The following is a 60,948-nucleotide window of genomic DNA, read 5'->3' as shown; positions in this document are numbered from 1 at the left end:
CAGATATTAGAATTTAAACAGACTGACAGGGCGTGTTAAGCATATTTTGTTTATGTTAACTAGAAAACAAGAGCACAACAGTCATCACTATTTTAACTACCACTTTGAATTAAACATTTCAGTTTTCTATGTTGGCCATTTGGGGCTCTCATTGAAAGAGAATTCTGCTAGGGAAATGTTGACTTCTTTCCTCATTTAGAAATAGCTCCCTGATGTTTTAATTTTAAAGGCAAAGTCTTGAATTATTCTCATGAGTTAGGTGAACATTCTGCTCTCCTTTTGTCAACACCAAATTGCCAGTATCTCCAAGTCACGTCATGCTGAAAGCTGCGTGTGTGGGTGTTCTCTACCCAGTGTTGGAGACTGCACTTGTTCTGTGATTTGATAATGTGATTGTGAAAGCAATGGGGAAAAGAAGAGAAGCAACGGCAAGGCCAGAATTATACTTGAAAAAGTGTCAAGAGCTGTGGAAGTGCAAGAGGAGGAGGTGTGAATCCTCCATAGGAAATCCCGGAGCTCCGGGGCATTGGTCTTCCGCTATCTGATTGATTTCTACCAGAGTTTCTTTACCTCTAAAATAATGTGGGCTTCCACAGGATTATGTAACACTCATGCTTAGGGATTTTATTTTTAAAATATGTCCTTCAGAGTAGACCTAGTCCTATAAAAGAAAGTTACAATGTGTCCAGTCCATAGAGCACATCCAAGAAAATCTCATAATCTTGGTACTCTGAAGAATTGCTATTAAAGCTGAGTCTCAAAGAAGTCTTCTTGGATAATAGTTGCCACTTTTCGATATGGTTCAGAACAAGCATCTTGCTGTGGCTCTAGTTTATCAATCTTTGCAAGCTAAGTGGTTGACTATTACTCTGTCAGCAGAAGTTCAGTGCACTTCAGCCATTGATCAGTCGGTCCCCAAGGGTCACGTTTGTTTCATTCGCTCGTACAGGGAAGAGCCTGCCTTGCGATAGTGTTGGTGATCAGGAGTCTGGGACAGTTCTTCTTTGACTGAAAGGAAGAATATCAGTTAATACTTTGCAAACAGCTGAGAGTCATAGTGGTTATTGTCCAGCATTTCTACACTAGTGGCCCTAGCAGGTTACAGAAGTCTCGGTCTTCTGAGCAAGTCCTAATGCAGAACTCTCCTTATTCCTCAACCATTTCCAAAAAAATGTAAATGTTTATTTCTAAAGAATGGTCCTGGGTAGAGTGGACAAATTACCATTGTAGTAAAAATTATTACATGCTAAGTATATTTTATATGTAGTAGATTTGTGTGGATTAAACTTAGTAAGATTCTCATATTCAATAAGCATTTATTAAGCAGGCCTCTAGGCCACAGCTGAGGGTATAGAAATGAGTAAGAAAGGTTTTCTGTCCCTGGTCTTCCCCTGAGGGACAGAAATGTGTTTGACCATTTGTAGTCTTTAGGCATGTCAAATTATTATTCTTCCTTTACCTTTTGGCATCTTACTAAAAACTGAAAGTTCCTAATTTTTACTACCTACACATTACTTAACTTTTTAAAATGTAACCAGTTAAAGCTACTCTCACTAAAACATCAAAAGGTTATCAATGATATTCTAATGATTCTAAATCTAGTGGCGCTTTCCAGTCCCCAGTGTTTTTTTTTCCTCTGCAGCATTTGACAAGAGCCTCCCCCATGCTCCAATCATTTTCCTCCCTTTGCCTTTTATTATGTCCATCTTTCTGTGTTCTCTGTTCTGTAGTTTGAACTGTTACCTCTCAGCAATAGCTGATTTGATCTTTAGCTCTGAGATGTCTCTTGAGATCCCAACAAGTATTCCTTGAGATCTTCTGGTATATCAAAACAAACTAAAGAATCCTCATAAGTGAACCTGCTTTTTTACTCTTGAAATTTTTATTTTCAGAATTATAACTAATCAAATTATTCAAGCCAGAGACCAAAAGCTTGTAGTCTTATGGAAGATAATACATGTTTGTATCACTTCCCAAGTAGGCTGGGAAGTGAACCAGCAGAGTCGGTTGTCTGGTGAAGGCCCGCTCCCTGGTTCATAGATGGCCATCTTCTCACTGTGTCCTCACACAGTGGACGAAACAGGGGAGCTCTCGGGGGCCTCTTTTATTTTTTATAAGGGCACTGATCCCATTTAGAGCCCTGGCTGGCTTGGCTCAGTGGATTGAGCATCGGCCTGCGAGCTAAGTGTCGCTGGTTCGATCTTCCAGTCAGGGCACATCAGAGAAGGAAAACTCTGACTCCAAAAAACCTCCGCTGCCTTGCAGCATACCTCTTCAGGGGAAAGGCTAAGGGAGTAAACCCCGACAGAAAATCCGGAGCCGGAGTCCCTAAGGCGGTTTGACGTTGTAGTCAACACCGGCAACTCCTGCGGCGCACCTGAAACCAAGCTGTATTGACTCCGTCTTTCCCTTGGACCCTTCAGCTGCGAAGAGAGGGGGGGTCTGCTGCATGGGCAACAGCAGACCCTCCATATCACCCTGCCCAGGCTCTGTAGCTTCAGCTTCACTGGAGAGGACACTCCAGCGTCATCACAAGATGTCGATTCAACACGGGAGGAGACAGATACCGTGTCACTCCCGAGTCGGACTGCACAGCCATTCTCGGCGGTGCAGATAGACTCTTAAGAAGCTACACCATCGTCTCTCGAGACGGAAGGCTGACGACGACGACGACGACGACGACATGTTTGTAGAATTGAACCTGAAAATGTTCCTTTTGGCTCCCATGTCAAATCTAAGCAAGTTTTCCCTGCCATGCACTTATCATGCCAGGTGCCCAGGACACGGATTCTTCGAGGCCTTCACTGTTTGTCATCTTGTCCAGAGAGGGTACACATGCATTGATGGTGACAGGCTCTAGGCTACATGAGCCTCAAGGTTTAATAGCTAATACGTGTTGAGTGGTTATTATGTGCCAGACACTGTGAAGCCCCTCGCATACCTTACTTAATTCTTGTGGTGACATTTTTTTTGTAGTCACCATTGTTATACTTACTTTACAGATGAGCAAACTGAGGTAGAGAGAAATTAAGGTGAAGCAGTTTGCTTAAAATCTCAGAAACTGATGGATCGAGGATTCTATCCTGACAGTCTGACTCCACAGCCCACACTCAACCATTCAGTTACACTGTCTTTACATAGAGTATTGCTAATTCAAAGGTATAGCCCATAGCTTAGATTATATAAGCTCATTGGAACACGAGTAATTTCTTTCCTTTTACTTTGAATTACCAAAGGCTAAACTGCATGACCCGTGCTTTGAATGAACTAGGATAGGAATTGTAGAGCTGAAAATGGTTGACCTGAATAATGAGACCAAAAGAAGAGAACTCTTAAGAGTAGAGAACAAAATGGAGAGACCAAGAGGTAACTCATCAATTGACCATGGGTTACCTATCCAGTAAATAGTTTGTGCTAAGCACAGTGCAGAAGGCAAGAGAGAAATTTATTTCAGTGGGTCTACAAGGGCAACGTGGAGAGAGATTAGACAGGAGAGAGTAGGTAGGTAACTTTGGCAATCCCTGTTTGTTATGGTGGACAGTTCTGCAAGTAACCAAATTTTTCCTTTTGGGTCACCAGTGAAGAAATGTGATTTTTTTTGACTCAGGGCTTTGTCTTTATCCTGAGGAATCACTGTCATCAGTAATTATAATTACTCTTGTTATAGAAAGAGATTGATCAATCCTCTTAAAGCTTTTGTAAAATTCTTATTTCAAATTCTCCTAGTTGCCCTTTTATGAACGTATTATTTATTTATTTTCTATCACCATTTATCCCTCCATACCCTTTTCCACCTCTGTCCCTTGCCTGCCCCCCACAGTTGCCACACTGTTGCCAGTGTCTGTAAGTTCTTTTCCCAACCCCATCCCCCTAGTTGCCTTTCATATTGGTAGTTAGTTTATTTGTCTGGGCCAAAGGATTCTTTCATTCAACAGATATCTATTGAACACCTACTCCATTTCAATACTCCAAGGGTAGTGCATTGGCTGAGAGGGCCAGCTCTGGAGCCAGCTAGCCAGGGTTCAAATCCTGACTCTACCATTGTCTAGGTGAGTGACTTTGGGACATTTGCTTAATTATTGCAAAATAACTTTAGTAACACTTATTATTATAATGACACAAGCCCTTCTCGGAATTTATAAGGCAGCAGGGGTAATAATGACTGATAATTGTTCAGAGCAGGCACTGTGAAGAACCTCATATATGTCACCTCACATAATCCCCACAGCAACCCTATAATTACATCCTGCTATTTCTGTTCTACAGATGAACAAGTTTTAAGAGGTTGAGTGGACACTTTGATTTCATAGGCTGCGCTGTTAACAATTTGCTAATCCTTAAATTATTCTGATTTTTCCCAATACTTCTATGATTGCTGACTACTAAATCTATATATGAAGTTCAGTGAAAGATATCTAGCCACACTGCATTTTCAATACTTAAGTTGTCTGTTTTAGAATGTTAGTTGCAGAAGGCCAGAACCTGATCACTTACTTGACCTTATTTCGGACCTAATGCCATACAAAAACTTTAAGGCATTCAATATAGCACTTTTAAAAACAATATTTTTGGCAATGTTGGTTATTTTTTAGAGCAATTTTGAGAGCAGAATGATGGTATTTTGGGGACAAAGAGTGGCACTAAAAGTAGAAATTTAAGAATCTCGGGATTTGGGGCAATAAGACAATCAAAACTTGTACCCTGCAAGGGGTGAAGTCCCCACGGCAGGGTTGAAGAGGGTTTGGCAATGGAAAGTTCAAGGTTCAGACCTCTACCTCAAGAGCTACTCCTCAAGGCGATTGACAGATTGAATAGTACAGGATGTTAGAGAATTTTCTTCCTTTGTGAGAAAATTGATGTTTTCTACATACCAATTAAATTTACGTGCACCATTACCTCCAGAGGCTGGCAGTGTAGGGATTAATGTTGAATAATTACAATACCTCCGTATGCTTTCCGTCATATCTTAAAATGCCTCTCCTGTCTGATGGACTAGTGCGTGTAAGCCAGGCAAACTGATTTTCTATCTCAGAATACAGGACTCTGGGGTTCTCTGAACACACCAGTTAATCTGTCAATGTCCCTTTCTTTACAGGAACAAAATAGGAATGATTACACTTGCCATAATCCTGGTTGGAAGATTAATGACATGACATTAGACCATCTGTTTACAGTTTTTAAGTGGGAGCTGCTAAATAGAGATAGAAATTGGTGATATTTTGTTTGGGGCCAAGTGATCTCATTTGTCCTCCAACCGGAGAGAAGGTATTACTAGGTATTACTACTTACCCTTAGGAAAGTGGCTACAGAACTATATTTTTAAAAGCTGTAAGTTCTTAGAGTTTTTATCTTAAGAGGAAAGGAGAAATTGGAATTAAAAAGACTAGATCTACATAAACGTGAAAATATGCTTAGTCCAAGGTTATTTGCTAATGCTGGAAAACTTGTAATCAGGAATTGCTCCCCAAAAAAGAATGCACAGATCCCATTTGGGATGGGAGGGCACGTGGAATATAACCAATGGATGGTTTGAATAGTAAATTCTTGAGACAGTAAGAGAGTACAGCCTGCCTGTCAACTGCCACCCTGGTTGGGTCAGTAAGGGAGAGCCCCCAGGACTCCAATTTCTTCACCCCACCGCGCTTGGGACCTGGTCTCCACTGGATGAAAACAGACAGCAGCAAAGACTGTGTTGGTCCAGAGTAAGCTGGGCAGTCCTCTCTCAGCATCCTCCAGATGGTTCATGGGCAGGCCACTAGTGACAGAGTGCTAGGAGTCATTAGTATTCTTCCAGCAATAAGTTTCTGATGAGACCCCCAGGACATGAAGCGGCTGGTGCACAGGGTTTTTTTTAGCTCCTTTCACGTCTGCACTGACTCCCCTGGTACTAGTTACCTGTAGCGCAGAGGACCGGACACACTCCAGTGAGAGCCATTGGAGAAGAACCACAGGACCCGGAGGCTCATTCCATTGCTGGGGGAGCCCCTTAGCTGTGTAGAGGGTCCTACCTCCGCTCTAGCACGGAGACAAGACTTCAGGAGAAAGGGCAGGTCATTTTTACAGCCCTTTGACCAGACACGTAACGAGGCCAGAGCCAGAAGCACGCAGATTTGCCACATCTCTCCTCCAGCTTCCAATGATTTTGCCAGATGCCTTTGGTGGTTTCCAAGAACTGAGTGTATTTTCTTTCAGTCCTGCAACCCCCCCCCCCCCCCAGGAGAAATCTGTTCCACTGTCTAGGACAATCCCTGGTCTATGGTACAAGAGATGCTTAAATATTTGTTGAATGAATGAATGAATGAATGAGAAGTCTTCCTATTCAGAAGTATAATGTAAATTTGGAGCAAGCCTCTGAGTTGGTGAAAGGACTCCACCCAGAGAGCATTGGCCTTCATCTCATGAGGGTGACCTTGCGGTCCCTTGGGCTATATGCTATATTGCAAAGAGTGGGGGCTTTGAGAGGGATGGGACAGACTCAGGGTTCAGTAAGTCTGAAAGTCGAGAAAAGCTCGGTCACCTGTGAGAATTTAGAATGAAGAGCAAAGGAAATGGGAAGAGAACAGATCTTTGGGGCCCTCCGCTTCCTTCACGCATCTGCTTCAGAAGCAGCTCCAGTTGTACTGAGCTACAAACTAAAAGGGATTATTTTTTGTCTAAGACCTGACTTCTAGAGTACTTAGACGGCAAGGACGTGTTGAAGGCACAGGGGTGTAACATGCAGTGATCACAGTGACATACAAACGGAGCACCCCCTCTGGGCGCGGCCTGGGAGAAGCACCCTGCCTGCCTTTTCGCCGGCATCAGCCTTCTGGGATGCTGGGCTGCATGCACTCTCAAGGGCAAGTTTTCCAGGGCATTCTGAAGGAATGTGATTGGTATGCTTATACCCCAGAATTACCTACATGATTAAAATCCTGGAGACCTGTTTAACGTTTACATATTATCGATGTTTTCCCCTGAATGTTCGCAGGGATAAAGTTGTAAACCCAAGATTCATCCTTTTTTGCAGAGTTTGTGCCAAATACCAGCTGTCCCGCTGAATGATCTGATCTATAGTAACTCATAAGGGGAGGCCAGTAAGAGATTGCAACTCAAGAGGTTATCTCAGCCTGTTGTTTGCCTCATTTAATGCTTGGTACATTTTTGAGATACTAAAATTTTATCTCACTGGAGAGGCAGCCAGAGATGACACTTGGAAGTGATAGGAGCTACCCAAGTCCCTGACTGTGATATCTGCATCCTATTACTGCTCCATGGGGTGCTCAATATCAGTGGGAGCCCAGCATGCTTGGGACTGACAGTGACCATTGCAACAGCTTTCAAAGACCTTGGAAATGGAAATGTTTGCGGTGGCTAGGCATTTAGCCTGCCTGGAAGACTCTGAAGGGGCCCTGTAATTAGGAGCTTGGGGATTTTTAATTTTCCCTTTTCAGAGGCTCTTTTCCAGGGCTCAGTGGTAATGAATGGCTGGGTGACAGAACATCCAGCAGACTGGTGTTGGGGCAGTGGAGGATAAACTGACTTAATAAAGAAGAGGATTTATCACATGAATGCTGTGGAGCAAGGCGGTCTACAGCTGGGTCACTCAATAAGAGCTGTTCATAAAAATGCGACACACAGAAATGAAGGGCTTGGGGATATTTGAGTACATGGTGATCGAAAACTTATGATTCCTTAATGTACTCTCTGTCCTCTAGGATTTTGTATGTTCTACATCTCATAAAAATGAATATCCCCAATTGTACTTCTATTTGATTTTAGCACATTCAAGATTCTGAACATCTGTTTATATAATAATATCCATGAAGGCATTGCTTAGACTTGCTAAATGTTTGTGGGAGAGAAAGGGTTTTTAAGTTTGTTTTGTTTAGTCGTCGTTGTCGGCAGCCGTCCGTCTCGAGAGACGATGGTGTAGCTTCTTAAGAGTCTATCTGCACCGCCGAGAATGGCTGTGCAGTCCGACTCGGGAGTGACACGGTATCTGTCTCCTCCCGTGTTGAATCGACATCTTGCGATGACACTGGAGTGTCCTCTCCAGTGAAGCTGAAGCTACAGAGCCTGGGCAGGGTGATATGGAGAGTCTGCTGTTGCCCATGCAGCAAACCCCCCCTCTCTTCGCAGTTGAAGGGTCCAAGGGAAAGACGGAGTCAATACAGCTTGGCTTCAGGTGCGCCGCAGGAGTTGCCGGTGTTGACTACAACGTCAAACCGCCTTAGGGACTCCGGCTCCGGATTTTCTGTCGGGGTTTACTCCCTTAGCCTTTCCCCTGAAGAGGTATGCCGCAAGGCAGCGGAGGTTTTTTGGAGTCAGAGTTTTCCTTCTCTGATGTGCCCTGACTGGAAGATCGAACCAGCGACACTTAGCTCGCAGGCCGATGCTCAATCCACTGAGCCAAACCAGCCAGGGTGTTTTGTTTAGTACTTTAATATAATACAATCTAACTTGAGAAATATTACTGTTTTTTCTGGATCTTGATAACTGTTAATATCTATGATATTAATCTTATCATTTGTTGGGTACGCTTAACACAGTCTCTCTAGTTACAGTCCAGTTTTATTAGTTTTAATCACAGCAAAATCAACAGTCTCAATTTAGGACCCAACTGCCCACATCTAAATCACTTTAAGCTTCCTGAGGTTTTCTTTTTGTTTTTTTGTTTTGTTTTTTTTTTCTCTCACCTTAACTCTACAGCCTCATGGAAAGTTTACACCAGGCCATTGAATATCTATTAGGACTTAACATTTCGCCAAGCGCCCCAGTGTTTGGCACGTTTCCTTAAAAGAAGTTCAGTGGATGAGAAAAATGTGTGTGCGCACACACTCACAGGCACACGCACATACGTCTGACAGAGAGAAAGCAGAGCATGAAAAATGTTTTAATATTTCTGAATCTGTTGCCCTGAGAGACAGACAAGCCATCACACATTAAAACTGCTGATTTAGTCTGACTGCAAGAGGCTGCCATAAAGGAGGTCCCCAAAGCAGACCTATAGAGCCTGGCACATGACCTGCACTCCTGAAAGGATCAAACTTTGCCACATTCACCAATGACAATATCTTGAGAGAGCTTTTCTTTTTTTTTTTTTTTATGTATTTTATTGATTATATTATTACAATAGTTCCAATTTTCTCCCCTTTACTCCCCTCCACCCAGTATCTCCCTCCCCCAGCAATCCCCACCCCAAGTCTGTACCCATGGTTCATAAAAAATAACTATCCTTCCCTCTCAGATATTAAGACCCTTTGTAATCTAGTAGAGGACAATGGGCGAAGGTCTCAAGCTCCTCTAGCTGCTTCAAGAGCTTTTCTTAAGAAGAACCCACAAATCAAAAAGATGTGTTGCTCCAGGTCTCCCAGAAAACATTGCCCTTGCATTGGCTTACTGCAAAAGTGTGCCATGGGAAAGGACTTCTAACCCCTGCCTGTGTGGCTTCACACTTACCCTCCATCAGTTTGATCCTCAAGTAGGCAATGAGAAGGAGCAGCAGCAAAGTCACAGGCAGGAAGAGCCCGGAGAACAGGAACCAGCCCGGCAGCTCGCTCAGGAATGCCGACAGCACAGGGCTCATTGCCAATCACACAGCCCTCCTGGGCCGGTGGGGTGGCTCCGGGGCTGAGGGTTGCTCAGTCTGCACTTCTTTTCTTCTGGGAATCTGGCCTTTGCTCAGCTCAGCTCAGTGGAACTTGTTGTGGACTTTGTTCTATTTAAACAGCCCCATGGGTTCTGAGAGGATTGCCGGCAGGTTACTCTGTAACTCAGCTGCAGTGTGGAGGCATTCAAAGGTGATTCTCCCACATCATTCTGGAGAGGAGTGTTTATCTGGCAGGGTCGGAAATGACACCAGGAGGCCTTGATTTCTTTGTATTCAGTTTATCTGGAGTGAAAAGTACCAGACTTCAAGCAAACCTCATAGTTATATCTATAAAAATGTATGTGTGTGTGTGTGTGTCTTCTATTTATATATTCCCTGATATAGGAAGACTTTTCCTGCATTTTCTAAATTTCAGAGTTAAAATGACTTAGTAGCCATGCTAAGGTATCTACGAACCTTTGTCTAGAAAAAGTGAATTTTCCTTCATACTTAGTTGACACAACTGATCTCAAGGAAGGAGGAACAATATTTTTTCCATATGTAAAAGCTCTTAGTATGTCTTGCTCTGAATGCTTTTCTGAGAGGTGCACACATGTAGTCATTTCTTCAACAGACACAGGATTCTGCTGGAACCCAACCTCTTGACTAGATGCTGGCTGTGCAAAGGTGAGGAAGTCATGGTCGCGTCCCCCGAGGGTGGAGACAGGCACAGAGAATGACCGCAACTGACAATGATGGGATGGCCCCCTCCTCCTCCTCCTCCTCCTCCCTTTGACGCTCAAGGGTTTGCTTCCTGCATTGGAGCTTGTGTTCTCAGCTGCCTTCTGCTCACACAATCCTGTGGCCCACTGTTCATAGCAGGAGGTGGGCCTGACCGATAGTGGTGTGGGCTGTGTGGCCACTACAAAGTTTCTGGGACAAGAAAAGGTACTACACTATGTTGACTTGTTGACTAAGTTGTGCTGCCATTGACTGCTTTAGCAAACATTTTTCAGATACTAATCTATTAAGCTAAAACCAACTGAAAGAATCACTTTCACATTGAAAGGATTTCTTGGAAAAATTGTAAAATTTGTGGGAGGGGGGAATTGGCAGTCACCTTCTAGGGTTCATGGCTCTTCTTCGTTCTAACCCTGTCTCCTACCCCCAGCCCCACAACCATCCCCCACTTGGCCACTGCTTTGGTGAGTGGCTGACAGTCTATCATGAACTTGCTGCTGTCAGTGCTCCTGAGTTCTTTTACAGGGATTTTGTGGCCATGCAGGGTCTTAGTCCCAGCTGTGAAGTGGGTTCCCTAATTTATAAAATAATAGAGATGAGGAGGGTCTTGAAAATGCTTGGCTGGCATTTCTGAGCAGTGACTAGTAAACAGCTCCTCTCAGGAGAGAGACATCTTGTCTTGAGAAAGGCATTTAGAGTACCTGAGATCAGGCATCTGTACTTTCTTCGCTTCTCTTCTCCCACTCCACAGACCCTTAGCAGTGCTGCTGTTAGTCCTCGTGTGTGCTCTCCAAAGAGAGGGCTCTCTGGCGCTCTTGCAGCTTGAACAGGATGCTAATTTGTAAAGTGTCAATCTACAGAAAACGTCCATGAACCAGTGATATTACCAGGGAGATGTTAGGCAGACTGTTTGTCATGTTCTTTGTTTCATTGCATTCAGCAAGCCTTTATCAAATGCCTAGACGAAGGTAAATGAGAGGATCCAGCAAATATGTACATGACAGTCATGTAAGCTCCCAGAATGACATATCAGTGAATGCCACGGGAGCACTGAAAAGAGACTGATTACTTCCAGTTAGGGAATTGGGCTGAGGTCGTTAAAAATAGGATTTGAACTGAGCCTGGGCATGGGGAGCTGAGGAGTGCCCTCCTTAAACCAACATGTGACAGTAGGGCCAGGCAGTTAATGGAGGACAGGAGGGAAGAACTGAGAGTGACTAAATGATATGGGGTTCAGGCCAGAGATGGAAAATTGGAGAAACATCAAAGTGTGCAGACTTTTGAATGCTCTATGAATCCTCTACTAAGAACTGCGTTATTTGGACAAGGAGGACCAATCAATGGTCTTCGACCATGGAAGTGCATGATCTGACCTGGTTCAGGAAGCACTTAATTAGCACTTGAGAAAATGGACTGAAGAGAATAGGTTGTCTCAACATGGCATCATGATACAGAGTCTGAGATGGGGGATGGCAGAGGGAAGGGAAAGAAGGGGACAGGCAGTCTGCAGAGATGACATGAAAGGTCCTTGGTGAATAATTATACAGAGATAAATAGATGTCACCAATGACACTAGTATTAAAGGTTTTCTTAATTTTTGGAAAATGCTACATCACTGGGCACTTGTGAAAGATTAAATATCAGGATTTATTAAAACATCCTCCAGAGCTTAAGAACTTTTACCTAAAAAAGCTCTTGTCCCGGTCCAAGCTGGGTGCTTGGATGTTTGAACACTGGTAATATATTTGTTTTACTGAATTTCAGAGTTGGGTTCCTTAGAGAATGTGTAATTTGCTACCATAATGAAAGCACATTTTTTGCCTGGTTCTCTACCATGTGTGGGAATAATCATTAATATCATTGGAAAATATATGTATGTGAAAATAGAAAAATATTATATTGGGGATTAAACTCCCCTGTTGATTTCCTTAATATTATTGCTCTCATTGTTGATTTTTATAACAATTTAGGGCACAAGTGATTGCAGATGTTAATATCTGAAAGTAAAATTCCTAAGATATTACTCTTACACCACTTATTGTATATTCTTAGTGACAGCTGGGCAAAAGCCTCCATTAGATAGCTGTGACCTGTTGAAGGTTTTGATAATACCAAACCCACCAGGCCTCTGGTTTGGATTCTGCATTCAACTGATTGAGCCATAAAGAATGACTCATTCCAATGACATGACTCAGAACAGTGAAAGTCCTGAAGTTCATCAGTGGAAAAGTGCCAAAGTGCCATTGACTGGTATCTGTAATACCAAATTACGTGCAGCTACAAAGCCAGTATAGAAAATTAAAGGCAAACAAAACTGACACATTTCAAATAAAGTGCTTTGACTTAACTGGCTGTTGGTGTATTGCTGAAATGAAGCATCTCTCACAATGTAAGTATAGTACCGACTTATACTAGTGTGAGCCTTGTGAGTAGGAAAGCCCTTATTCTTCTGCCTCTTGTTAACTATCCCTCTGAGCCTGGCTCACTAGTGCATGTCAATTAAAGTGGTATCATTTGGCACCAGTACTACAGTCGGCACAGAAATGGGGTCTCTGAAATCATGTGGCAAGTGGGTTTTAAGGTGCTCATTCAATAAAAAGTATGATCACAGAAATGACAAAAAATTTAAATTCTTTGTAAACTTTGACAAAAGGTTCATCGGCTTTCAGTTTTTCATATCTGTAGGTAAGAAACATTTATTGAGGGCTTAATATGTGCCCTGGATGCGCTGATCATATATGGGCTATGGACATATCCATGGATAAGACCAAGTCCCTGTTTTTATGGAACTTACATACCAGTGGCATAGACAGATAATATGCAATAGTAGGAACACTTTCTGAATGCATGTATTGTTCCAGGTAGTATTAAGCACTTCACAAGTCCTATTTCATTCCAGCCTTATGTCAATGCCTTTGAAGTAAGTACCATTTCTATCACCATTTGTAAGGAAAAGTTCATGGAGCTTCCATAACTCATCAAGGATCACACTATAGCAGAGCCAGGATGCGAACACAGAGCCTGAACACTTATTCACTATGCTAGATTCCTCTGCCTCTCAACCATCTAGAGATATATGTGTATAATGTGAAGTAGCGACAACTGCAGGAAAAACGAAGAGAGTAATAGGAAACACTATTTTTAGGTGTGGGGTCAGGGAAGGTATATTGGCCTGTTAGGGCTGCCGTAACAAAATACCACGGAGTGGGGGACTTACACAACAGAAATACATGTCCTCACAGTTCTGGAGGCTAGAAGTCCAAGATGAAGGTGCTGGAAGTGTCGGTGTCTGTTGAGATGCCTCCCCTCGGCTTATACACAGCGTCCCCTTGCTGTGTCCTCACATGGCCTCTTCTTTGTGCACAGACACTCCTGGCGTCTCTTCCTCTTCTTTTGAGAATACCGATTGTATTGGATTGGAGTGCCACCCTTATGACCTCGGTTAGCCTTAATTACCTTTTTAAAGGCCCCATCTCAGATATAGTCACACTAAGGGTTAGAGACTCAACATAAGAATCCTACAAAGGGGTCAGGGGCACAATTTAGTCCATTGTTACATGTGATTTTTCTGAGCAGAGGCTTCAATGAAGTGAAAAAAAGAATTGTGTGCTTATTTAGAGGAACAGAGTTCTAGGCAGAGGGAACAGAAAGTACTAAATTCCTGAAATGGGAATTTTTTTGGGGGGGGGCACAATAGAAGACATATAAGGAGAGCTATTGTAGCTAAAGTGTATTGAGAAATGGGAACCGTGATATGAAAATACACTTTGAGACACGTTGATCTAGGAGCTTGACAACCCTGGCAACAGGCCAAAAAAATGTGCCCACAGCGTGGTTTGTGATCCTCTGATTCCACTACGTTTTATTAAATATTGCTTGGGAATGGCTAGATAAATGTAGAGAATACTGGAGTAAGTAGTATAAAAGAAATTTGATAGTGTGGTTGTATAATATAATATAGTATAATAGCAATTTAAAAATGCATTTAATTCCTCTTGGAATGTCTTAATTTCAAATTAGTTTTGTGTTTTCAAAATGATCGATTATACAAAAATTCAAAGATGATGAGAAGGAAATTTCCCAGCGGAGGCCAAAATGAAAAACAAGGATTGACAGAAGCTCCGGAATGTAAGAGAATTAGTTTGTTAGCTTTTAAATTTGATAATTATTTCCTCAGTCTATCCAAATATTCACTTCTATACAGAATTTTGAGTTTGCAATTCTGTATTCTTTTCTCTGAAATAGGGCCTCCCCTTCACACCCAAATGTAGGAGTTTCAGACCTACAGAACCTGGATCTGTTGCTGAGTAAGAATAGAAATTTTAAGGAAGAATAAAGCCTGAGAGGAGTCCCAGAGACACTTGCACACCATTTTGTGGTTTTTAAATTCTCCAATTTCTGCTTCTTGCCATAAATTTGGGAGGAGACTGACCCCTTTCTTATGGGTCTCGCCAGCTGTTTGGGGGCCGTGGGAGGCATTTCTAGTTTAGTGAGTACTCACTCCAGAAGGGCATCCACCAGATGGCCATATCCAGTATTAAAGGTGGGGGAGGCGATGAAAGTGATGCCACAGACTATGCAGTATGTCACTAAGTAGGAATTAAACTTCAACCAGATATCAATTGACTTCATTTTTTTAAAGGTGGGATTCAACCTTTTTATTGCAATCTAGTATTATTCCTAAATACATATCATGGAGGAGATAATTCAATGTAATACCATTATACAGACTTATAGCTGACCTTGGAAATAAATATCGGAATTCTCTTTTAAAATACCACAATTTTATTTCCATTTCCCTTCAGAAGAAAAAATCCTTATGATTTTTACAATATCCAAACAGTAAATCCATCATGTTCATTTAAGCTTGGGTGTCAGCAAATAACTGATAATTTGACTATTGCTTTGCACGCCCCCTGCATTCTGTCCATGAGCGGTCCTTTAGAGATTCATTGCTACAATATAGGTTGTTCTTTCATTAGCAGAGTCAGTATAATGTGCAAGTCTGTATTAATCACTTGAGGTAACCTCTTTACTAGGACATTTCTAGAACTTTTTGCCAAAGTAGTAACAGGAAAATAACAGCTGTTTGTATAAAGAAACGAGGAAATCATTTGCACGGCTGCTGGAGACAACAGGGAGATAAATGCATGTTGTCAGTTCTACAGGTTTAATTTGACTTGCGCTAAAATAGCATCAATGCACATCGCCCCTTGCCATTCATTCCTCCTGAATGTTGATTAATTGACTCTCATTTCACCCCGAATGCTGCCAGGCAGTAATGAACTGTAGCCATCTGGCAGTCTTATTTTATCTTCCCCACTGCCCCAACAAAGAAGCAAAGACTGGGACATTCTTTTCATGGGCATCCATCCAGCTGCTAGGAGTTCCCCACCCTCCTCTTGGGGAACAGGGCAGATATCCTTCCAGAGAGTGGGTTCCTGAACGGGCTCACAATTTTCGTGTTGGAGCTAGTGAGCAAAAAGCGCCCTAATTTCAAAATTGGGACGGATGTACAACAGAGCCTGTATGTCAGCTTTAACTAACTATGTAAAGAAGAATTTAAAGTACAGCTACTGCTATAAAGTAGTGTTTTTATAGATACATAATAATACAAAGTACACAGAGATAAGACTCTTTCGAGACATGTAAAGCAATTATATTGTCTTAGTAATTGCTTCCAAGTATAATGTTTTTCTTTTCATCATATTCTCAGAATAATCAGGTATATTACCTCATTATGGGTAAAGAATAATAAATAAGACTGACATAAAATTTTATTTTAAGGATACTATCAGCACCTCCCCTCCCAAGTGTCCTTATTCCCCTTCTCAATCTTTCCCACACGCAACACCAGGCAAACTCTGATATTCTTTCTGTCAAAATAGATTAAATTGATGTTTTCTAGAGTTTCATAGAAATGGAATCTTACCATATGTATGCTTTTGTGTCTGCCTTTTTTCTTAGCATAATTCATCCATACTGTTGCATTTTTCAGTAATTAATTCCTCTTTATTGGTGAGTACTATCCACTCTGAATCAGTATAGATATGCCATAATTTATCTAGTCACTTGTTGATAGACATTCGATTTCTAGTTTTTATCTATTACCAGTAGATTTGTGTACAAGTCTTTGTACATATATTTTCATTTCTCTTTAATAAATATTTAGGTATAGAATTGTTGATGCTTCATGGTAAATGTATATTTAACTTTTAAGAAACTATCAAACAACCTTCCAAAGTGATTATGTACTATTTGACAATCTCACCAGAAATGTATGAAGAATGTTCCAGTCGTATTATCATCTTTTAGAAATTTTGTCAATGCTAGGGGGTATGTAGTGGTATTTTATTGTGTATTTATTTGGATTTCCCTGTATTTTAAAACATAGGCTTTATTATTACTTAGGTATGGCAGGGTTAACAGGTCAGGAGATGACTGCCGTAAGGGCTAGCAAGAACCCAAAATGTTAAAACATCAAAAATATAGAATAAAGAGGCATAATTAATGCATATGATGACTAATGATGTTGAGCACTTTTTCAATGGCCATTCATGTACCTGCTTTTGTAAAGTGTTTAAATTTTTTACCTACTTTTTAACTGTGTTGTTGTCTTATAGCGTTCTGGGTCCTTTGTCAGATATTTGTATTGCAAATATTTTCCTCCCATTCTATGGTGTATCTTTAAATTTTCTAAATAATATCTTTCAAGGAGCTTACATTTTAAATTTTAATAAAATTCTACTTATTTTTTTCTTTCAGTGTTCATGCTTTTTGTGTTCATTGAAGAAATCTTTGCCCCCTTCAAGATCATGAAGATTTGTTCTTTTTTCTAGAAGTATAATGATTTTATTTTATTTTTTAAAGTATATCTTATTATGTTGTTACAGTAGTCCCAATTTCTTTTCCCTTTGTGCCCGTCTTCCCAGTACCCTCCTTCCCTCCAGCAATCCTACACCCCTAAGTTCATGTCCATGGGTCGTGCATATAAGTTCTTTGGCTTCACCCCTTCCTATATTATTCTTAACTTCCCCCTGTCTATTTTGTACCTACCAATTATGCTTCATAGTCCCTGCACCATTTCCCCATTTCTCCACCTTCCCCCTCCCAGCTGATAACCCTCCAAATGATCCCCACACCTATAATTCTGTTCCTGTTCTAGTTGTTTGCTTAGTTTGTTTTTGGTTTTAGTTTTTAGATTCAGTTGTTGATAATTGTGAGTTTGTTGTCATTTTAGTGTTCATTGTGTTGGTCTTCTTTTTCTTAAATAAGTCTCTTTAATATTTCATATAAAAATGGCTTGGTGATGATGAACTCCTTTAGCTTTACCTTGTCTGGGAAGCACTTTATCTGCCCTTCCATTCTAAATGATAGCTTTGCTGGAGAGAGTAATCTTGGTTGTAGGTCCTTGATTTTCATCACTTTGAATACTTCTTGCCAGTTCCTTCTTGCCTGCAGGTTCTTTTGAGAAATTAGCTGATAGTCTTATAGGCACCCCTTTGTATGTAACTCTCTGCTTTTCTCTTGCTGCTTTTAAGATTCTCTCTTTATCTTTAACCATTGGCATTTTAATTATGATGTGTCTTGGTGTGGCCTCTTTGGGTCTAGCTTGCTTGGGACTCTCTGTGCTTCCTGGACTTTATGTCTATTTCCTTCGCCAAAGTTGGGAAGTTTTCCTTCATTATTTTTTCACATAGCTTTTGATTTCTTGCTCTTCCTCTTCTCCTTCTGGCACCCCAATGATTCAAATGTTAGCATGTTTAAAGTTGTCCCAGAGGTTCCTAAACCTCTCCTCATTTTTTTTTCAATTCTTCTTTCCTCATTTTGTACTGGCTGACTGTTTTTTTTCTTCCTCATATTCCAAATCACTGATCTGAACCCTGGTTTCCTTCTCTTCACTGTTAGTTTTGTGTGGATTTTTCTTCGTTTCACTTAGCATAGCCTTCACTTCTTCCCTTATGTGTTTGCCATACTTAAGCATATCTGTCAAGTCTGTGAGCATGTTTATCACCAGTGTTTTGAACTCTGCATCTGTTAGGTTGTCTTTCTCCTCGTCTGTTAGGTTGGCTGTCTCCTCATCACTTAATTCTCCCACTGGAATCTTGATCTGTTCCTTCTTTTGGACCATACTTCTCTGTCTCCTCATCTTGACAGCCTCCTGTGTTTGTTTGCCTCTGTGTCTTAGGTAGAGGTGTCACACCTGTTATGTTGTAAGGGGCGGAGCCTCAGGTATTCATCAGTACAGGGCGACCAGTTTCACCATGTTGTGGTGCTGTGTGTGGGGGAGCGGAACAATGCCACTTGCCCAGCACTCGCCCCTTTTCCAGGCACTTCTCCCACTTCCGTATGGGCCTGGCACCTCTCTAGATGTTGCCCAGGCCATCGTTCCCAGAGTGAATGTGTCTGCAGACGTTCTAGGACTGTGAGGGTTCTTTAAACAGGCAGACTCCGCTGAGAGACTGGCAGTTTCTGACTCCACCCCAACTCCCACTGGTTTGCACAGTTAGGAGCAATGAGGCTTTATTTTCCCTGGTGCTGGAACCGTGAGTTGTGCAGTCCAGTCTCATGCTGGAAGTGCTCCCCGGGTGTCCCTTTCGACTTTTTAAAATGTTTGACTGTGCTTTCTGCTGGCCTGCCACTGCCACTGCTGCTGCCACTGCTGCTGCCACTGCACCACCTCCTCTCTGCCCCGGCTCCGCCCCTTCTACCTGTCTGGATGAGTATTCCTTCTTTATATCTTTGTTTGTTGGACTTCCATGCATCTTGATTTTCTGGAACTTCTGGTTGTTTCTAATTTTGAGGTAGTTGTGTTCCTTCTTAATTGTGGAGGTAGATGCAGCATGTTTGTCTAGGCCTCCATCTTGGCCAGAAGTTTAGAAGTTTAATAATTTTAAATATTGCATTTAGGTCTGTGACCCATTTTGAGATAAATTTGTTTTGCCTGAGGTAAGGGTCAAGGTTCATTCCTTCCACCTTCAAACATTTGTTGAAAAGTTTCCTTTCCCTGATGAATTAAATTGGCATTTTAATTTTTATTGAAAATCAATTGACAATGTATCTGTGGAACTATTTCTGAATTCTCTATTATGTTCAATTGATCTGTAGTTTTGTCCTCCTGCCAATACCACATTTTCTTGATTACTGTAGTTTTATAGTAAGTCTTGAAATCAGGAAGTGTAAATTATCCAACTTTGGATTGTTTGGCTCTACACAGTCCCTTTCTTTTCCAAATAATTTAAAAATCAGATTTAGTTTTAAAACATCCTGCTGGGATTGTGATTTGGACCGTGTTGAATCTACAGATCAAATTAAAGATGATAAATATCTTAATAATATTGAGTAAATATGGTCAACATTTCCATTTATTTAGGCATTTGTAATGTCCTCTCAGTAATCTTTTTAGAAATAAAATTAGTTTTTGTGTATTGACCCTGTATCTTTAGACCTTTCTAAACTTGCTTATAAGTTATAAGAAAAAAATTTTAAAAATAAATTTCTTAGGGTTTTAATAGGTAATATGCACATAAATAGAGTTTTACTTTTTTTTTTTTTCCCAATCTTCATGCTGGTTATTTCTTTTTCTTGCCTTATTGCACTGGCTAAGATCTCCAGTACAATGCTGACTAACTCATAAGAGTGGGCAATTCTTCTTTTCTTAGAAGTTATTCTGCCTGGTTTCTTGGGGTTTCAATCTTGCATACTGAGATTTGAATTTGGCAAAAAACTCGAGGGGATCCCTATGCAGAGTTTTGGAACTGTTTCCCTACTTTGCTTCTTTATCTTGGGGACTCTGCCCTGCCAATTCTAGCTGCCTGGTCCTCCCAATCTCCAGTCTCTAAATCCTAAACTCAGCATGATTCTCAGGCTCTGTTTGGGTTCCCCTTCTCTGTCTTGCAGTCTGGAGATTGTCTGGCAGAAGTCCTGGGTAATGGTAGGACTTGCTTTAATTTCTACTGTACTCTTAAGGATCACAGTCCTCTACTGTCCAGTGTCTGAAAATGATTTTTTTTTTTTAAGTTTTATCGAGTTTTCTAGTTGTTTACAGAGGGGAGGTAATTCTGGACCCTGTTACTCTTTCATGGCTAGAAATAAATATTTACTATTTAATATTTAATTATGTACCCATTTATTATTGTTATTATTATTAGCATTTGAAATTTCCCATATGACTCAGTCAGTTTTGTTCTAATAAGAGTTTTGACCAGTGGTTCTCAACCTATCTCAACATTAGGCTTATTTGAGAGTGCCTAAAACATACCCATGCTCAGGATGCTTTCCAAGGGATTCTATTTAAATAGAATAGTCATGGCAATGTAACATACAGCATAGGGAATATAGTCAGTAATATTCTAATAACTACATGTAGTGTCAGGTCAATATGAGGTTTATTGGGATGATCACTGAGTAAATTATGCTTAATCACTGGGGTGTACACCTAAAACCAATATAATATTGTATGTCAACTGTAACTGAAAGATAAAAATGATTAAAATAAAAAAATTAAAAAATGGCATCTTTTTAAAAGCTCTCAGGTGATTATAATGTGTTGCAGAGGCTAAGAATTACCAGTTTGCTTTCAAAACTCTACAGAACTGGCCAATATGTGTTCCATGGTATTCTGGTGTGATGAAAATGTCTTACTGATATACTAAGTTACAGATCTCATTATCCCTGGAGGTGGCCAGTCTTAGCTAGAGCCCTTCCCCCAGCAGGAATCAGCATCCCCAGTTTACCCCAGTTTGCCACACAAATGCCATCGTTTCCTGAACATGTGTCTGCAGAACATTGGAGTTTAAGAAGTTAATCCTCTTTAGTCTCATCTTCAGGTTCAGCTCAAATGTCACAAAACCTCTTTTCGACACCTCGGGTGCCCTCTTCTTTTCCTTCCTACTCATTCCCCTTGCAACACATGTGTATCTCTATGACAGCATTATTAGAATTTTCTAATGTGTTTCAACATAATATTTTAGCCTTGGAGGGGAGGGGCTTGTTTCTTTAATAGCTTTTCATCCTTCCTATTACTGAGTAGAGTATTTGCACTTAATAGTTATTATATTTGGGCAGGCCATTTTGGAGCTAATTTGATAATGTTCTGTGGACAAAAATATTTCCTGTCCAATTAAAAATATATTACATTGAAGTATGTTTTCAGATTCTCCATAAGTCAGTTGGATGGGCTAGGAATACAAACCCACTGTTTGTGTTACATTATTTATAGTGGTACTTAAACTGATTTCATATCTCTAATCAATTTTCATAATTAATGTTTTCCTTTAGGGAGAAGAATTTGATACTACCTTTCTACCTGTAGGCATTTATGCTTCAGAAATAAAATTGTTTGATTTTGATGAATCTTGCTATTTATATCATTTCAGCTTTTAAGTCCAGAAATCTTTATTAGTTTAGGGTATTTTTCAAATTAATAAATAAACAAATTGATGGAAAATGAATTTCCATAGGGGATAATATGGAAGAAAATGAAAACATTGTTGCTTTATTGGCATAATCTATTTAGCCAAATAACACCTAGGTTCATATGTTGATTCAATTATTATTATTATTTTTTGCATTAATGTTGACATGACCAGGGTCACTCTGTCTGATGTGGTACCTTGGCATAAATTAGGAATCGCACCTCCTTTGAGATTTCCTTGGCAAACAGAGCAAGGGCTGGACTACAACCCTCCTCACCTCCTGAGTCAGGAAACCCACCTGTACAGAGCATATTTGCACAACCGATACAGTGGCTCTATGATGATTTCTTTAATTTTAGGAAAGTTGTTTTTTTCTGTACAATTTCACATATTTCCAGGAGGTCAATGATTGAATATCCTCCACTGAGTATGAGACACATGAGTCGTCGGCAGCCGTCCGTCTCGAGAGACGATGGTGTATCTTCTTAAGAGTCTATCTGCACCGCCGAGAATGGCTGTGCAGTCCGACTCGGGAGTGACACGGTATCTGTCTCCTCCCATGTTGAATCGACATCTTACGATGACGCTGGAGTGACCTCTCCAGTGAAGCTGAAGCTACAGAGCCTGGGCAGGGTGATATGGAGGGTCTGCTGTTGCCCATGCAGCAGACCCCCCCTCTCTTCGCAGCTGAAGGGTCCAAGGGAAAGATGGAGTCAATACAGCTTGGTTTCAGGTGCGCCGCAGGAGTTGCCGGTGTTGACTACAACGTCAAACCGCCTTAGGGACTCCGGCTCCGGATTTTCTGTCGGGGTTTACTCCCTTAGCCTTTCCCCTGAAGAGGTATGCCGCAAGGCAGCGGAGGTTTTTTGGAGTCAGAGTTTTCCTTCTCTGATGTGCCCTGACTGGAAGATCGAACCAGCGACACTTAGCTCGCAGGCCGACGCTCAATCCACTGAGCCAAACCAGCCAGGGTTGAGACACATGAGTACTAATTGTGAAATTAGGTTGGAGAGAGAAATTAAGGACTTCATTAGAGTCATGTAAATCTCAGTTGCATGGTTACTCCTATGGGGCAAAAAAAGCTCAAAGGAAATCAAAGGTAGAAAATTAGGTAAATGTTTCCCTCCCACAACCCACATATTAAGACAGGGATGATAGGACCTTTGGGGCAGCAGCCAGGACACTGAAAATCTTTGGCTGATGTCTTCCATTAATGGCATGTTTGGGTTGGCTCAGACACAGAGGAAACACCACATTTGCCAAGTGGATGAACATGCCCACAGCTTAGCTTCTGGCCACAAAGAGAAAGGCAGAGTCTGTCAGCTGTCAGTGAGGAAAGAGTCCAGGACCATGTCAGAAAGTGCCAGAGTGAGAAAGGATCACACATTGAGTCCCTTTGTGAGCTCATTACTCTGAGATCTACAATTTCTCACCAACCATGAAATTTAATTTTGGTGGGACAAGTGTATTGCTTATCCCGTGACCACCTACTTGATTACTTTGGAGCCACTTCTCAAACGGCATACGGAGAAGGAAATGAAACACTAACATTTATTGAATAGCTCCATTGCTCTTCAGTGTGTTAGATGCTCTCTCATACATTGTCTCATTTAAAATAATCCTTAAATGGTTCCATTTGATCTAAAGTGGAGGATGTTGTAACTGACAGTAAGGAGGAGCCGAATGTTTCTGTTATAGATTTTGCTGGATGCATGTAATGGATTTCCCTTAGGCTTGAGTGTGGTTTTTCTAGTTGCAAATCACAGTGAATGAATGTTGGTATTACATGAATGACCTCATTCATTAGCACATATGTTCCTTTATTTTTCCACCTACTGGTCCTGATTCTGTTTGGTTTCCCCCTGCTGATGTTCTTGATCTATTTTGCCCCTTCCTTCTTTATTTTTGGTTAACGTCATGTGTGGGTGACCTGCTATTATCTCAAGCCCTCATGCCCCATTTACGTACAGGGCTCTCACCTAATCAGTGCCTCATCAGAGGTGCACACTGCTGTCTGGGGTTCTTATTTAATGGGCTACAATCAAGGACATTGAGACAGATCTATTCTGCAAATATTTTTGTATATTTTTTCCCTTTTGTTTTTTAAAGGTGAAATATCGTCACAGAAAAATAAGAGTCTCTGTCTCAGCCTCTCTCCTGGTTTATTATTCTTATTGAAACTGAGTGTGGGCAAGCAGGTATTCATCTGGGAGATTGAGTGAACAATGGAAGGGAAGAATAGTATGTTTGCTATTGTGCTGCTTTTCATCTGTATTGAAGACCTAGAATAAGGTGCTGCTCAGCTCACACAGGTGAGGAAGGGCCTGGCCTGTAGGTCTCTAGAAGCCCACATGTCAAGAAGTGCTAATCTGGTCCCTGGAACTCGGCAGGTACTGTATGGACTTGCATTAGACCTCTGATGGCTGACTGTTTAAACTTGAATGCAAATAGTCCAAGGGCAAAGTCCTCACTTTACACTTTGTCATCTGGAAAATTCAACATCAAGACATTATATAAAATACTCACCTCTCATTCTTTGTCCAGGACAATCTGCCTTTAGTTTTCTCTTTTCTTTTTAAATTTAGATCTTCGTGCATCTAGGCTCCAAGGTGAGATCTCTGTTCTTGAGAAGCAGACAGGCAATGTAAGTGCAAAACATTATTAAGGTTTTGTATGAACTACAGGAAGGAGGAGTGTATTAATCATGCTTTTTTATTTTTTGTAATTCTGAGGCTTTGACACGTTGGGGCCTGACTGGAAAGACTGCTCTTCCCAGAGCTAGCCAATTCCCACCAGGGAGCACACCTTTCACCCGTAAAGAACTGATGATCCAGAGCCCACACACTCATCACCTCTTCTGTTGTGTGTTCACTCTCAGGATTGATATTCCTGTACCCTAATCAGTCCAGGGCCAGGTACCAAACAACTAGAGAGAGCCCCTATACCCCAGAGCCTTCTGAAATTTTTCAGACTAACCAATCCAAAATCTGCTTACTTGCCTTGCCTTGCTTTTCCTGCAGAAACCACAATAAAGGCTCTTGCCCACGTTTTCCTCTCCTTCTCCTGCTTCCAGATTGACCCTGGTGCGGCCCTGTGTGGATGATCTGCCTCTTCCTCTTGGAAACTGTGAATCATAACCTATCTTTTCAGTGTGCTCCTCTCCAGATCTGTGGGCTCCTTAGCTGGAATAATAATAAAGCCTGCATATTAAAACAAGGAGCTACATTGGTCTGGAAGTTTGGAGAAGGCTTTTCCAAGGAAATCCAGGGTTAGAAAGGACCTTGAGGTGACTGTGATGTTACAATGGGGATGTAGGAGAGGAGGAAGGTGGGGGTCCAGGTGGTGGAAACAGCACATATGAAAACCCCAGTGTGATGTGTTCAGGGAGCAGCGAGTACACAGGATGGCGTGAGGGTGCAGTGAGGATGGAAAGATTCGTTATGTTGGATTGTCCAGGGTTTGCCGGACCTGCTAAAGAGCTGGATTTTATTTTCTCTGTTTGAGGAGGCAGCAGATGTTTTAATCACGGTAGCAGCACGGGTCGGTGTGTGTTATGGAAAGATAACCCTGCTCGCACGCAGAATGACTTTGAGCAGAGAAAGGATTGGAGCTGGGGAAGCTAGTTCAAGGCTATCTCAGAAGTTCAATTATATAAACGTGAAAACAGATTCAGTGGAAGTTAAAAATTGAACAGGATATTAGGAATAGATTCAGGAATAGCAATTAAATCTCCATACTCTTCTGTATGTTGCCTTTCGCCACATTAAACTCCCTGGCTTCGGAAAAGGCTGCCCTTGCCCCCAAATGTAGGTGGGTAACAGTACCTATAAGGCTACTGCTAATTACTTTAGTGCTTTCTAATTTTTCCTTTATGTGTCTCCAGTTGAATTTGACAATTCATGAGGACCATTAACATGAATAACGTGAATTAGAAAGGTTGATATATTAGAACCCAAGAGAAGAAAAGTGTTTCCATCTTGATGATCTGAACTCTTACATAAGACTATATTCTTCCTTTTTTTTCCTTTCTATTTTTTTCTCCTTTTCTCCTCCCTCACCCTGAAACTTATTTATTATATTCCCCATATGCATTTGCTTTAGAAAAAACGTTTGTTTCTTTTGAGGTAACACCCATCTTAGCTGCATATATTTGATGAGCTCAATAATGCCTTTTTCAAAGCCAAAAACTTTTCACAGCTAACAGGAAAAGTTTGGAATGTCTTAATGACATATATGTAGAACTGTCTGCTTTTATAAATATAGCATCAGGTGCCATGACCAGAAAAAGAAAGACCAATGAATAATGATCATGGTTTGTCAATAGGAGGAGAGTAAGCAACAGAATAATTTAATTCTTCTCACTATCAACTTGTCTTACTTGAAGGTTTCCTGGCTGAAGAACAGCCTATTAGGTTCTTTGTTATAGTGCAGATAAAGTTACATACTGTGTTATTCCACCAGTGCTGAAAATTGATTTTATTTCTTCTACTTGCTGAAGTCCAGACTAATGAAATTTGACTATTATACAACTAACTGATGTCATGCAGCTTTATAATTGCCAGAGCTAGACTCTTATATGAAAAAACAGCTGGTATACTGTTTTTAAATATTTGACATGTTTTTCTTTCTCTCATTTTTCTTTAACTTTCCCCAATATGTTCTCTCTCTCTTTTTTCTTTGTCAATAGTATATCAGATAAGTAACATGGATTTTTTCCCAATATAATTTTTTAAAGCAAGGCATTAAATATTAACATTACAAATGTGATAGTGTAAGAGAGTGGACAGAAGTCTCAGAATTTGGGGGATGGGGTTCAGGCGAGCACAGCTATTTTCCTGAGAGATGCCCAGTTTCTTAGTTATGCAAATGGCTATGGCTACTCCATGCACCAAGGAGATGGGTGGGGCTTTGACCATAGAGTGGTGTTGCAAGAGCTTATGGGGCCTGCGAGAGATTCTGTGTGTGGCCAGGATCAGTCACCACACTGACTGTCACAGGCCGTGGTCAGGGTTTTAAAATAAGGTGGTAACCATTTGGGCGAGTAGAGTCACACGGTTTGAAAGAGAGCAAAAGCACTCCACCAGCCCACCATGAGGTCAGGTGTGTAAGAAGGTGCCACATGGTTCTGAATTAAGAGCTGAAGAACACGGCCACACAGGCAGAACCTCCCCAGTCAAGCACAAATGAACTGGGGCTGCTGGGAAAGCTGAGCTGTGAACTTCTGCTTTTTGGAAGATGGTGCCCCTGACTATCGTATTCTGAGACTGGCCTGGTTTGGCAGGGGGAGGCAGGACAATGCGCTTTTGGGTGTTTTAAAAGGAGTGGGACTTACAACCAAGATTACTCTATCCAGCAAAGCTATCATTTGGAATGGACGGGCAGATGAAGTGCTTCCCAGACAAGGTGAAACTAAAGGAGTTCATCATCACCAAGCCATTATTATATGAAATGTCAAAGGGACTTACTAAAGAAAAAGAAGATCAAAACTATGAACACTAAAATGACAACAAACTCACAACTATCAACAACTGAATCTAAAAAATAAAAACAAAATCCAACTAAGCAAACCATAATAGAAACAGAATCATAAGTATGGGGAATCATTTGGAAGGTTATCAGCTGGGAGGGGGAAGGTGGAGAAATGGGGAAATGGTGCAGGGACTAAGAAGCATAATCAGTTGGTACAAAATAGACAGGGGGATATTAAGAATAATATAGAAAAGGGTGAAGCCAAAGAACTCATATGCATGACCCATGGACATGAACTAAGAGGGGTGGGATTGCTGGAGGGAATGGGGGTTACTGGGCAGAGGGGAGCAAAGGGAAAAAAATGGAACTCATGTAACAACATAATAAAATATACTTAAAAAAAAAAAAAAAAGGAGTGGTACTTAATGGCCGAAACCTGCAATTAATCTAAATGCGTATAACCTTTATATAAACAATTCCTTTCCTTTTCACCGAACTCTAGTATTGTGAGTTATGCTTTCTGGCAGCGGGCAATTGAGCCCCTCATAACTGAAAAGCCTGAGGTTCTGTTTCAATAGTACAAATGTTTTCTTTCTGAAAGAGTAGTAAGAATTAGTCACTTTCTATTTTAGATTGAAGTTAATATAGCACCAGCTCCTCTATAATAATTTATGGTGTCTGTGGACATCCTGTTTAAGTGTAAAAAATTCACAAGTCCTGGAATACAGACTAACAGTGGTAAAGGCATTGGGATGCCCTAAGCAAACATTTCTTTGAAGTATTTTGATATTTGTTACTACAGAATCATCAACATTCCAAGCATCCTTGCCAACTTCTCTCCTTGTCTCATTCCAACGTGTTTTTCATTGTGGTTGTACATTTTCTCTCTGTAGACCACAGCTACGTAGATTTTACTTTTGTCGTGTTGTGTAGCTTGCTTTCATCATCAATCCATTATTATGTGAAATGTTAAAGTGACTTATTTAAGAAGAAGATCAAAACTATGAACATTAAAATGGCAATAAATTCACAGCTATTGACAATGGAATTTAAAAAACAAACTAAGCAAACAAGCAGAACAGAAACAGAATTATAGACATGGAGCTCATTTGGCGGGTTATTAGTCAGGAGGGAGAAGGGGGAGAATAGGTGGAAAAGTGGAGAGATTAAGAAGTACAAATTGGTAGGTACAGAATAGACAGGGAGATATTAAGAACAGTATAGGAAATAGAGTAGCTAAAGAAATTATATGCATGACCCAAGGACATGAGCTTAGGAGGAGATTGCCAGAGGGAATGGGAGGTACCCAACGGAGGGGGGCAAAGGGACAAAAATTGGAACAACTATAACATATTTAATAAAGTATGTTTAAAAATAAATAAATACTTTAACCATCAAGGATTTATCTCTAATGAGGTCTTTTAGTGTTCAAGGCCATTATCACATTGCAATCACCCAAGATAGGCAAGCAATGGCTGACCACACATATAAGCAAGGCTAACTTTACTCCCAGGTACTTTAAATATTTAACTTACTCACTGCCCAAAATGGATGGTCTGACTGGCCATGGAATCTCAGGGCTATAGCTGTCAGGCTCTCAGGGAGTGAGTCATGATATGTAACTCAATGCCGATAAGTAATGATCAGATGATGTAATAACCTATTGGAAATGTTCTGAGTAGCAACAACCACAAGTTCTGGAATGTCAGTGACTACAGCCAATGGTGAGTGTTATCTTAGGAATACTCCTCAATTATCTGAGCAGAGGAGCTAGACCAGGAGCAGGATTTAAAGGCATAACATGTTTGCTGATCCCGCCAACTCCTATAACTAACTATGCTTTGAAGAAACTTTCAATTTATTGGGAGGAAACAAGAAATTTTATTACCCAGAGTGTTTTTGCTTAAATGAGGGTCACTTCTCATAGCCAGTGGATTGAGGAGAAGATGACTGAGAAGAATTTCTGAAAGGTCAGATCTAATCTTTGTCCTGAAAGACACATGTGCATTGGCCGGGTGATGGATGGAGGGTGTTCTCATCAGAGGAAATGATATGAGCAGTCATGGAGGCACAAAACGAGAAGGTGATTACAGGGGATTACAAGTGATGTTAGTAAAGTGGGAAAGTAAGGCAAAGTGAGCTACACAGGAGGCTAGAGAAGTAGCTATGTATCATGAAGAACCCATCACCGCAGGTATAGCTAATGGCAGCCTGTGTTGGGATTGTGGAAGGAACAGAGGGGAACATTCCTGTCTATGGAGACCATGATCTTGTCTTCACAGAGTATGCCAGCAGCTCAGCAGGAAAATGACATAGAGAAGCAGAATATGCCCACTCCAAATATGCCATTTTGACATAAATTATTTAGAACAGGAGACAATTGAGAAACAGCAGATTTCAAAGAAGCCCTTTCCTTTCTCTCATTTGCCTAAAAGCAGGACATAGATTTGCATTTGTAAAGGTGTCTCACGGTCCCATACCAGAAACAGGAGGACAGCTCTTAGATTCTTAATCCTGGGAGGCAACTCTAGACTCTTATCAGCCCCTCCAAAAGGGAGAGGACTCTACATAACAAACCTTACTAAAATAACTCTTATCTTCCATTCCTTTTCCTCCAAATACCTACCTTTCCACAGTTTCCTGCCCCTGAAAACCTAAACCTCTTTTGATTTATCTTGATACTTCGCTACACATTCACTATTTTTTGTTGACCCTACATAAGCCCCAAGTCCTAACCACCCCTTGAGTTACTCCTCAGTGAGGTTCTCCTGTGTGTGTATGTGTGCTGCACGTGTGAATAAACTGTTTTTCTCTTGTTAGCGTCTTTTTGTCAGTTTAATTTCCAAGGCCCCAGCCAGAGAGACTTGTAAGGTAGAGTTTTTTCTCTTCCCTACAAAAGCGATGTATTTTGAATAGCTCTTTTGACTTTGTTTCCGTCTAACTTGGCACTTAACCAACTTCCTAAAGAACGAAGCCAAAGTATGTCGTTTTAAAATCTACACTGGAAGCCAGTGCATGCTTTTTCCCTCACCCAAGGTTGATAAGGAAAGGAACATTGGAAAGTACCATTAAGTGCCTCTGCCCAGACTCGGCACTGCATGCCTCCAGAACAAGCCGGGCTCTAGGCTACAATATGAAAGAAGCTTCGTGGAGTTGGGTAGCAACTGCCCCTGTTTGGACCTGAACTGATTTTAACATGAGCTGAAACAAATTAAGCAGAGTTTCTAGCACTTTAACTTCCTTCAAAGCTTCAAAATTCCTCTCTTAAAAGCACTCACCAGTTGACAGAGACATGGAACTGTTTTATATACTCTGTCTAACGATCTCAGTTTCCTCAGTAAAATGATAACACCAGAATCTTTTGTTTGAAAGTATCTATATTTAATGGGAATTGATTCATTTTTGTATTGTTCACAGTTATAGGAGTTACAGTTTAGATAAAAACAAAGTACAAGTTCCCCTTCTCCAAAAGGGGAACATCTACAGGGAATTTCTTTAAAAATATAAAAGGTGATATCTTTAAAAAAAAACATTTTTAAATATAATTAACATATAATGTTATATTAGTTTCAGGTGTGCATGATTTAATATTTTGCAAAATGATCACCACAGTCAGTCTATGTAACATCTATCACCACACATAGTTACAAACTTCTTTTTCTTGTTATGAGAACTTTAAAGATCTCTCTTAGCAACATTCAAATATTCAATATAGTATTATTAACTATAGTCACCATGCTGTACATTACATCCTCAGGACTCATTTCTTTTATAAGTGGATGCAAAAGGTATCTTACGACTGCTAAACCTGTTTGGAAATGTAGCTGTAGGCTATGTAGGTGTGAAGGAAATGTCACGTGAAGGACACCTGGGTTGACTGTTCCACTGGAAGAGGCCCACTGCTATGAGTCTTGTTCTGATTAAGGAGTTTGGTGCCTTACCATCATGTTGTTATACAGACTAGAGATCTTTATTTTTTTTTGAAGAAGAAGAAAACTGCACGAAAGGTTCTGGTTCAAGGTGGATGCTACACTTGTGAAAGATCTCTCTTTTCCTAGTGGTCCTGTCTCTCTCAGAACTACCCGCTGGAGAACAGCTTCAAAAGCTGACCATCTTCTGTGTCATCTTATTTTCTTTTCAGGATATGCTCTTAAACGGTTTTTCAAAATAAAGAGAAATTCCCTTTTTTCCCCTTAACGTTTCAGTTTTAGGGGGTTTTCCCCCTCAGTGTCCTGTTCAAAGTGGAACACTTTCCCTTAGCCCAGTTTCCCCAGGATGAAAACGCTGGGGCGTTTGACTCGGGGTCAGACGTCTCACCACCCCCGTGTCTGTTGAAAGACCATTCATCTCTGCTCTCACTCCTTCCCAGGGTGACATTTTTAAATTAGTTCACTTTGATTTATGAATGGGCTTTATTCCTTCACCTTTAATAAACGTGTTAATGCCATTTTCCTGTCCAAGTTCTGGCAAGCCCTTCTATTCCTTGATATGCAATTTTCCCAGATTGTGTGTGAGTAGCAGTGTGGGGAGGGAGGAAGATATGTATAGTTGTTATGTGGAAATAACATGTTAAACTCTCTGTAGGCAATAGCAAATATCTGTGATAATTAAGTTAGAAATCAGCCCTGGCTGGTGTGGCTCAGTGGATAGAGTGCCAGCCTGTAAACCAAAGGGTCACTGGTTCGATTCCCAGTCAGGGCACATGCCTGGTTTGTGGGCCAGGTCCCCAGTTGGGGATGTACGAGAGGCAACCACACATTGGTGTTTCTCTCCCTCCCTTCCCCTCTCTCTCTAAAATTAATTAATTAATTAGCTAATTAATTATTTTAAAAAATAAAATCTTAAAAAAAATTGTTAGAAATCACAGTAAACTTAAAATATGAAGAAACTGAGACAATATGGCGATAAGGGAAGAGCCTTTCTCTTCATGACTCTCTCTATTCATTATGAGAAAAGTCTGAAATCAAGGTGTTGGCAGTGCGAGTTCTCTCTGAAAGCTTGGGGTACAATCCTGACTTGCCTCTTGCAGCTTCTGGGGACTGCTGGCAGTCCTGAGCCCACATGGTTCTTAGGTGCATCACTCAAGCTCTGCCTTCCTATGGCCTTTCCCCCTGTGTTTCTTCTCTGTGCTGGTGTTTCTATTTCTCCTTCTCTTCTGAAGACTTACCACTGGGTGTAGGGCCCATCATAATCCTGGATGATCTTACCTTTGGATCCTGCATTTGATTACCTCTGCAAAGACCCTTTTTCCAAATAAGATTGAATGGATAGGTACCCGATGGACAAATCTTTTGGCGGTCCACTATTCAACCCACTGCAGGGGCTTGCCTGTGTTAATCAATGCTGGATTCCAGTGTGGAGGATGATCCCTAGGAGGTAGAGTGGATGTTCAATCAGTATTTACCTGGCTGGTTTGGCTCAGTGGATTGAGCGTCGGCCTGCGAGCTAAGTGTCGCTGGTTCGATCTTCCAGTCAGGGCACATCAGAGAAGGAAAACTCTGACTCCAAAAAACCTCCGCTGCCTTGCGGCATACCTCTTCAGGGGAAAGGCTAAGGGAGTAAACCCCGACAGAAAATCCGGAGCCGGAGTCCCTAAGGCGGTTTGACGTTGTAGTCAACACCGGCAACTCCTGCGGCGCACCCAGCAGACCCTCCATATCACCCTGCCCAGGCTCTGTAGCTTCAGCTTCACTGGAGAGGACACTCCAGCGTCATCGCAAGATGTCGATTCAACATGGGAGGAGACAGATACCGTGTCACTCCCGAGTCGGACTGCACAGCCATTCTCGGCGGTGCAGATAGACTCTTAAGAAGCTACACCATCGTCTCTCGAGACGGACGGCTGCCGACGATTTATTGAGCGATAGAAGGGGAAAAAAGGCATAAAATGCAATGGACTCCTAGACTTCCTGGCAAATACCAAATAAAATGGCCATGCGATGGTGACAGGATGAAGCAGAAGATACTTTAGAGTATGTCAAAGGGCAAAGTCTTTCACAGCAAAACCAGTTCTGTCTTTCAAATTCAAACCCTTCCACTCACTTCCCTCCTTTCCCTGCTGCTTTGCTTCCCAGGAGGAGAACCACCAAGAAAATAAAAAAATGCTCAGGTGCCAGTGGTAGATTATTCCTGGGAGACAGTTAATAATTGCACATATTTAATGACACACAAAAAGAAGGGGGGGGGGGGGAAGCATACATACAGGGGCGGGGTTCTATATTGTCCTGTCTATATCTGCCACTACCTGGGCTCAACTTTGCATCAGGCACAGTTAGGTCATCTGGACATAGAATGTAGTTTCTGTCCCATGTGACTTCCCCTCTAGTTCAAAGACCAATACAGTGATATCTTGGCTAATGGGTGACCTTGCTAACAAATTTCTCGGCTAACAAAGATTTTTTTCTGCTATTTTCAGACTCAGCTAATGAATGTTTTAGTGGAAGCGTACTAACATAAAGCAGCAAACATGAATGGTTGGGCCATTCCAGGAGCTTATCTTTTCCGTCTGCATGTGTGTAACAAAGAAACGAGCTGACCACATCACACAGGGAGACCCACCAACCCGAGTGGGTTGTTTATGTTTGACACAGTGAGAAGTGAGATGCCTGATGACAAGCTGCTTTGGATTTGATGACAGTGTACTGTAATAGTGTAAAGATGGTCAGTTTTTCATTCTACTTTCCATTCTCCTTCATCCGTTTGGGTAGCTGTTCATCTCAACCTTGGTGAGGTTTTGCCCTTTTATAGTGTGCATTTTACTATTTTATAAAACTTATCTTTAAATAGTGGGCAGCATCCAGAACGAATTAAATGATTGTCTATAGAAACCTATGGGAAATCACGTTTCAGCTAACATATGTGATTCCGGAACCAATTATCTTTGTTAGCCAAAGCGTCACTATATATGCAAAAGAACCTCCAGTGCTATGTCTGTGCACACGCTGTGTTGTATGGAGGAGCCTGAGTACAGGAGAATTCAGAAAAAAGGCTTATAATGAGAACAGTGACATAAGAAAATGTAGGGATCTAGCAGGTCTTGAGAGGATGGTGGATATATAGCTTCATGAAGACTTCCTGGGCAGGAAAGATGATGAGGGAAGATGTGAAGGCCGGGATGTACACACACATTGAAGATGTGCACGTCCCAGCTGTGGGTCTGTGAGGACACAGAAGTCAGTTCAAGGAATTGGAGTGTGTCTTGGGAAATCAGGTTAGATGTGTGTGGTGAAAAGGACAGCAGATTCACGTTTAAAAGTTGCCTTTCTTTCTACGTGAAGGTGATCAGAACTCATTCTTTGGCCTCAGCTTGTTTCTTCACCTCCTAATATGCTCTCGCTGACAGTGGGTAGCTGAGAAAAAAGAAGTAAAAAATGTCTTCACTTGTCCTAGCCAGATGAATTTTACAAGTCTGATTTTTTTTAAACCACTGAGTAATCTTTATTGTCAACTTTTTAGCATTTTGCCCTCTAAATAGCATCACAGGCCTCATTCTGCTTTTTATCTTGAGTTTTTTTTATTTCTCTTGTGATTTTCTTTTCCTCTCCAAATATCCATTTTATTAAATGCAGTCATGTTGCAATTCCTGTTTCTTGTCATATTAGACTTAGTTCCTTAACAGCGTTTGGCCACAATCAGTTTTAGTTCTGGAAATTTGTGTAAGTTTTTAATGTTCTTTAGAATGGATTTCAGTATAGTTCATTAGCTACTCAGTAGTGCTGTACTTGAAACAAATAAAAATTTTTATTATATTCCCAGATATTAAGGCATCATTGACATTAGTTTAATGGTAATTCTCTTTATACAGTGTCTTAGAAGCTAAAATTTTCAACTTCTCTATTAATTATTTAAGCACTGGAGTTGAAGAGTAATCAAAGAAATATTCTGAACAAGAAGCACTCAATCTTTGGATTTATTTATTTCAACCTCCTTAAAATTTCAAAAGAATTTGAAGTGCAAATGCTCTAAGAATTATTAAAATAAAAGTACAAGTAAAAGAACCAATTAAGAAAATGGTTGGAGATGATTATATCTGGAATTCAAACTAAGATTTGTGCTATAAATGAAAACCAAAGCAAAATGTGACAAAACAAAAATATAGCTCTCACCTAATAAAAGGAAAAACAAACCAAATCTCGTTTAATCAGGACAGATGGATTTTTGTTCTGGCACAAATTTATTGCCTAAGTCAAGGAACATTGAACATTTTGGATGAAATATCAATAATTTCTTAAAAGATTCAGAAATATTCTTCATGACCATTTATTATGTCACTGATCAATAAAAACAGTATAATACATTCTATGTTGAATGTTTTTCATTTCAAAAGAGAGGAGACTAACATTTAATAAGAATTGTAGCAGACTGTGTTAATTACTTATTAAATGTCAATTCTCCCCTTTTATTTTGGAGGGGAGGGGTAAAAGAATCCAGGGCGGCGAGCCCAGCTAAAAAACTAGATTTTTCCTGTGTACTTCACAGTTAAGTATGGTCCTGTGACTAAGTTCTGGCTGATGAGAAGGATCCCGAGAAGGGAGGGATGACTTTCTCCTTCATTTTTTCAGCAGCCATATTGACCATGCAGTGACTTTGAGGACTGAAGATAGGAGGCTTCTGGGTCCCTGAACACTTCTGGAGGTGACATACCAGCCTTGGACTGCCTATCTCTGGACTTCTCTTCTGTAAGAGAATAAGCCTTTGTGTGTTTAATCCACTGGAGCTGGGTCTTTTTTGCTAGCAGCCAAATTAAATCACTAACCACGATGCATGCCCATGCATATAAGTCAGTTGCATTTCACATGTTACATCTAAATTGTCTGCATTCCCCTTTGAGTCAGCTGTTACTGACTTAGAGCCTTTGAGGACCTGACTAAGGTCACACAACTCTTTAGAAGAGTTAGGATTTGAACTTAACTGAGGTCTATATGTGTTCACAAATGCTCAAATGTTTCAATACATTTGTGGTGTGCCTGAAGGCTTGCTACGGGGGCTAAGCTTAGAAGATCTGGTGTCTCTCTCAAGCTTTCCTTTTTGAATCTTAATTGTCAAAGAGATCTTGGCAGTGCTAAAAGGAAGCATGGTAACAGCTTTGTTCGGGTATAATCATAGCTTAAAGATAGACTCCACAACCTCTAAGAACAATGTGTTGGGCACAAGCCAATCCAAAGAGAAACTCTCAAAAGGCAGAGGAAATCGAGGAAGACAGCATCAGAAGTCCATGCATTAACATCCTTTCCTAAACTCGACAATAAACCCTGGAGAGTCTACATTTTAATTTGCTAAATGAGGTGGTATTGCTTATGACTCCTTAGCTAGAAAGCTGTATTGCCTGATAGGCTGCTTTATAAAAAGGCATAATGAAAGAAGACAGATGGTGGTTAAAAAGTTGCATGTGATAGGATTGCTTTCTAAAGTCCAGGATTCTACTGAAAAATAATGGTCAATATCCCTCCCACACCACCCATCTACCCAATGGTTTCCTCAGTAGCAGGTGTTCAACTCATTTCAGAAACCTGTCACTGGCCTTGCTCTTCAAGTCTCTGACCCACACCAAGCAGCTTCATGCTCCTGTGCTGGAGTCCCCTTTTCTAATATAAATAGAAATCTGTTTTTCCCCTTCCTTACAAATTTCTGAAAATTTTCTTTTCTTTTTTTTTTTTTAATGAACTGAGCTTTTTATTGGCCTCCTGCCCTGCAAAAAGATCCCCCACTTCTGCTGCCTTTAACCCCTCAAAACTTTGGTGTCATTAACCTCAGACACCACTTTGCCATCCACAGTCCTGCGGGTGGTGGTCTTTTGGATGGTTTGTAAGGAGTGGCTGTTGTCCAGGGCGTCAACAAGATCGAAGTTCTCCCCTTCTTCCAGTAGTTGGCGGTAGGTGGCAATCTCAGCCTCCAGCTTGACCTTGATGTTCAGTAGCGCCTCATACTCCTGGGCCTGGCGCTGCCCCTCTGCCCGGGTCTGGGCCAGCTCTGACTCCAGGTGCTGCAGGATCCCACTGAGCTGCTCCATCTGCATGGCATAGCGCGTCTCCACCCCCCTCAGGCTGTGCTCCAAACTGGCCTTCAGATTTCTCATTGAGTCCAGGTCAGTCTCCAAGGACTGGACTGTACGTCTCAGCTCCGTGAGTGTCACCTCAGCAGCTCCTATCTCAGCGGTCTGCGAGGTGACCACTGTGCTGCTCTCCTCAATCTGATGGGACCGGTACTGGTCTAGCTCCTCTCGGTTCTTCACAGCCAGCTGGGCCCGGATGTCCGCCATGATTTTGCTGAGGTCCTGAGATTTGGGGGCATCCAACTCCACAGTCAGCCCGGAGTTGGCAATGTGGTTTTGTAGACCATTTACTTCCTCCTCATGGTTCTTCTTCATGAAGAGCAGCTCCTTCTTGAGAGTCTCGATCTCCATCTCCAGCTGCAGCCGAGTGATGTTGGTGTCATCAATGACCTTTTGGAGCCCATTGATGTCATTCTCCACAGACTGGCGCATGGCCAGCTCCATCTCATACTTGACTCTGAAGTCATCAGCAGCAAGACGGGCGTTGTCAATCTGCAGAACGATGTGGGCATTGTCCACAGAGTTTGCAAAGATCTGAGCCCTCGGGTCCTCGATGATCTTGAAATAAGGCTCCCAGTCTCTGACCTGGGGTCCCTTCCTCTCTAGGTGTTCCCGGATTTTGCTCTCCACTCTCTGATTCTCAGCCTCCAGGCTTCTCACCCTCTCCAGGTAGGAGGCCAGGCGGTCATTCAGGCATTGCATGGTCTTCTTCTCGCTCTGGATGCCCCCTGTGCCTGCCAGACCCCTGGCCATCCCTGCAGCCAGGCCCCCGGATCCCCAGTTGCCCTGCACGCTGGTGGAGCGGGACACCGAGATCCGGGAGCCCGAGCCCCCGGTGCCTGCATAGACGCTGGCCGCGCTGCTGGCCGGCCGGACCTGGTGACTGGGAGACTGCACGGAGCCCAGGCTCCGGTAGTTTGTGGAGCAGCTGGAGCATGTGCTGAAGCTCATCTTGCCGAGACTCAGGTTGAAGCTGCAGTGAAAATTTTCATTTCTTTCAAGATGGAGCTCAAATTCCTTGGCCTGTCATCTTGTCCCCTAATTTCTAGTTCTACCTTTTATAGCTTCATCTCTACACTCTAATATTCATTTCCCCATAGGTCACATTGAACTTCCCATTCTGCAACATTCTTTTTTACACCCAGCCAATTTCAGGCTAACCAGTTCTGACATTATACCATTAGCACCAGGCTATTTTTGAATTTAACTTACATTGCTCATTTATAATGTGTCTGAGTTCCATATCCCAATGGTCTTACCTTTGTTATAAAGGTGTCAGTGTTACCTTTATTTTTCCCTCTCCTCCCATTTTCTCTAGTGATTAACAGAGGGGCCGTACTTTCTTATAGTGTGCACTTATTTCTCTTGACATTGGGTAATATTTGCAATATAAGGGTGTCACTGAACAACCTTGAGGCACTGCCTCCTATTCATTTTTCTCCAGCTGAGTTGGCAGTATTGCTCTTTTGTTATTCCCTACAGAATTTGTTTTCTCAGTCTATAGATAGCATATATTTTCTTCTTGGTTCAGTGTTTCAGCTTCATTATTTAGCAGCACCTTGACAAAAAATATTATTCAGGAACTCTCTAATCCTAGTAATGAAGCAACTAACACTTCTAAATTTAGCCTATTTGTTGGACTGAGAGGAAACTTAATTTAGAGGACATTCAAGTGTCCTATTGTCTTCTATGCCCTATAATCTGTTTCTTTTTGGATGTTACAGCTTTCTGGGGTTATTTTAAATATCAATTGAAGGTGAATGAGCCCAGAGCACTTACCTCTTCTCATATGTGGATAATTTCCAAATCTGTCTCTCTGACATTGATATCAAGCTCCAGATGCCTATCTGATAATTGATTGGGCATTCCCACCAAGTCATCCTGCTGCAACTTAACATTTAATGTCTAAAACAAACTCTCACCGTATAACAGATGATGTATCCTCCATAAGAATGTAGATTTATTGATGGTGCCATCTTGGTCATAATTATTGAGGCTATTTCATCAGCCTCTTTCTTGTTCAAAAATTACTTGTGGAGTGGGAATTTAACTCATGAACTTGATGTTCAAAGCACTCTACAGATTGACCATACCATCTTTCCGACTTCATGCTCCACTATTTCCCTGACCAATTATTCTTTACTGTGGTCAGGCATGAATTCACTGCTAGAGAGATTTTTTCACCGTATTTGTTTAAGCAGTACTCTGGAGAAATATCCTCTTTTCTTTAATCAGAAAGTTACAATGAAGTCACTGAAAGCTTGGCCCCTTCAGTCCACAGAATTGTCCTGACTCTGTGAACTACTCCTTTATACCTTGAATATGTACCACTTCTTTGATACATATTATATGTATTATAGAGAATCTAATGTGGTTTGTAAAAGTAAACACAGTGGAAAATTAATGATGAAAATGAAAACTATTTATAAAGAACAGGAGGAGATGTTAACAGATAATCTGAGGTGAAATGTTTGGTTTAATGCATCATAAATGTGGCTGACTTTCCAAACAGATGAGCCAAACTGCCAAGGAACATTGGGTTACAACATTCTCATTTTATAGTTTTATTTTTATATAAAGGAAGCATATGAAAAGGCTCTGCAGAAAGCAACATTTTCCTGAAATGAAATCTGACAATGCATTTACAGTATGAGTGTTTTTTCATAGGTAAAAGTACTTCACAGTATAAAGGGAACTAGAGTGCCCCTTGCATGAAATCTTCCAGTATCAACCCTTTACAAAAATACAGTGTGAAGTTGAAAAGCTGAGATAGTGTCATTCTGGTATTGCACTTTCTGTTGATCTAACAATGTCATGATAGTTTGGGAAACCTAAAAGAATAAACAGTTTGCTTGTCCATTTGACTTTGTCATATTGCACATGAGGGAGCTTTTGGATTTCAGGCCATTTCTCTGACAAGTGCTTGATCTGCATGAAGTCTGTTGCTGATAAAAGAGAAAACCATATGCTCAGAGACAAGATGCACAGAAGGCAGAGTTATGATCCTGTTGTGAAAATTTAAAAACCAGAGTTGTAGTCTATCCAAATAGTCTAGCCTGCTTCAACTTTCTCCTTCTCTCCAAAAACAACAACTTTATAAAAACAAGAGATTGTACCTATAAAATTAGTACAATGATTCTACATATAAACAAGTCTATGCAAAAAGACTAGAAATAAAGACAAAAATTTTTAATTGAATTAAATTTTATTAAAATGGTGGAATTATAGGGTCAATAATTTCTGGATTTAAAATTTGCTTGGTTGTTAAAATAATGCTAAACAACCAATAAAAATGTGAAAAGAGCTTTCCATCTTCTCTAGCTCAGTTAGTTGGGTAAGACCCAGAATCAGCTTTAATGTCTTCAGCAACATGCTTCCAGCAACAGCTCGTATTTAACATTTGGGTCTCTTCACCTACAGCAGAAAGACTGACCCAAGACAGGGTGAACCAAGTTTGTCCTCTTCCCCTCTTGCTTTCTCAATGACACCATTTCCCTACTTAAGGCCCTGATACTTGGTCAGGATCTCATGTCGGTCCCCTAGAGGACATTTTTTTCTGTCATTTTCTACTTCTTTCTACTACAAGGCTCAGAGGCACATGTACTGAGGGTTTTTTGTTTTTGACTTTTTTGATATTACTTAATTAACAGTAATAATATTTAATTCCCTAGTATCATTATCTTATATCCTAGAATTAATATCTATGCTTTCTCTGTTATTTCTACTTCTGGAGATACGTTGACAAAACATGACAGGACTGAGAACACACAGTCATACAGTATGTCTTACAATTCGCTGTAGAGTTGGTGAATAGCCACTAATGAAAAGCTGAGATAATGTGATTCTGGGATCATGCTTTCTGGTGATCTATCCTAAGATAGATCTAAGAGAACAAAAAATGTTGGATAGTTAATTATTTTGCTCATATGGCTCCCAGGCTTAGTTTCTCTTAGGTCTTAACTCCAGATTATTGAGAGAGAATCTCATAGACCACTCAGTTATCTCTCCTTCTTCTGGTCACTCTTACTTCTCTGTCTTTAAGATAGGCCAGTCATTCTTTTGTCCATTGTTTTCTCTGCCTGGAACAGTCTACTCCTGAGTACCCGTGTATACAGTTTTCTTTCACCTTATAAGGGCCAGTTATAACATCTTGTGGGACATTGGTGCTCAGGAAATATCTACTAAATGACTGGATTCATTTAGATAGTTGTAGTTTTAAAATAAACTGATAATTTTACATTTTATATATGAATTCCATCTGGTTGATTTTTTCAAAGGCTAAGTGAGCCCCAGAAGCAGATTATTTTCTCTCTAAATGAGAAATGTGTTTACATAAAGGCAGGAACTCAAAAAACAGGGGTAAAGCCCTGACACCTCCTCTGCTGCCTCTTGTTTTTCTGATACGTAGTGGGGAAGAAAGAAAAAGGAACTAAATCAAGGTTATACTTTCTCACCATTTCAAGCAGGGTGTGGTGCAGGCTGATGATGCAGAAGTTTGAGAAGAATCCTTCTAAAAGCCTGCAGGTAATACATAAACTGTCTTCTTCCTTGCAAGTATAGGGGAGCATGGCACCCCTATGGGCAAGTCTAAACAGATGTAATGGTAGAAACACCAAATGGACATGTATCCAGCCTAAAGCAGTTTCAGAGAAAAGGACATCAGCTCCCTTTTGTATAGGGCCAGCTGGCTGTAGTCTAATTCTGACAGACACTGGGCATTCAGGGGCCAAGCTGTGTAGTCAGGAGCTAAACACCCAGCATTTCTTTCGAATACACAACTCCATGTCAACCAACATTTTAAACATCATTGGCACCTAAACCTTGGGTGATTATATTCCCTCATTCCCTTTGTGAAGGCTATGGGCCAATTAACACCTCTTAATTATTTATAAAACTCTCTTGGCTCTCAAAGTCTACTGGTTTGGATGATAAATTGTCACTCTAACCTCAAGATAAACTGCTAATTTTTAATTCCATTGCATCAGCCAATTTACTCCTAAAACCTAGAGGCTTCTTTAAAGGACATTCTGCTGACACAGAAAGTTTATTACAAGGTGTCATTTGCTTTCAGGATTCAGGAGAAGGGCATTGGCCTGTGAATTCCTACTAGAACAGAATTTGTTGTTTCACCAGGTGGAAAACTCTTTGAATTCTAAGTACGCCATTTAACAAATAAACATTTGCCCCTATAGTTCCATTACATTTTTTAGGTATATTTTATTGATTATGTTGTTACAGTAGTTCCAATTTTTTCCCCTTTGCTCCCCTCTGCCCAGTAACTCCCTTCCCTCCAGCAATCCTAGACCCCTTTATTCATGTCCATGGGTCGTGCACATAGTTCTTTGGCTTCACCCTTTCCTATATTGTTCTTAACATCTCCTGTCTATTTTGTACCAACCAATTATGCTTCTTAGTCCCTACACCATTTCCTCATTTCTCCCCCTCCCCCCTCCCAGCTGATAACCCTCTAAATGATCCCCATACCTATGATTGTGTTCCTAGTCTGGTTTGCTTAGTTGGATTTTGTTTTTATTTTTTAGATTCAGTTGTTGATAGTTGTGAGTTTGTTGTCATTTTAGTGTTCATAGTTTTGATCTTTTTCTTAAATAAGTCCCTTTGACATTTCATATAATAATGGCTTGGTGATGATGAACCCCTTTAGCTTCACCTTGTCTGGGAAGTATTTCATCTGCCCTTCCATTCCAAATGATAGCCTTGCTGGATAGAGTAGTTCTGGTCGTAGGTTGCCTTTAATCACATTGAATACTGCTTGCCAGTCCCTTCCTGCCTGCAAAGTGTCCTCTGAGAAATCAGCTGATAGTCCTATAGGCACCTCCTGTAGGCAACTCTCTGTCTCTCTCTTGCTGCCCCCAGGACTCTCTCTTTATCTTTCACCTTTGGCATCTCAGTCATGATGCATCCTGGTGTGGTCCCCTCTAGGTCCAGCTCACCCAGGACCCCCTGTGCTTCCCAGACCTGTATGTCCATCTCCTTTGCAAAATTTGGGAAGTTTTCCTCATTTTTTCAATTTCTTGCTTCCTCATTCTGCACTGGTTGATGGTTTTTTTCTTCCTTATGTTCTAAATTATTGATTTGAACCCCGGTTTTCTTCCCTTCACCATTGGTTTTGTGTGGATTTTCCTTTGTTTCACTTAGCATAGCCTTCACTTCTTCTCTTATGCGTTTGCCATACTCAAGCATATCTGTCAAGCCTGTGAACATCTTTATCACCAGTGTTTTGAATTCTGCATCTGTTAGGTTGTCTATCTCCTCATTTGTTAGGTTGGCTATCTCCTTGTCACTTAGTTCTCCCACTGGAACCTTGATCCACTCCCTGTTTTGGGCCATACTTCTCTGTCTTCTCATTCTGACAGGCTCCTATTTTTGTTTTCCTCCGCATCCCAGGTAGAGCTGTCACTCTGGTTACGTTGTAAGGGGTGGAGTGTTAGGGATTAGTCAGTACAGGGCAACCTGTTTCACCACATTGTAGCACTGTATGTAGAGGAGGGGCCTGAGAGGGAACAATGCCACCTGCCCAGCAATCACCCCTTTTCCAGGCATCCCTCCCACTTCCGCACCAGATTGGCACCTCTCTAGCTGCTTCCCTGGCCATTGTTCCCAGAGTGGGTGGGTCTGCAGATGTTCTAGGACTGTGGGGGCCCTTTAAAAACGCGGATTCTGCTGAGAGACCGGCAGTTTCTGCTTCCACCCCAACCCCCACTGGTCTGCACAGTCAGAAGCAATGAGGCTTGATTTTTCCCCAGGGCTGGGACTGTGAGCTTTGAGGTCCAGTGAGGCACTGGGCACACTCCCCAAGTGTCCCTCCTGACTTTTTAAAATGTGTGACTGCGCTTTCTGCTGGCCTGCTGCTGCTGCTGCTGCTGCCACCACCACATCTCATCCTCTCCACTCTGGCTCCACCTCTCCTACCTGTCTGGATGAGTATTTCTTCTTTATATCTTTTTTTGCTGGACTTCCATGCAGTTTGTTTTTTTGGAACTTCTGGTTGTTTCTAGTTTTGAGGTAGTTGTATTCCTTCTCAGTAGTGGAGGGAGACGCAGCGTGTCTGTGTATGTGCCACCTTGGCCGGAAGTCCCTCATAATTCTTTAAGATGTGAGCGAGTGTCCTCATTTTACAGATGAGAAAACTTAGGTTCAGGGAGGTGAAGTCACTTGCATAAGGCCATACAGTTCATGTATCTGAGGGCCAAGCTTTGCACCTAGGTCTGAGCCTCAGCCAAGATCTGTATCATCTGCCTATTACATTTTTCTTAATGACAAAGGAATAGTCTCCATAGGAGCAGAGATGCTGTCATTCTTATTCTCAGGAAGGTGTGGATGCCCACAAAATCTTGCATGACAGCACTGAGCTGAGGGGAACTTCAATGAAAGAAAGAGATATGATTGCTCAAGACCTAGGTTAGAAGGAGATGTAATGGTTAATTTTATGCATCAGTTTAGCTGAGCCTCAAGATGCCCATACATGTGGTCAAACATTATTCTGATGCTTCTGTGAGAGTGTCCTTGGACACATATTACAAATATATAATGATATATATCCACATGGTAGTGTCATACAGAATGGCCTCACTGCCCTAAAAATCTCTGTGATCTGCCTATTCATCCCTTCCTCCCCACTAAGGCCTGGTGATCACTAACCTTTTTACTGTCTCCATAGTTTTGCCTTCTCCAGATGTCACGAAGGTGGAATCATACGATATACTGTAGTCCCTCTCTATATCATGGTTCACTTATCGCAGCCTCACTGTATCGCAGAATTTTTAAAAATATTATATCTAATTAGTTATTCCCGATTTTTTGCTATATTGCGGGATTTTGCAGTACTGTATACGTATGTTGTTAAAGTTACGTAGGTTTAAGAGTGTAGAATATGTTTAAGAACATAAGTAGTGTTTATAAAAGTGTGGGAAAGGTTAATAAGGGAGTGGAAAAGTTAATAAGGGACTGGAAACAGTTTATAAGTGTGTGGGAAGGGTTTATAAAGCCTTAAAATATACATAAATACTAAAATAAATGTAAGGTTCCTACTTCGCAGATTTTCACCTATCACGGGGGGTGGGGGGAGTCTGGAACGTAATACCCACGATAAGTGCCGGTATTATGTTCCATACCCCCCCTCAAAGTAGAAACCTTACATTTATTCTATTCTCTTAAACCCATACATAACTTTAACAATATATATATACAGTATCGCAAAATCCTGCGATATAGCGATAGTTAAATATAATATTTTAAAAAATCCCATGATACAGTGATGCCGCGATAAGTGAACCACGATATAATGAGAGACTACTGTACAGCCTTTTCAGACTGGTTTTGTACACTTCATACATTGGTTTCCTTAATGGCTTTATCGCTCATTTCTTTTTCATCACTTAATAATATGTCATTGTCTGGATGTGCCACCATTTTCCCATTCATACAATGAAGGACATCTTGGTTGCTTCCAAGTTCTGTCAATTATGAGTAAAGTTGCTATAAAGAGCTGTGTGCAGGTTTTTGTGGGTGCATATGTTTTCAATTAATTTGGATAGATACCAAAGAGCATGGTTGATGGGTTGAATGATAAGAATGTTAGTTTTGTTAGATACTACCAAAATGTCTTCCAAAAGGGCTGTACTGATTTGCATTCCCACCACCAACAAATGATAGTTCCTGATGCTCCACATCTTTGCCAGTATGTGGTGCTATTAATGTTCTGGATTTTGGGCATTGTACTAGGTGTGTAAGCTGACTAGCCATCAGCCTGATGAAGACGAACGTTATGGCTCAAGGCACGGGGACTCCCCCATGCATCACCATCGACGGATACACCCTGGAGGTTGTCAACGACTTCACTTACCTCGGGTCCACCATCTCGAGCTCTCTGTCAGTTGACTTGGAGGTCAACCGGAGAATCGCCAGGGCAGCCACAGTTATGGCCAAACTGAACCGGCGAGCGTGGAACAATTCCAGCCTCACTGAGAAAACCAGACTGCGCATCTACCAAGCCTGCGTACTCAGCACTCTCCTCTATGGCAGCGAGACGTGGACCACCTACGCAAGGCACGAAAGGAAACTCAACAGCTTCCACATGAGGTGCCTGCGACGCGTCCTGCATGTCGCCTGGCAGGATAAGGTTCCCAACACCGAGGTGCTGAAGCGAGCCAACATGAGCAGTTTGCATGCAGTTCTTAGCGAGAGACGCCTCAGGTGGCTCGGCCATGTCAAAAGAATGGATGCAGGCCGTATTCCCAAAGACCTCCTCTACGGGGACCTAGCAGAAGGCCAGAGGATGACAGTGCGCCCAAAACTGCGGTTCAAAGACATCTGCAAAGAGGACATGACACAATGCTCCATCAATCTCAACACATGGGAAGTTCAAGCAGACGACCACCTAGCCTGGAGGCTCGCGGTCAGGCAAGGTACGTCACGCGCAGAGGCTGCGCGCAACGAGGAGGCGGTCCAGAAAAGATCCAGACGGAAGCAGCGTCAACAGCAGCAACAACAGCCATCTGCCTTCACCTGTAACAAGTGCGGCAGGGATTGTCACTCCCGAGTCGGACTGCACAGCCATTCTCGGCGGTGCAGATAGACTCTCAAGAAGCTACGCCATCGTCTCTCGAGACGGACGGCTGCCGATGATGATGACTAGGTGTGTATTGGTATGGCATTGTTGTTCTAATTTTGCTTGATGACATATGATGAGGAACATCTTTTCATATGCTTGTTTGCCACTTAAGATCTTCTTTGTTAAGTTTCAGTTCAGCTTTTTTGTGCATTTAAAATTGGGTTGTTTGTTTCTTATTGTTGAGTTTTAAGAGTTCTTTGTATAATTTAGATAACAGTTCTTTTCCAGACATTAAGCCTTTTTACACAAAAATGTCTGCTTTATTAATAATCTTTCTCCTGGGTTGTGTATTCCATCAACTGATTATAATTGAACAACCATAACCTCAACAATGTCAGCTGTGATGAAAAGGAAGGTAAAGCTGAGTTTGCCAAATTTGGAATTGTTTTGCATAAGAGGGCGTGGGTGTGGTAAAAAGTAGGGTAAAACAGGAAAAATGAAACAACTTAGCCTTTTAAAAAATGACATGTCAAAGTAAAACTGCTTCTCTAATGAAGCAAACGATACAGTTTTTTAAGTAAGTTGGAAAAACCACAGTGTTCTGTTCTGATTTATATTGGGATCTTTTAAACTCCAACAACAATATTTCTAAGACACTTTAACAAGAGAATTTTCTGAAAGCAGTTTTTTGATCAACTTGTAAGATTAGTTTTGCCTTAGTTTAACTAGATACTGCTTTCTCTTCTCTTCTATCTCAGCAGAAACATACTTTATGAAAAGCCAAAACAGACCAAATGTGAAAGGTGCTTTTTTAAAAGGTGGGTTTGGAGTGTTAACAAATTAGTTTTATAATTTTTGATAGTTTCAGGTTTAAACACCGAAGTGCTTGAGTAATTGGGCTTGAGTGATATCAGTGTTTCATGATGATTTATTGTTTTTTCAGTCATCTGGACGTGTACTGTCTGTAGCATAAATTTGACAGTTACAAATTAATGATTTATTTTGGCAACATACTGTTGTCTTATAATCTCATTTAACTTTTCAAGTTTTCATCTTCACAACAGGAAGAAAAACCCTTGTGTGTTATCTAAGGCTTTCCAGGAACACAGAAAAGGTTATATACAAACAAATTAAGATCTGTTTTAAGGAATTGGTTTAGAGAATGCTCTGGGAGTTGGCAAGTCCAAAATCTGTAGAGCAGACTGGGTGGATGGCAATTCAGGTGGGAGTTGATGAAGTCTTGGGTCTAAAATTCAGAGGGCAGAGCAACAAGCTGGAAACGCAGGCAGAATTTCTATGATGCAATCTTGAAACAGAATATTTTCCATTACTGCTCTTAAGGCCTTGAATTGATAACAAGAGGCTCCTTCATATTCTGGTGGGTAATCTGCTTTATGGAAAGTTAACTACTTGTAAACTTTAATCACATCTAAAAAGTACCTTAATAGCAACATCTAGACTAGGGTTTGACCAAACAATTAGGCACCATAGGCTCAGCCAATTGACACATAAAATTGACCATGACACTTTGAAAACAGAAATTAAGATTCTACTTTTTTGTGTTTGCCTGTTTATTGTCTATTGAGTACATATGTCCTAAGTAAATACATGCTGGCTAAATGATTATTAGATGTGAATATTACTTTAGTTTGTCTTCTGAAAATTACATATATTACTGATGGGGCTAGAAAAAGGTGGACATGGGAGTGCTCTTATTACAACTGACTAGGTAAAGGATAATGATATTATGGAGGCCACTGGAAAGCAAGTGAAGACGTGTTCACTTAAACGAAGGTGGCCACTGAAGGAGTTTGAACAGGACAGTGATGTAGTGACAATGTTTTTTTAAGAACTAATAACAGTATTTGGACCAGGGATAGTTAGGCAGACTGTCATTTCAGGTCCTCTGAGAGGCAGGTGTTCAGATAGGATTGGACACACAAACGTTTTTGGAGGACAGTGTCTGGGAAATATAAAAGAGCAGGAAGAGCCTGGACTCTTGTTCAGTAGGGTAGCCACTAGCCACAAGGCACTAGTGAATCTGCAATATGACTAAGTTGAAATTGTAAAACCGTCCCTAGACTTCTAAAAAGTGTCATAAAGTAAACAAACAAAAAACCAAAACCAAAAAACTCCTCCCTCTCGTGTATCAGAATGTAAGATACCTCCTTAACAACTTTGAAAATATTGACCATATGTTGAAATAATATTTTGGAATAAATATTTCCTTAAATGTATATGCTTATCACTAAAATATATTCCACCTGTTTCTTTTTACTTATTTAATATGACTATTTTCATATTTGAAATTACATGTATGCCTCACATTATATTTCTATGAACAGTTCTGTTCCAGACACAATGTGAGCATGACACTCATGAAAGGAGACAGGAAGGAGAACAAGGGAGGAAGAGTTGACTGAGCAGCTCTTAGAGCATTGGGGCCAGGCTGATGTGAGTCCCTGAGCAAAGGTGGGCCTTTGAGTGAGTCCTACCTTGTGTAGGAATGGCTTGGCACTAGTACTCCAACCACACTCAGTTATTAGCTGGGGCCATCCTGGGGGAAGTGTGGCCTGGGTGGTGCTGGGTGATCCAAAGGGCAGCAGCTGGCGGCTGTTCAGTCAGTGCGTTCCCCACGGCAGACTCTTTGGAAGGAGATGTGAGTACTGCATCTTCATGGCTGCCTCAAAAAACCAGTTCTTGTCATGGTAATTTAGACAGGTATCAGCTGGTTGATTGGGTAAAGCTGTTTGGTCTGATGCTTTAATTTTTCAGTTGTGTTCCCAACTTCTGTGCCCTCTCTTACATGATTTAGCCCCATTTATGTGGAGAGTGCATTACTGAGAACTGGATGAGACCCATCCTTGGGAGGTCTAAAACTTCTGAGATAGGAAGATAATAACAAAGATTTTAAAAGTACCTTAGAATGTAAGTGTAAGTATCCTTGGGTTGCTTCTGAATTGTCATTCTTTTTGTGTGTGTTAACTTTAAATTTCCAAAGAAGGAAAACTGTTTATGCCACAGATAAAAAGTTCCAATAAGTGAATTCACCTCCTTGAAGCCAGAAATTATTCTGTAAGACTGCAGGTGTTTTCTGTCATTAAATACTTTTAATAATGATGAACATAGTGAATTACGAATATTACTAGATATAAAAGACAAAAAAACCCTCTTGAGTATGTTTGCCACAAATTTTACAACTTCAACATCTGTTTTATGCTATAAATAAAGCAGTGCAGTTTAGTGAATAATTAAGAGTCGACTTTGACTCAGACACCATCACTTACACTTGAGCATATAGACCTGAGTAAATTACTTAGCCTTTTTGAATCTCAGTATCTTCAACTGCAAATTGTAGTATTTATAGTATTCTCCCATAAGGTTGTTATGAAAATTAATTGGGGTAATGCATGTGAATACCTAATATTGTGATTAACACATACTAAGTGTTCAAAAGATAGTTGTTAACATTATTTGAAGAGACAGGAACTTCTCTACATTACTGGCTATTCAAGAATTTCATGATTTTTCTAACTTAACTGAATGTCTCCCCCTGCCAAGATGAGCAAAAATAGTCAACACAAATCAAACGTCAGGCTCCCTTCTTCTCCATGTATTGTACAAGAACTTCCAGAGCTTGCCTAGTGCAGGAAAATGTGCACAGTCCTGGGTTGTACACCAGGTGCTGCCATTGCACCACTGCTTTTAAAACATAGGTAGCTGTCTGTGACCAGTATTCCAAGACAGGCTGACCAACTCACCCTTGCTCGTCCGGAACTCTCCTATCTTTACACTGAAAGTCCCAAATCCTGGGAACTCCACAGTCTCAAGCAAACTGAGACAATTGGTCACCTTAGGGCAGGCACCCAAATCCACTCAGTTTCAGCCTATTGAAAGAGGCAGAAGCTGAAATGGGAATTGTCCAATGAACCTTTAAGGCCTGGCCCCATAACTACCCTGAAAACCAACAAGGTCACTGTGACTGGACCATGCCTCTCTTCCATTCATTCTCTCCCCTTTCTGGTGGTCCTGTTAATGCTCGATAAATCTAGGATATGAAAATAGGAGTTGATTTAAGAAATTGTTTTCCTGGCAGACTACCCATCCTGCCAACCCTCCATTATGTTCTGGAACTCCGTAAAGGGCTATTAATATCTCATGATCACAATCAAAAGGACTCACAGGCCTAATGACATTATAAAATGTGAGCACATGGAAATGGGAAACGATAATTTTATAATCAAAAATAAGATAAATAGTTTCTCAATAGGCTGCTCTGTCACATTGATTTGTCAAATTTTCACTGTCATACTATCACCACCACCACTACCACCACCACCACCACCACCACCACCACCACCACCACCACCAACCACCACCACCACCTAAATTGGCCTTGCCCATATATGTCTGTCGAGCTCATTAACCAGAATTTCATCTAATAGTTTATGTGGGCTTTTATTGGCCTTTGATTTTATAATAGAAAACCTAGTTTTACTGCAAAATTCATAATTTTCTTTCGAAATTATCTCCCATCAAATCCCAGGAGAGAAGTAAGAAGGAATGGAATATGTATTGTAGTACTAACTTGTTTTCTTGCTTCTGGAGCTACCTTTCTTAACCTATTGTGATATTGTGATTTATAATGTAAAATATATATTCAGTTTTCGTCCACTGTTTCTGGCAGAGATACTAAAACCCTTGAAATTTTTTGTAAGGAGAGCATGAAGGTGTCTTTTTTTATGATAATGAGGCAATTTTTGGAAAGCATCTGTGGATAGGCTGGTTGCTAGTGGAACCAACCATGTGATTTGAGGTCCACTCCCTGATCCCCCTAGAGGGAAGATGGGCTGGAGACTGAACTCAATCACTAATGGCCAATGATTTAATCAATCATGCCTATGTAATGAAGCATTCATAAAGAAACAAAAGGATGTGGTTCAGAGAGCTGTGAGGTTTGTGAATGAGAGCACTTTCGTGTGCCACTGTGCTGGACTGCAAACTCCATGAAGTCAGAGCTGCTTTGTTCTGGCTCCTACCCTACCCATCTGGCTATTGCTGTGTCCTTTAATATATTTTGTAATATGCCAGTAATCTAGTGAGTGAACTGGTTTCCAGACTTCTGTGAGGCGCTCTAGCAAGTTAATCAAATGAAGGAGGGCATTGTAAAATGATCTGATTTACAGCCAGTTGGTTAGAAGCACAGTAACAACCCGGACTTGTGACTGGCATCTGAAGTGCTCCTCATCTCAGTGGCTGGATGGGCTTTATCTTCTCCTCCTTATACAAAATCACCCATCCCCATAAAAGGGCTTCTGTCGTGAGTGGCACACGTAGAGCAGCTTGATTGCTCTACGTGCGGAATCGACATCAAGAGATTTCGAAAGCATAATTTTTTGCTATCGGGGCAGCTAGTGATCATTGGTCCTGGCGCCCGTTAAAAAAAAAAAAAGTCACCCATCCCTCAAAGATGAGCTAAGCCCACGCGTTCCCTGAAGCCATCTCTGACCTTCCTGTTTCTCAGGGGTCTCTCCCTGCTCTGGAACTAGTGAGAGAAGAAGCAGGGATTCCTGACAGGGAAAATGGAGCACTGGAGAGGAAGAGATGTCAGGCAGAGTTGCACAAGTTAGAGCAATATTTATGCTCTTTGGAAATGTTTTCTGGTGAAGATGGTGTTACCTGATACTCCAAATATCCAGAAAAGCCAAAAGCCTCTTCTTCTTGACGCTTGAACATCAGACTTAAATGAGAGGAAACTTCAGGTTAGTCACTTGTTGTCAATACTCATGGATGATTAATTATTCAAATACTTTGACACTGATGCTACCTAGTGATATTCAATACTTGTCGTTGTTTGGCTTTTCAATATCTAACTCCCTTTTCCTAATAGCACCTCAATGAGCACTTGGGAAAACTCCCATTGTTTAGTCATGGTGGCAGTCAGTGCCCAGAATCAAGTGACATTGGCTTAGCAATTGTGTGCTTTCTCCAGAAACTTCAGTCTTGACAGAAGAACCTGGAGTTGATTGGTTGGTTACTGTCTTTCACAGTAGCAGTAGTGATGGTGGGTAGACCAGATGTACCACTGCCCAGTCTGGGCTGGGGTTGCAGCACCCCAGCTGTCAGGGCCTTTGCTACCCCTTCGTGTTTCTCAAATCTGTTCTTCCTGTCTCCCTTCCATTCTGTGACATCATATAGTCCGAAAAATGTATCTTTTTCTCTTAAGATATCCAGATTTGGTTTCTTTCACTTATGTATTAAAAATTTGGCTAATAACAATTATAATAGTAAGAGTAATTATCATTATTTTCATAACTAAAAGCTAACAATTACGGAACACATTCAATATGCTAGCATTGTTCTAAAGTGTTTCCATGGATTAACTCCCTCATCCTCATGACAGCCATTGGGGCAGGCACTATTGTCCTGATTTCCAGAGGAAGAAAATGGAAGTGCAGTGAGGTTGCTCAAATTCACAGAGCTGATAAGTAGCAGAGCCAGGATTTTCATCTACACAGTCTCTTAATAAACTAATCAGAAATCTGTGCCAGGAAGTGAAGGTTTGGGTAACAGACCTTCAAGAAAATGTGATGAATTAAAGATTGGTTCTCAATCTGAGATAGTGTAGAAGGAATTGAATATCCTGTTATTTGTCTGGGATGGTAATTTAATACTCTATGGCTTGCTGTGATAAGCTGGTGAATGAAATGACTGCCTATGGATATCTGTGATTGAGGATCCATTGAGGACAAGGTTCCGGCAGACCATGTTGTTGCCACCATAAAAACAGCATGAAAGGTACGAAAAGTTGATGGATGGCTGCTTCTGATAAGAAAGAATAGTGTAAAGCCTGAGCGTGATAAAACTCAAATCTCCATTTTTCAGTTTAAGCTATGGAATGAAATTCAGGGATGTTCTATAAACACAATGAAAGAATTTATTATCTTGCAGCTATAAGGCTGCAGCAGCCAGCACTCAGAAACAGAGTTTGGTCCTAAAGGGTGCCAAATTGCATTCATGGAATACAATTTTCACTATGTATGTCACTGCCATGGAAATGTAGTCATTGATCAGACTAGAGCAGGCCCCTGGGCAGTGGGATGTGGTCCAAGAGAGGACGCATATCTGAGTCACCAGAATCCCCACCTGAAATGGAGTTTTTATTTCTCCAAGGAACAATCTTCCCTCCCTGCTCTGACAAGATTGTTTTCTTGCTTCAAGACTTTTATTCTTTTGCCTGAGGAAAAAGGTCTTCTTGAAAGAAGACACTTATTTTTTAAATTGCCCACCAGCCTTACACTTTGCTCAGAGAAATAATGAGTTATAGCTCAACATGACTTGAACACAAATTACAGTCACTGTTTGGATTAAAAGGATTACCCATCATAAAAATTCCAGGGCTTTGTTAATTTTATGGGAAAATATCTGTGGTGTGTGTATGGGCATGACTGCTGGATGGTGTTTGACCAGGAGGGAAGAATATAATCATATAGTTGGCTGAATTTTTAAATATGAATGTGTTTACCAGATATTTTGCTTTCAGAGCAAGCCTGAGTATGTGATTCCAATAATTTATTTGGCTGAATAACCAAACCTTGTTTCAACCCTAGCCCACAAAATAGTGGGCCAGATGAAAATATTTCTTGGTATAGAATACAAGAATGTATTATGTTATATATGGGAAATACAGAGTGATCCCTCTTGTGCAACTATATCCTAAAGTATCTTGCAATCCACTCCCTTCAACAAGGTCTTCAGACAAACACTAGTAAAGAAAACACCATTTCTCGAATGGGCTGTTTTCTTAAGACAAGGCATTTTAAGTAGCCGACTGCACAGAAGAAATGGGATCCAGAGGTGGCAGACACCACATAGCTCCACTTAACTATCAGAGACAAAATGGACATTATATCTGTAGCTGTCAAGAGGGTCAGCACGATCCTGTAAGTGGTCTGGCCCAAAGAGATTTTTGATAGTGATTGTTGATAATTAGGGTCTACAAACTAAAGGATAATTATTCCTAATAACCTGCTTGCAATTATTTTTTAAATTCTCATTCCTACATGCTCGGTTTAGCTGGTTCAAATGCCTTAGCTTCAAGAATTCTTCCAACTTGGATACAACAACGATGTTAGTAAGTTGGGTGCTACACTGCCATTTGGCCATTTCAGTCTCGTCATGCCCCAGGACTATCAGAATAAAAAGAGCCCGCTGTGTTGTAGAATTTATAAAAGGTCTTGGCTATCAATGAAAAATAGAGTTTTGATCTCTATAATGATAGGGAACTGCATGGATCAAACCCATGTGAAATCTGGGAGTCTTCTTATTCAACCATGCCCCTCATGAATGCAACCTAATACATATAGTCCATGTCCCAGGGCTCAGATCCTGTTCATTAATTGTGGGTAACTCAACAAAGCAAAGAACTTCCAACCACCTGGGCTGACTAAAGCCAAGGGAACATGAAATGTGCCAAGGAGAAGTCAAAACTAGTGGGTGGCTGCTTCTAACATTGAATGTTAAATATCAGCAAAAGCTTTATGATTATTCACAAAAATAAAGACTATAATCTCAGCTGTATTTGACTTTCTACTCTATCGAGCGTGGATACATATTTTGTCTGATATCTTTTCTTCCCCCTTTCTTTCACCTGCTTTATAGGGTGAATTATTTCTGGTTATATTTGTATTTAGGTTACATGTTGCAGGCAAAAATGTAGATCAACTGGAGATACTGGATTAAGAGCTAGGATGCAGTTACTATTAATTTAGGCATTTTCCTTTGGGTAGAGAGTGAGAATGTTCTCAGTTCTGTTCTGGATCATTGGTTTGTGTTAGGCAGGAAAAAAATTTGTGGATCTAAACTAGTAGACTGTAGTGGACATTTGTAATTTTTTTCACTGTTCAATATTTAATAACCCAGAGACCCATCTGTAGTGCCCATCTCTTTAACCATCTCACTATCAGGGGATACTCTTTGGGATGAGAACTTAAGGATTGAGGATGCCAAGTAAAAGGAGAAGTCGTGTACTCTCCTGTCTGCTAATTGACCTAGACCTGAAATGAGCTAGTTACACCTACCCTATTGCTTCTGCAAAAGCACAGTCTCTCCTGAGGAGGGTCTGTGTGGATGTGTTTCCACAGAATCTGCCCACCCCAAAGCTGGAGGAAAAGCTCACAGTGGTTTTTTTTTTTTTTGTTTTTTGTTTTTTTTTTCCCCTGCAATAAGCTGTGGAGTTTACCAAAGCATCTGGACAGGACTGGGTGACCTTAAATTCTATGAGAGAATGAATGGATCAGTTTGTGATAGAATTCATTTATGAGCAAACTCAAGGGTCGATTGGTGTTCTTTACATGTGAGAGAGGAGGCTGGAACTCTTGTTAAGCCTCAAAACTTAGATGTTCCAGATTTCTGCTGCCTCCTCTTTGGTCTACTAGATTGGACAGTTCCTCATGTGTGTCATCCAGTTTATGCTTAACCACTCAAGTGGAGTTGCAGGTGGCTTTTTTAATAAGTTACTGGACACAACCAATTGACCATAGACAGTTGTCAGTTAGGTGGAACTTGGGCCCCTAATGAGAAGGCACAGCTAAATGCTGCTCTGATTATCTAGTTGAAGCATCTTTATTATACTCCCAAACAGCTATCTAATTTAGTTGTGACAGAAGGGGAAAAATGAACAAGGATATCTTGATGGGTCAGGACTATTTTGACATACAGACACATGAGTTTATTCACAAAATGAAGTTTTACTGGAAACAGATAGGCCAATATATTAACAGAAGTTACTTCTTGGTAGTTGATCTATGGATGGTTTTATTTTTTTTATTTGTGTTTTTCTGTACTTCCTGTATTCTAAAAAGTAATAGCAATTACTTTTGGACTCAGATATTTAAAAACTGAGGGATAAGACAGCCTGGTCCTCAGTTCAACCTTGAGCAGGGAGCTGAGGCTCAGAGTCCTGCTTCAGAGAGTCATAAACCACCGCTGAAGACTGAGACCTTAAAAAAATTCAAACAGACTTAGAATTGTAAGTTTCCTCTGAAACCTAACTAGTCAGTTTCTCATAAATATTGAGAGCAGGATGTACAATTCCCTTTTAAATCTAACATGTGGTAGACAGCTGATGAATAAATGCATGGAAGAATGAGTGAATGAAGGAATAACATATTCCGCTGGGAGTTTTTCAATTGCAAGTTTCTAAAAACTGAATGTCAATAGGGCATTAATGATTACTGTATCTGGAAGGATAGAGACAAGCTGGACTCTGGTATATTCTTCCTTTGTTTAGCTGCCCATGAATTGGCTTCAGAGCCTTTCTGGCTCCTTTATAGGTGTGTCGTATGAATATGACTCTAGATAGCTCTGAGGTTGCATTCTTAGAGCCATTAATTCAAAGTACTTTGCTTCACCTCCAGTCTGGGAATGCTAGGTAAGTCTCTAACCATCATGAGTCACAGGCCATCCTTGTGACAGCTTGCCAAGCCCAGTGGAGCTGGGAAGAATCCCTCAGAGAGAGGGCATGGGAGGAGCACACACAAGGGGGGCAAGAATAGAGACAGAGGGGGGCAACAAAGCCTATGCTTCCTCTACAGAGAAGCATTATTAATAATGAAAATGACAACATTGGTAATAACTGCAATTTATTATAGGCAGGTACCATCTGAGCCCTTCATACCCTTTATCTCAAAGTCACTCCACCACTCACCCTGCAGAGACTAAGAATCAGAGCCATTAAGGTACATCCAAGAGCAAAGTAAATGACTGACAATGAGGAGGCTAATACTTGTGCTCACTTGGACAGTAGGACATAGACTAAAGTTAGAACAATACAGAGAAGATTAGCATGGCCCCTGTGCAAGGATGGCACACAAATTCGTGAAGCATTCCATATTTAAAAAAAAAAAAGATCAGAACTATGAATATCAAAATGACAACAAACCCACAATTATCAACAAGCAAATCTAAAAAACAAAAACAAACTAAGCAAATAACTTGAACAGGAACAGAACCATAGATATGAAGATCATATGGAGGGTTATCAGGAGGATGAGGAAAGGGGGAGAATTGGGGGGAAAAGTGTAGGGATTAAGAAACATAACTGGCAAGTACAAAATAGACAGGGGTTTTTAAGAATAATACAGTAAATGAAGAAGCCAAAAAACTTATATGCATGACTCATGAAGTAAAGGAAGGGGAAAGGGGGGATTGCTGGAAGGAAGGGAGATACTGAGCAGAGAGGGGCAAAGGGGAAAAATTGGGGCAACTGTAATAACAAAAGTCAATAAAATATACTTAAAAAAAGAGGCTAACACTTAATGGAATCCAATGGAAAGGATACAAATACACGGAGTTGCTTTAAATTTAGACATGGCCACTGATAACATGCTTGCCTTTTTTTTTTTTTTTTCTTTAGAAAAGGAGAAGAAAGTCATTGGTGAACAAAATATAGGGCTATGTTGCCGACATACATTTCAAATTACAAATCTATGCCTTTATTGTGACTCGAGCAACCAAACATTCTAACTTTTCATGTGACTTGATTCTTTTCAAGTTAAGGTGATTCATTAATCATATAACTAAACCACTTAATGTTTATGGTTTTAAAAAAATATAAGTAAACTCATTTTTATTCAAGCAAATCCAGAAATCAAGAAAAATCACTTAACCGGGCATATGTCCTCATCTGGGGCTTGGGAAACATGGACAATATATGACTTACATTAAAAAATATCTTTGTATAGGCTAGTCATAGAAAGGTAGTGAAACTGGAAAAGCTGGCATTAATGCTGTCTGTCACTACCAGACCTGATAAGCAGAGACAGGAATTTAATCTTTATGGGTGCTTTATTCAGACGGTCAGCGATATGAGAAGACTGGTGGGTTATGTACCCTAACAGGTTATCTTACATTTCCTTTCCAGTCAGCCTTTTTTATAAGGAGAAAAACATGTTGGTAAAGGATTTGGAATTTAAGGGGAAAAAAAGTGTAGGTAAGGGATTTGGAATTCAGGAAAGAGATTAATCAATTAAAAGCTTCAGTCCAGCAATTCCCCTAGCATTCTTGCACCTGTTGAGCGGTGACTGGTGACTTTCTTCTATATCCAGGTCCTGTGTCCTGTGTCTTGGTTTATTTTCTTTATCTGTGTCCTGGGCAGCAGGATGTCTCTCCCTGGAACTCAATGACTCAGATACCATCTTGATTGTTTATGGTTTCTTCTTCTTCTCCTTCTTCTTCTTCTTTTGATGAAAAGGTATTCCTTAAAAAATTTTTTTTTCTTTGTTTTATTACAGTTGTCCCAATTATTCCCCATTGCTCTCCACTGCCCGCCCTCCCCCCACTCCCACAGTCAATCCCCATCCTGTTGTCCATGTCCATGGGTCCTTTATACATGTTTCTTGACTAGACCCTTCCTTTCTTTCCCCCCTTCTTCCCCTCCCCCCACCTCTCTGGTCACTGTCAGTCTGTTCCTTGTTTCCATGCCTCTGGTTCTATTTTGCTTGTTTGTTTGTTTTATTCATTAGTTTCCTTAATTAGGTAAGATCATATGGTATTTGTCTTTTGCTTCCTGGCTTATTTCACTTAGCATAATACTCTCCAGTTCCATCCATGCTGTTGCAAAAGGTGGGAGTTCCTTCTTTCTTTCTGCTGCATAGTATTCCATTGTGAAAATGTACCACTTATGGTCTCTTCTGGAGCACAAAGGTCGAGCTGCTTGTGGTCTCTTGGAGTCAGGGTGGGTCGTGCCTTCAATTCCTGGAACAATAACTTTTTACATGCATTAACTACTAAGCTTATTAACTATTACCTAAAACTAAAATTTTCCAATTCTTGAGTTCCCCCATCAGTAGTGTACACAGTGATTCAGAGCATGGGGTCTGGAGCAAAACCTAACGTTGTCTTATTAGCTGTGTGCGCTTGAAGAGGTTACCTAACTGTTCAGTCCCTTGCTCTCCTCACATGTGGAGATAACAATAGGTTCTTTGTTATGCTGTGTGGCTTACAATGCTTCACTCCATCAAAGGGGTTAGAGCAATGCCTGGATTAATAAGTAGTAACTCTTAATTTTATTCATGCTCTGTTTGCACAGCAGTTATTGGGTTTCTGTTTTTGTTTTTACGACAGACCCACATCAGAGAGGATATATAGTTGCCATCCTATTAAAGGCTGCATTCATCCCTCCATTCACAGCTGCCATGGGCTATTGGGGAAATCATTTCGTGGGTCTGGGCTGCTGAAGAATGAGTGTCCATACAAATATCAAATAATCGACTCTTTTGTATTCCACAGTGCTGAAGTCTCTAGTTGAAACTGATATTCAGTGAGAAGAAGAAGAAAGGATGCCTTATGGCAAGGACATTGCAAGTGTCAGGAGTTAGATCAAGGAGAAGGGATAAGTTTTCAAGGCAGAGTATTTACCACAACAAAGAAATGAGGTGGCAGTTAGGTAACTACTTCTGTTACATCAAAACCTCCAAACACCGAAGTAAAATAAACTAAAATAAAAGGCACCCTTAAGTCTACAGCAAATTTCCAAGCTGGCAGATTGAATTTAAACTTTGCATATTTCCAATTAATCATGTGTAGATATTAATGCCTGAATAAGGAAAACATTATTTAATTGCATCTGCGCTTGCTTTTCAGTTATTTATTGAGAAGATAAAGGTCAGCACTTAGCTTTGCTTTCCTATGTTAGCTGAAAGCCTTCTGAGATAGAGATTCAGGAGAGGAAATGAACAGAAGTAATGAACCAATACATACTTCTTCGTGAATGCCGGCAGCATATGCAGACAGTTAACTACATCACAATGTGTCTAGAAACTAGGGAGGGTGGTGAGGAAGTTGAAAGGAGTATCGTGTTCCAACATGTATTTAACTATCAAGCTTATTCTTCCATTGGTCTTAGGTTTAATGGGCTGATTTCTTTAAGATCCCACAACTTCAAGGTAGAAACATGATCATCCTAAATTTACTAACTACTTTTATCATCCTATGAAATTATGCTTTGTTGACTTTTGAGAAAAATAATTAGGTATTGATGTGCAAAGGACCATTCATGGACATAAAAGCCAGGAAAAGATAAATTTACATTTTGAAAGAGAAAAAATCTAAAGCATCTTTTCCTTTG

General features: G+C 40.8%; 1 protein-coding gene, 2 non-coding genes and 1 pseudogene across 3 annotated transcripts; 2 read left to right on the top strand and 2 right to left on the bottom strand.

Annotated features, from left to right (window-relative positions):
- Nucleotides 1-598: 598 nt before the first annotated feature.
- Nucleotides 599-32,261, bottom strand: SMLR1 (small leucine rich protein 1). The gene is given in 3 exon segments (XM_090280831.1): nt 599-1,008; nt 9,442-9,672; nt 32,219-32,261. Coding segments are annotated over 3 exon segments (360 nt in total). The 3' UTR covers nt 599-922.
- Nucleotides 32,262-36,916: 4,655 nt separating this feature from the next.
- On the bottom strand, nt 36,917-38,200 carry LOC150007765 (keratin, type I cytoskeletal 18 pseudogene; annotated as a pseudogene).
- A 13,924-nt stretch (nt 38,201-52,124) lies between these two features.
- On the top strand, nt 52,125-52,258 carry LOC150007764 (U11 spliceosomal RNA). Its single transcript, XR_016512194.1, has one exon. It is a non-coding gene; the product is annotated as a U11 spliceosomal RNA (small nuclear RNA).
- Nucleotides 52,259-57,608: 5,350 nt separating this feature from the next.
- On the top strand, nt 57,609-57,718 carry LOC150007763 (U6 spliceosomal RNA). The gene has a single exon (XR_016512048.1). It is a non-coding gene; the product is annotated as a U6 spliceosomal RNA (small nuclear RNA).
- Nucleotides 57,719-60,948: the final 3,230 nt, after the last annotated feature.

This window comes from Furipterus horrens, unplaced genomic scaffold, assembly GCF_987537825.1.
Source record: "Furipterus horrens unplaced genomic scaffold, mFurHor1.1.pri manual_scaffold_6, whole genome shotgun sequence".
Lineage (NCBI taxonomy): Eukaryota > Metazoa > Chordata > Mammalia > Chiroptera > Furipteridae > Furipterus > Furipterus horrens.
The sequence above is the reverse complement of the archived record's forward strand: the minus strand, read 5'-3'. Positions and strand labels throughout refer to the sequence as shown.